This window comes from Silene latifolia, chromosome 4 (assembly GCF_048544455.1).
Source record: "Silene latifolia isolate original U9 population chromosome 4, ASM4854445v1, whole genome shotgun sequence".
In the NCBI taxonomy this organism is placed as follows: Eukaryota; Viridiplantae; Streptophyta; class Magnoliopsida; order Caryophyllales; family Caryophyllaceae; genus Silene; species Silene latifolia.
The window spans coordinates 12,442,962-12,514,865 of NC_133529.1; the positions used below are offsets into that span (position 1 = coordinate 12,442,962).

Genomic DNA, 71,904 nt, shown 5'->3' on the forward strand with positions numbered 1-71,904 from the left:
GTTTATCTTTGTTGTACTAATGTTGCACGTAACACCTTTTTTCCTTAATTTTTTTTGTTAAGACTTCAATTAGTCACAAATCAAATAACTCAAAGTGTGTAAAAGATTATACGATGAGTAAGTCAATAAGCTTAGACATTTTTGCCAATATAGTTTAAGGAGATATTTTTAAGTTGTAGCTAATTATTTTTACAATGTATAAGAATGTTTATTTATTTATATTTTTGGTTGAACAAAGTGGAAGCGCCTATGTGACATATTGTATAGACTAAATATTTGTTATGTGTGTCATTCATAAGATGCATAACTAATTTTGCTAATTTTTACCAATAATTGTTCGAAATTCTAAAGTTATACTCTTTTACTTCACTCTCTTACTATTTTCCATAAATCTATTGTACGCGAAAATAATTTGTGACACAAATTTTTTGCTTATTTGGTGTTACAGGGCATTCTACATATTTTTAAAATATGACAGAATTTTTTTTAAAAGTATAAAATCCATTGAAATTGAGGGAATATAAAATTGTTGTAATATACAAGTATATCCATTATTAGGTACTGAAAATTTAGTTCGTACTTGCAACACATACACAATCATTTTAAAATGTTACCTTAAGCAACTTTTTTTTATCAAATATGCAATTATTTTCACTATCCATGTATAATTACAGGTGTAAAAGCTCTAATTCATTTAATCAATAAAGTGAAATTAAACTAACACTTAAATATTTGTTGGTTAAGAAAAATATTTGTATTGCATAATCTTTAAGCCGATTAAAACAATAAATTATTAACGATCCCGTGATTTTCACGGGCTCTAAAACTAGTTTACAATTTATATATTGAAATTATGATGAGATGTAAAATTAATCAACAACTTATGAGACACGTTCGCCACTCCCGTTGTTAATATTATTACTTTCACTACATCCCCGGTTAATACTATTACGTTGACTACTTATTCGGTTACTGTTGTTTCTTTAACTACTCCTGCTATTTTTACGGTTAACCCGTTAGTTTTCTCAAACTCGTATATTTAAATAAAGTAATATTTTCCTAAAATCGAATTGTTAGTTAATTTTTCATAGTCTCTCCGTTGTTTCTACTGTTACTTTCATTACATGTGTTGTGACTACTATTACTTTCACTTTTCCCGCCGTTATTAATTTTTCTTTCACTACTCTTGCATTCATTATTGTTAATTTTACTACTCCCTTTGCTACTAGTATGACTTTCACTACTCTCGTTTCTATAATTGTTGCTTTTACTACTCACATGGGTAGTTACTATCATATTAGTTGATTATCTAGTTGTATTAGAGTTATATATATACTAGTATTGGTGCCCGGCTTCGCCCGGGCTACCTCTACTTACTATTAAATAAAATTATTTAAAGTTGCATAACCCATAAATTTATCATTAATATATTTTTCTATGATATATCCTAAAATTACGATTAAATAAATTTTGAGACAAATTCACTTCTCCCGCTATTAATATTTTACTCTTATTAATGAAACAATAGTAATAACATTTCACTACTTGTCCGTAATCATTGTTACTTTCACTACTCCCGCCGTAATTACTGTTACTGTCAATACTGCTGCATTAATATTGATAATTTCATTACTCCCGCCCTAATTATTGTTACTTTCACTATTGCTGCATTAATATTGATTATTTCACTACTCCCGTTGTTGTTTCTACTACTTTTACTAATCTCGCTGATAATATTGTTACTTTTACTATTCAAATGAGTGATTAGTATCATATAACTATATCCAATGTTACTACGATTCTTTTCTTTACTGACGAAATTACGTTTACTACTTATGCATGCAATTGTAAGAGAATTATATATTTATATAAATATATTACATATATGCATTAAATAAATCGAAAGAATTGTGCAATATTGTATATTATGGAATCTAACTTGAATTATTTATAACGTACTTATATTATATTTTTATATGTTTAATAATAATTAACATCTCTATACATCTAATAAATTATAAAGTTTAATAAAATTGTATAGATTTTAAATTTAATATATTAATGTATGATGATAATAATTAATACCATAGGTGTGCATGTTTATACTAATTAATTATTTTATTTTAAGGAAATTGACCATCTTTATTTTAGTCTTCTATAAATATATTTAGGAAAATTACCAAGCATCTTCTTTCTTTTAGTGTCCTTGAAATTGACCATCTTAATTAATTATTTTATTTTTAGGAAATTTACCATCTTAATTTAATTATTTTATTTTAAGGAAATTGACCATGTTTTAGTCTCTTACAAATGTTTAGGAAAATTCAAGCTTCTATATAATTTAATTTTAACCCAAACTATATAATATCTGCATTGAGATCCCTTAATCGGGTCTATTACACGGTGCTAGTGATTTAAAACTATATAGTATAATTAATTTGTATAACTTTATTTAATTATATTGAAGTCCCTTGCTTTCCGGATTTAATATATAGTATTGATTTAATAAATCTGAAATATAAAATTAGAATAGGATTATTTAATGACAATACTCCAAACTATTGGGGTGCTTCTTAAAACACACCAAACTTTGTTTTAACTACCAATATACCTAACTTTTACATCTATTCTCTCTTACTAAAACAGGTGGAAGGGCTACCTGCTAAACCGGTTTCTTTCTATTTTATCCCTTCTCTTTCTTCACCCATTTTTACTTTATGAAAACACCATAGATGATCTTTTTTTTTCTCCAGAACACACAAATATTTATGTCAGCTTGATTCAATCATTAAAGCGATATACCGTAATTCTCAGCAATTTCTTAAGTCAGATCATAAGACCTACCAATGTAACTTCGAGAATAAAAAATTTCAATCCTTTCATTGACCCCAATTAACATCATTAATCTTCATCTTTTTTTTTCTCCAGAACACAAACCTCACTAATCTCCTCCAATTCATCCCCTTTACCATCTCCATTCACATGACCATCATCTACCTCAACCTCTTTTCGCTCCTCATCATCAACTACCTCCATGTTCATCCCCAATTCCAAATCATCATCCCTAAAATTTAGTTTCATACCAGGCAGCAGGAGCATCTAAATTAACATTACCAGGCATGAGCATCAATTGATTGAGTCAGTCACGCATCACCATATATATCATACGGTTTCGATTTCGGAGTTGGTTTGGGTTCTGAAATCTGGGTGTTTTCGGTGGTTTCATAGGTTATTGGGTCTGAATTTGAGGTGGTTGTGTTGCTTTACATTTGATGATTGTGAAGGAGTTGGGTTTGTAAGTAAGGTGAAATTTGGAAGTGCAATACTCACGTCAAGCAGTCTTGCTCTTTGAACCTTAAACCTTAAACCGTCTTGAACCGCCATTTCAATTTCAATTTTCGAAACCCTAGATCCCCATTAAAATTCCGGGGTAAAATCTAATCTGATACAATAAGACTAAAAATTGCAGAAAGGTCGAAACCATAGATCCCCATTTCAATTTGGGGTTTGTACTGTCATATATTCAATTAGATTAAGTAGTATTTTTTTGTGTGTGTTTTTTTATTGATTTTTTTGGTAATTTTAAATGGGGTTTTCTGAGTGTTCCAGGTGTAATTCCGGAGCAAGATTTGTTACCACGTAAGCTTGAAGAATGATGACTTTGCTTGACTCTTCCTTTCGGCCTCTCCTGAAACAATGAACAAACTGAGGGCTCGGCTTGGTACCGAGCGAACTCACTCCGACGCTCAAGTCAGTAAACTTAAAGAGATTAAGTTGTGTGTTACTTGGCAAAGTATATTGTAGAGAGATAAGGGAGTTAATACCAGATGAATAGTGAGTTTATTTGATTATTTTCGGATCCTTTCCTCAATGAGGGTTGAGGAGTATTTATAGACTTTCACCTTTTGTCACGTAGTGGCCAAGTGGCAGAGCAGGTGGAAAGACTGTTCTACCCTCGGCCGAGGGACCCATGGCAGGCCGACTGGCCTGGTTGACTCCATGCCGAGGGGACTTGGATGTGAGTACGCGGATATGTCTCCTACCGGCTAGTTGCTTAGCCGAGACCAGTGACAGCCGACAGTCGCGTCGGCTTTAGGGTCTGTCTCGATACGTTGACTTGCTGTGGATATCTTTGACCTTGCTCAATATGTTGACTCGGTCAGTGGGTGCAGAATATGCCCCATCACTGAGTTTTCCAGATTTTTAGGATAGGGAAGGGGAAGGGGAAGGGGAAGGGCGAAGGTGATGAAGATCATGAGAAAGGTGGGGCTTTTTACCGGTTACTATAGGTTAATAAAGAGACAATTCTATTAACAGCGGTGGGGTGTAATAGTTTGTTATATTGGTAGTTAAATCATAGTTTGGAGTAATTTGAGAAGTACCCCAATAGTTTGTAGTATTCCCATTAAATAACCCATTAGAATATTATTTAAAAGCATTCATTATTATTTACTAATTAAATTACAAATCAAAATAATTATAGAATATTATATTTCTTTTGGAAATCTATCTTGATTTAATTACCTTTCAATAGTTACCAAAATATAACATACTTATATTATATTTGTGTATGTTAAATAATTAACATCTTCTTTATACTAATTAATACCATAACCGTGACATGTTTATTTTAAGGAAAATCACCATATTATGGTGTTCTCTAAATTTATACTTCAACCAAAACTATACTCCCTCCAATTTCATTTATTGTTCCCCTTTCTTTTTGGCATAAGAAATAAGGGAATCAGTTTAGACCACACAATACACATGATCCCACATGAAATTGATTTTGGACCACACAAAGTTGTCCAAAAAAGGAAAGTGGGAACAATAAGGAAAATTGATGGAAAGGAAAAGAGGAACAATAAATGAAATTGGAGGGAGTATAATATCTACACTGAAGTCCCTTGTTCGGGTTCATCACACGGTGCTATGATTAAAAACTATATAGTATAATTAATTTGTATACATTTATTTAATTGCATTGAAGTTCCTTGGTTTATGGAATTAATATATAGTATTGATTCATTATCGGGTCATCTATCGGGTCAGGGGTCGGGTCGGGTCGGGTCGGTTCAGGTCGGTTTCGGGTTGGAGAAAATAAGGTTGTTATCGGTAATCGGGTTGGGTTTTGCCAGCTCGAGGCTCGAAGAATGGTTAGTGCACATGCCCCCTTATACCAAGTGCTGAATTTCCACTTCGTGAGTTATTGGAGGTTGACAGGATTTAAACTCGTGACCTCTTGATCACACTGGCTCCGATACCATGATAGATGAACCATCTCAACCAAAACCTTAAGGTGATGGTTGAGACCCAATTATTATATTTATTCCTATTAGATTCGAAGTAAGAAGGGATTAAGTGCTTACATTCTATCTAGACCTATCAACATTGATAGGCCCAAGTGGCTTGGGCCTCTTGGCCCAGTTAACCAGGCCCCTTGAGTGTTGAGACTGTCATCGCCACCACTGTGGTAAGATTAGTATGATATTATCCGTTTTGGAGCAAGTTCACACGGGGTTGTAGACTGTTTTCCAAAAGGTCTCGTACTAACGGAGCGATTTGCTTTTGAGCCGGATTTTTGACCTAATACACTGTTCTAAGGTAAAGTTTGTATTTCTTATAACAAAGTCTAAGACTCCGTTTGGCAAGACATTTCAGGTACCTGTTTTAACCGAAGTAACTTTTTTGAGAAAAATTTCAGCTAGCTTATTTTCCTGGAGGTGTTTGACAAGTAACTTATTTGCTCAAATAAGTTACCTGAAATGGTAGCATTTCACATTTCAGGTACCTGATTCTTGGTAATATTACCGTTTTACCCTTTTAGTTTATAATATACTCCCTCCAATTTCTTATTATCTTCCCTCTTTCCTTTTTCACACAAGTTTGATTATCTTCCCTCTTTTCTTTTTTGGTAAGTTTCATTCATTTTTAATTAATTTCTCTCTCCTAAAAAATCAACAACTCCCATTACTTTATCTATTATTTATTCATTATTCATTCTTTATTATTTTCTCTCCCCTATAAATTTCACAACTTACAATACTTTATTCTACTTTGTTCCTTCTTTCTTCCCCTTTCTTAATTTTTGTGCCCAAAAGAAAGGGGAAGATATAAGAAAATTGGAGGGAGTATTAAATAATTATTATATGCTTTTACGTCATTTTACCAAAATAAGCTACCTTTTCAGTTAGTTTGCCAAACAATTTTTTATATAATCAGTCGCCTTATCAACTCTTAATTTTCAGTTACCTTATCAGTTACTTTTTCAGGTTTCAGGTAGTTTTTCAGTTTTCAGGTAGCTTTTCAGGTTTCAGCTATCTTTTCAGGTCGTTTTAGCAAACAGAGCCTAAAGCAGTAGAGAATATCTGATCCATGGAAAATTGGAAACAAAATGAAGCAATTCATTTCAGAGTTTATTAATCAGATGAATAATTGTTCATGTTTTATTTACATTTCGAGAAAACGAAAAAGAAAAGCCTTTTCAAACTGGCTTCCCTGCTAGAAACTGGCTATAGAAGTACAGTGCTTCTTGTGGTTTGTATTCAGGAACTGTATGCCCTGCCCCCTGCATCAACAACATATATTTATAAAAATATTAATACAATTTCTGAATTATTTTCAACAAATTCTGGTGCAGTTAACTCGAAACAGACTAAATGTTGTTCTAACCTTTACTGTAAGGAATGTGAGATTTTTTTCATAACCCTGTGTAAATCTGCAGCGAAAAACAGTACGAAAATAAGTCATTAAGTGGCGATACTCATGACCTTGGTCCAAAACCGGTTAGCATTAAAGCCGCCCTTGTGGATATACACACTAAGACATACCCGGAAACTTGTCCATCAAGTGACCATGGTCTCCACTCATCTGCTACTTTGTAGCCGATGGATTTTGTCCACGCCTCGCTTCCAGTGTAGGGAACACACATATCATGGTCTCCACTGTCATATTTTTGTCCAGTGTTAGCAAATAAATTAGCTGTCAAATGTGTTTAAGTTTATTGGTGACTTGGTTTACCTATAAATGAGGGCTCGGTAACCTCGAGAAGTCAGGGATTTGTGGTACGGTATCATGCTTCCAGCATCATGGTTGAAGGAAATCCTTCCTGTACACAGCTCCCAGGGCCCGGCTACACTTTGCTGGTGCATCACAAAAACAATGAAAACTCGACTTCAGAAAAACAAGCATGACTACATAGGAGACGATGTGTACAGTCTGTACACGTCAGTTAGGTTAACCGGTAAAGTCATTAAGTGGTTGTACTCATGACCTAGGTTGAAACCCGTTAGCCTTAAACTGTAATTATTGCTTCGCTTTCAGTAAAAGAAATACTAATGCTACCTCGTCCGCATGAAGTGCTTTTCTTACAGCGGCATTGTTCAACCAAGAAGTTGCAACTTCATCATCCTGAAATATTTCCGAAATGCATAGATGCACACTGTAATCAGTGTCTGATTGGTAGCAAATTCACACGAAACACAAGATTTCTATAACTTACAATGCAAGGAACAGTTAAGCTGTTGGCAAGCTCAGGCCAAGTAGGAACAATCCCGTCTCTAACAGGAGCCCTCATAGGCCACGCACGACCAAATATTCTTTTCCTCACAGGAAGTGGCTTGTTAGTTTCTCCTAGTTTCCTGAAACTTATTGGTAACTTTAGATTATTATGCTTCTTCTCTTTTGAGCCGGAATCATGGTAACACGGCTCCAAAATGTCGTATATATTCAACCCATCAACATCCTGCCATTAATCAAATGAATCAATATTCAATCCTGTATATAGTTAGTTTTCTGAAAAAAAGTTAAGCAGTATGAATTACCTCATCAACTTTCGAGAGCAAGGTTTGACAATCCTGAGAGGTCGGATTATAGTAGTTTCCTTGACAGAGCTTACTGACGTTCTGAAAAAGACGAGATCTTATTATACACTTAGCCTAAGAATGTTATAAACTTACAGACTGACGGGAGCGCTTACATTGTATAGATCTTCAGAAATTAAGCCCATACCATGGGCAAACGGTACCAGAGCATTCCCATCAATTATCTCATCGGTAACTCCATTTCCTACCATATAACCCTGTAATTTTAAGACAGTCAGACATTAGTTTGGCATAGAAAAGCGTCTTTTACAAAGAATACTGTCGGTGTTGGACATGTACCTTGAAATTGATAACCGGCTTTAGACCAGCATCAAGTCCTGTAATATCAGGGATATCGTTCCTTTGTTAGCATTATTATGCAGTCTGACTCCACTCGAAACCAATTACATGAGAATGACGCGTTTAACAAATCACCCGAAGAGATACAGTACCTTTCACAACTTCAGAAGCAAGGGTTGGCACATATATCCCAGCATATGACTCCCCGACAATGAAAAATGAGTTTACAGCAAACTCTTTATAGATATTAAACCACTGCAATACAATATCGGAACAAACAGTAAGTATGAACCGACAGACTCTAATAAGAACACTGTCAGAACTCAGTAGTGCTGCGAAAACACAACCTTAAGTAAGAAAGTGTGAGTATCAGCAGCAGTCTTCAAGTCTCCAGTTGAGTAATCACTTGTATTTTTGGAGTAAGAGTATCCAACTCCAGCGGGAGAATCCAAGTAAATCATATTCGAAACCTGAAAGCGTGTTAAGACAGATTAACCTTAGTCCATAAACATGATTAAGCAGTCAAATCATGTCGAAACTGATTATTCTATAACACCTTGGACCAGCTGTATGGATTCAGATGTAGCTTTGGCAAGCCTTCTTTTGACGTCGCAGCCTCAAAATTAAAGGGACCTGAAGAATGTAAGTACACAAATCATCCTTAAGAAATTGGAACAAAGTCTTAGGACCGAAAGGACAAGGGTGCGGCCAACACGGTATATTTGCAGTAAGTCTCATGAAAAACCGTCTTATAATAAATTACCTTAAATTAACAGCACGATAAGCATCTGTTAATGTTTTTTGCAGTGAGACAGATATATAAAAGTGTCTGATTTCAGCAAGTCTCGTGAAAAAACGTCTTATAATAAACTATTGTAAAAAAAGCTGAATAATTTGGAAGACTTGCCATGCTCATAGATGAAGCCATCAAAACTCGAGCATCCGGGTCCTCCATTAAGCCAGAGAACAACAGGGTCTGTTCTTGGATTTCTCTCTGATTCAACAAAGTAGTAGAACAATTTCTTCCCATGGCTTTCATCAAGTGTGACATACCTTCAATAATAATAATATAAAAATTATCAGAGATAAAAATAATTGACTTTTAAAAAAAAAACTTCATAGATAAGGTTGTCAACTTGTCAATAACTTAAAACACTACTAAAGTTCAGAAATTTGGCATGATGAAAATTTCTGAAATGCATCTCAATTGCTCAAATCAAGTATTAAACCGACAACATTACCCCTGTGCCTCAATGGCTCACGCAAATTATCAGGTAAGGGGGTCAGATGTACGCAACCATACCCCTATGGTCCTATGATAGCAACTCAAATCAAGTATCAAACCAAGACACAAAAATGTGTTTTAGAAATTTTGTTGGAAAAAGCACAAAACTATTACTTGTAGTATATGGTCATTAACTCAATAACATTACCAAGGCAATACTACTTTATGTAGGAAAACTAAAACAATAATATAAGTTGCATGAATCTTAACATGGTCAGTCGGTCAGAGTAAAACAATACTAATATAAGTTGCATCAATCCCAACATGGTTAAAGTTCAGACGTATGCAGACTTACCCTTGTGTGAAATTCCGAAACAAATTATAAACATGAAAACATACCCTGAATAATGCTTGGAGGGAAATGTGCCATCAAAGCCAGGAAGTTGTGTAACAAGAGCACTTTGAGGAGCAGATTGAGTTAAGACAAAAGATAGTGAAATTCCCAAAAAAACTACCCATATTACTTGCCATGCCATATTGATGTGATTATTATTCTTTACTATCATGGATATATATGGCTGTTGAGATTCCTTAATATATCAGAATTTTTAGTCAAAGTATAGAGTCTAGAAAATAAATGAAAATATAGGAATATTATTATATACAAAAAACAATAGAGTTTGGACCTACTCTTAACTTTGAAATGAACAAATATATAAGATTTGAAGATACCCTAAAGGGAAAGCCTTGATTGATAGTATTGCTTACAAGGAAAGTCTAGGGTGTACTCAATCCATGCCCTACACATTACAATCCCATGACGATAACAACATTATCCTAGTGTTTACACGTAAATTGTGTCGAGAAGTGCATTGAATAACTGATATTTCATAATAAAAAAGAAGTGCAGCTAGTAGTTTATTGAGTCATTTTGCTTTATCTCTGCTTTCGCAAATTACAGTCCAAAAAAAAAAAAACTAAATGGATATTATTTAAAATGGTAAGCAACTAAGCAATTATGGGGTTTGCACAAAAAAATTAGTAGAAGATAGGGGAATAATCTTAAGATAAATAAATGTGGGGTTTGATTAAGTGTCAAAAGAATGTGTCAAATATGAATGCTAGCTATTTTAAGTACATCAATCTTTACATGTTTCTACCTAACATTTGCACTAAAACTTTGCTGATTAAGTTAGAGAATAAATTATGATATACTAACATATATAAAATATTCATTACTAAATATAAATTATTATCATAATACACTATATTTAGTAATGAATTTTTATATATGTTAGTATGATATACTCACATATATAGATATTCATTACTAAATATAATTTATTCTTCTAAAATAATCTAATACTAGTATTGATGTCCGGCTTCGCCCGGGCTACCTCTACTTACCATTAATTTTTGTTTTCATTAAATAAAATTCCTTAAAGTTGCATAACCCATAAATTTATCAATAATACATTTTTCAATGACATATCCTAAAATTACGATGAAATAAATTTTGAGATAAATCCACTACTCCCGCTATTAATATTTTACTCTTATTAATGAAACAATAGTAATAACATTTCACTACTTTCCCGTAATCATTGTTACTTTCACTACTCCCGCCGTAATTATTGTTATTGCCATTACTGCCGCATTAATATTGATAATTTCACTACTCCCGCCGTAATTATTGTTACTTTCGTTGTTGTTTCTACCACTTTCACTAATCTCGCTGATAATATTGTTACTTTTACTATTCAAATGAGTGATTACTATCATATAACTATATCCAATGTTACTACAATTCTTTTCTGGCGAAATTACTTTTACTACTTAGGCATGCAATTTTAAGAGGATTATATATTTATATAAATATATTACATATATGCGTTAAATCAAAGCGAAAGAATTGTGCAATATTATATATTATGGAATCTAACTTGAATTATTTATAACCTACTTATATTATATTTTTGTATGTTAAATAATTAACATCTCTATACATCCAATAAACTGTAAAGTTTAATAAAATTGCATAGATTTTAAATTTAATATATAATTTTAATGATGATAATGATTAATACCATAATAAGTGTGCATGTTTATACTAATTAATTATTTTATTTTAAGGAGATTGACCATCTTCTAGTCTTCTATAAATATTTAGGAAAATTACCAAGCATCTTCTTTCTTTTAGTCTCCTTGAAATTGACCATCTTAATTAATTATTTTATTTTAAGGAAATTGACTATCTTAATTAATTTTTTTTATTTTAAGAAAATTGACCATGTTTTAGTCTCTTACAAATATTTAGGAAAATTACCAAGCTTCTATCTAATTTAATTTTAACCCAAACTATATAATATTTGCATTGAGATCCCTTAATCGGGTCTATCACATGGTGCTAGTGATTTAAAACTATATAGTATAATTAATTTGTATAACTTTTTTTAATTACATTGAAGTCCCTTGGTTTCTGGATTTAATATATAGTATTGATTTCCTCCGTTCCATCTAATACTTCATCGGTAAGAAAATTTAAACAAGATCTCACATAACTATCTTTTATGTTATACATTAGAAGTTATATTGAAGATTCTTCTCACTTATAAATAGTGTCCAAAAAGTAAACGTAAACATTTCAATGAAACAAAGGAAGTATATTGCAGTAAATTAAAAAAAAAAGTCATATTAATAATGTTAATTTCCTTAAGAACGCGATTAATATAGGCATGTGCATAGATCATACACAAATTCTTGTTTCATAGGACGCAGAGGCGATTTTAGAATTTGATGAAAGAGGTGCGTAAAATTTTTTAACAATGAAAATATCGAGTTATATGAAAAAAAAATATTGTTTAGTTGGACAAAATGTATGATATATAACATTAAATAAAAATTGTTCAATTCAAGGATAGAACTCATGACCTCTAACTAAGAAATAGTATTGATAACCACTAGACCCACATAACTAATGTGCTCCTTTACTAAAGAATACTGTAATTATTTTTCGGGAAAGGGGTGTAGATGAACCCCTTGCACCCCCGCCAAAAACGCCACTGATAGGACGGGTCAAGTATGTCAAATAAAACATAAGTAAAATGTCTAAATAAGAACAAGTTATTTGTCTTATCCATATAAGCAGGTTTTTAAAAATAAATATACGATATATTCATTTTAAAAGAGATTAGATGTAAATTATATGAGTTTTACGGTGTGAAATCAACTCATTTAATAGCTTGTACTTATTATATGTGTATGGATTAAATATTGGTTTTAAGTCGTGATGACGAAGTTTATCAACACTAGTATTAAGGATAAAAACAATAGTCATTGTTGGTGATATAGAGGCCACAACATTTGGGATCTAACTTGTAAGAATCATAAAGACAAAACAAGAATAATACAAGTAAGAGATAGGACAATAGACTTAAGAACTGTCCCAAAAGAGACAGCCCGGACAGGGCGAACCAGCTTAACCTTGGCCAATCATAATTGTCAATACACAAATTAGAGTCAAACATCTCTGATCTCGATAATTGTTGTATAATACGGAGTATCATTTTACTGCGTAAAATATCCTCTCTAATATAATATAAAAAAAATCTTATTCATCTTACACCCTAAAACACTTGCACGGGTGTTATATATAGCTTGTTATCTAGTTTAGTGACTGTGAAGTGTAACAAATAAGATGACCGTTCTCACTAAACAATGAAAATTTTAGATAAAATTTTCGAATATGTTTATAGTTTACCATATTATACTACCGAGTCCTAATTAATTTTTGTTAGAATTTTCACTCATGTGAATAACAAATGTAATTATAAATTATAGTTTCGCCACTGATTGCAGACTCGAGATTGGAGTGATGGAGTCAATGACGGAGCCAGGATTTGAACTTAGGGGGGGCGAAAAATTCTAGGGGGGGCGAACGACTAATTTTATAAGGCACCCCGAAAAAATTTCGAAAAATTTAACTAAAAATTTCGAAAATTTCATCCGCCAGGGGGGCGACCGCCCCTACTAGCCCCCCTAGCTCCACCACTGGATGGAGTCACTAGTGACGTGAAGTGTAAATTTGATGTCAGCTAATTTGCATGTTAAGTGATCGCGCGCCCACCACATTTGACTGTTGGATGGGGCTTAAGTTAAGCCATTGTTTACTCATAATCAAGTAGCATCTCGATGCTTAGTTGTATGTAATTATGATGTAAAGTAAATTAGTGGAAGCTAACTCATATTCCAAGTTTAATTATCGCATCTCATTTTATTATTCGATCTAGGTTTTATTTTTTTTGGACTTAATTTCAGTTTAGATTGGTTCAGTTCATTTAGTTCGGTTATATTAGGTTCAATTTTTTATTACTTATAAGTTCAATTTAGTTCAATTTAGTTCGGTTCGACCAATTTTAATCTAAAAAAACAGGGCCCTAATCGTTAAAAAATGAAGTAGTGTAGGAATCTAGCAATACATCTTTTGTCGATTTAATTACAGTATTATTGTATATTCGTTTAAACTATTTGTGCACGTCATTAGCACACCCCCGTGCTCGCATGAATGCATGTAGCTCATGCCGACTGATCTTGTATCGCAGATTTGCAATAATGCGTGTGTCAATCATCTACATTCAAAAATGTTAGTAATACTATTAGGTAAGTAACTTATATTCCCTTCCTTCCACTTTTATCGTAATAAGTTACTTACGTAATAGTATTACTAACATTTTGCAAAAAAAAAAAAGTAGTAAATTAGCCCCTTAACTTAGCCTAATTGTGAGTTTCAACCCCTTAAGTTTAATTTGGGGTGATTAAGCCCCTTACGTAAGTAATTACTTAATTACGTAATAGTATTACGCGAAAGTAGTAAATTAGCCCCTTAACTTAGTCTAATTATGAGTTTCAACCCATTATGTTTAATTTGGGGTGATTAAGCCCCTTATTAACTTTTGCAAAAAGTAAAATTAAGCCCCATATCAAAATCTCATGAGAAATTTATTTTTTTATATCGTAAAAACCGAAATTAGTTATGTTTTATTTAAAAAAAAAGAGCGAATTTTTTAAATGTAAATAGAATTATGTTTTTAGATTCTAAAAAAATGAAAAAAAATTATTTTATTTTATATTTTTTGAGAAAAAACAGTTTTTATTAAAACGTTTCTTTGCTACAATAGAAACCATTAGACAACTAAAATATGGCACATATAATGGTTAACAGTTTTAGGAAATTATTTAGTTATTTTATAAAATTCAAATATATTTTTTTAATAAAATTATTTAAAATCTCCTCTAATTGATGTTAATTCATTTTAGATTATGATTTCATTTGTTAATTTTTTTTTTTTTTTTTGAATTTTGATTCTCTATTTTGTAACAAGTATAATCAATTTCACTTTTTATATATGATATATTGAATTTTTATGAGATTTTGGGTAAGGGGTTTAATTTCACCTTTTATATAATTTATGGGGCCTAATCACTACATTCTAAACTTAAGGGGTTTAATTTCACAATCAGGCAAAATAATGGGGCTCAATTAACACTTTCGCGCTAAAAGTCATATTTAAAAAAAAAAATGATGAAAACTGTAATGCCGTTAAAAGGACTATGTAAATTGTAATGCTGTTCATAAAAGCCAAAAGGGGTAAACTAATGGGCGTAGAAGGGGACGTTTGAGCCACCAACTCCAAGTGGAATTTCACGCAGCATGGACCAATTTATTACTGGTCACGCTGCATTATGCAAAGCCACCAATATTATTTCTATACTTTCATAATCTTGTACTGCATCTTGATTTTCCAAAATTCTTAATTGAGGCATGTATTGTTTAGGCAATTAGGCATGTAGAAGGGTTGGACTATAAAATCAACATTGTTATGGTTACATTCAGTGGTGGAGTTAGGGGTGGCTAACAGAAACGTTCGACCCCAGTGGAAAAAGAAGACTTCAATATGTTTAGTTAATGTTAGGGTGCAAACTCATGTTTCACGTCGGTAGTGTGAAGAGGGAAGATATCCTTATAATAAGTGTGACAAAATATAACAGTACGAGACTTTTTGGGAAAGAGCCCAAGAGTAAATCCGTGAGGGCTTGGCTCAAAGCGGACAATATCGTACTATTATGGAGCAATGGACACAGATGCAACAGAGACCCAACAAAAGATATTCACGCTTCCGCACAACAGTTAAGTTTTCGGGAAAATGTCGAGTTAGTTTACGACATTATTCATTTGCTTTCGCTGTAATTTTTCGTCTTAACTATAAATCCTGACTTCCTTAGTGGCTACATCAGGTTCATTCCATAGGTTCGAGAGATGTCGATTATAGAATTATAGATCTTAGGAAATGTGTAATGCATGTTTGCTCGTTAAACCAGTACAAAAACAGGAAAGAGACAACTCAAATGGTGGCTTGTCATATGGTGCTCAAGTAGGTGGTCTAAAATTCTTCGTCTAATCGAATGCAAGAGACAATGAGATGATCTCGAGTATCAAACTAGAGTATATGCAACTAATGAGTGATGTAATGCACTACACGTCTACACCATTAGATGGCGTAACAATTTTAAATAAATAAATAAATAAATAATGCCATTGTGTAATCGAGTAATATATAATTTTGGTAACATAAAGATAGAATTAGGCATACGGGTTGTTGGATTGACATACTCCACCATGACCCAGCATGACTCATTTTAACACGACATGGGGTTTGCACAATCTAATACGGCACGACATACCATGGGTCGTGCCTGGGCTGAAGTTTGAGAAAAAAAAAAAGATAATGCCGCATGACACGAACCACCTATGGGTATGACACACTTTAACATGCTCAAAATACAAAGAAATAAGCCTAAAGTGTAGAAATTGTTTCAGCACGACATGGCACGCGGTGGTGCGTGGGCCGCCATTTCCATTTCACCGACATCACACGAATCCCACTTTCTCGTTTTTGAGCCATGCCATTTTCTTCTCCTAACATAAAATTTATGGTACGAAGCACAACCCAACAAGGTCCCCTCCCATCTTTAGGGTAACATAAAATTTATGGTATAATCAAAGCTAGATGAGAATAACTTAATAGTTTTTTTTAATAGAGCTGCCCTACAGCTCCACAGACCACAAGGATAACCTATACAAAGGAAGGGCCATGTCAAATACGAGCAGTAATCAATACTTCAGAAGAATACTCCCAATATATAAAGCAACCCAAAATTCAATCACATATGGCCACAACTTTTTCTTAAGAAAATGATATTGATTAAAGTTCACCAATCATGAAAGTCCATGAAAAATTTATCTATCATCTCTATGTTAAAAATGTGGTCCATTCTATTATCTTAAGAACATGATACATTGCTCATGGACCTGATCGAGAAGATATAGTATGTACTTATTTAGCAAATTGATTCTTATTTAACTCATGCATTAATATTCGTTGTAATAATACCAATCGTTGGTTGCCACAGCGTAGTAGCATTTACGTGCAACATGAGGCTTGGTAGAGGAGTCATGGATCGATCCCCCACAACTGCGATTGGGAGGGGTTTAAATACCGTAATCCTTGGACACGCCCCGAAATCCGGATTAGTCGGCCCAATGTGGTTCGGATTACCGGATGGTTTAGACCAAAAAAAAAATATTCGTGGTAATAATAAAATCGATTTAAATAGAAATTACTCCTTATGATGAAGGTAACAACATAGGTTCTAGCTAATTTATTTATTAATTACATATATTCATTTTTTTTAACTTAATTTTAGTTTAGTTATATCAGTTCTTTTCAACTCTACTTATGTATGTGTTAGTAATTCAGCTAAGTTCAAAATCAACGGTGAAGAATCTGGAGATGAAATGTAGTCTAACAAGAGATACCAAGCTAGAAACCTCGGTTTTTTTAGGTTATTTCGAAAAACTATTTGTTATTTTAGTGATCATTTGAAACTATTATTTTTCGCAAATGAGTTCACGCCATCATTTTTTTCCGTTGTTTGTAGATTTGAATTGGGGAGATCTAGGGTTCAAACCCTTGAAAATTGCAACAAGGATCATGCCGGTCCCGAACTCGTTAGCTCCAGATTTAAAGGGAAGCCTACCAACCACTACACCACCCCCAATTGTCCGTTGTTCAACTTTCTTTAATGTTACTTCGTATTAATTAATTTAGATGTATGTGTCTTACACATCAAAGTTGCTATTTAATGTCACATCAAAGGCCATGAGTTATCAGAGGAGGATCGTATACTCGGAACAGAGCATCTAAACAGTTCGGAGAATGTTACAAATCCAAATTCCTTAGAGACAGGTCTCAGGCCAGAAGAAAAAGACGACTTTGGAAATTGGATGATGGTGTCCAAACCACAACGGAAGAAATCTGTTCAGGCACAAGGCAAACAGGTGCAAACATCCGGCCAAAGTACGACCACCAGACCGGTTTTCAACTTTGCAAACGGTCCAGTGAATAAAGGCTCTAGATTCGGAATTCTGAATAATTCAGAAAATAATTCTGAGACAATATTTCCTAATTCAAACACAAACAATATGCAACTTTCCTCCAAAAAAGATTCGGGAGATAATTCCATTATTAACCAAAAAATCCTTTCCTTTAATAAGCAAACCAATAAGCTAATTTCTCAATCACGACCCATGATACGCGCCACCAAATCATCCTCTAAGCCATCAAATAATCTTTCCAATATTAAGAATATTACTTCCAGAAATAATAATCGTATAATTTTACAAGATATCACAAACGCACCTAATTCTACCACTCAATCCAACCCTACCTCTATCAATAATAACTCCCCTGTTTCTTCTAATAACGAATCTACTGCCCCTGTTTCTCTGCTAGTCAATCACCATGGACCCTCACATATCGTATTTACAGCACAAGCTACCACAACCACGATACCTACCCCAATTACCACAGTTCGAAATGATACCTCCCACACAAACAATATCGAGGTCGGTATGGAAGGAGACCCTCGCACCCTATATGGGGGTGATGGTACCGGAGAGCCCAGTGATGGAGGTAACGTTCAGCTCAGCCCAGGAGGACTCATCAATTCTCCAGATGGAGATGGCGATACCATGGAACATTAATCAAGTTCTATCGCTAGTAAGTCGATCGTATCTAACACATTTATCTTTCGCCCCTTTTAATATGTCAGATAGAATCCCTGCCTTATCAAGAAATCTGTCCCCAATTACATGTATGGTATGGAATGTACAGGGGACCGGTAATAAGAACAAAATAAACGCCCTCAAAGAGATAGTTAGGACGTATAAACCTTCAATAATTGCTCTGGTGGAGACACATATGGACGGCGTCCATGCGATTAAGATACAAAAAATTCTAGGCTACATAGGGCATTCTCGAGTGGATGCTAATGGTTTTAGCGGAGGTATTTGGCTTTACTGGAAATCGGAGTTTGTAACAGTTAAACCAGTAAAAGAGCATTCCCAATATATCACAATCGAAGTCTCACGCAATGGAGAGATGCCGTGGTTTTTTTCTGCTGTATATGCCAGTCCTAATCCAAGTAATCGTGTTGAATTATGGACTAAATTAGAGCAGTATGCACGAATTAACAATCATCCGTGGCTTTTAGCGAGTGACTTTAACGAGACACGATCATTAGCAGAACGTCACGGAGGAGATCAGGATATGGCTCGTAGATGCAACCTTTTTAATAATTGGATTGAGAGCTGTCAATTAATTGAAGTAGAGTTTTCTGGACCAGCTCACACATGGGCCAGAGGAAAGTCGGAAGCGACCCGCCAAAGTGCCCGACTTGACAGAGCCTTATGCAACAGCGAATGGAGTTTGATGTTTAGTGACGCCAGTGTACGCCATCTTCCAGCAATCCAATCAGACCATTGTCCTCTACTCATATCGCCAAACGGATTTGCGCCTTTAAATTCTGTTCAACGACCCTTCCGGTTTCAAGCTGCTTGGATGACACATGAAAATTTTTCGGAATTTATTGCGTCGAACTGGGAGACCAACAATAACTTGGTGTCTCAATTGTCAGATTTATCAGAAAAATTACAACATTGGAATGAAACGGTGTTTGGTAATATTTTTAGGAAAAAAAGAGAGCTAATGGCTCGTATAGGAGGGTGTCAACGTGAACTCTCTCAAGGACGACAAGGGCATCTAATCAAATTGGAGGCGAAACTGAGAAAAGAACTCGATGAAATCCTTGAGCGCGAGGAGATTCTCTGGTATCAAAAATCCCGTGTGAATTTCATTAAAGACGGAGACCGGAATACCTCTTATTTTCAGGTCAGTACACTAATTCGTCGATGGCGAAATCGTATAAACTCGTTAAAGAATGATGAAGGCATATGGGTAGAAAACAGAGAGGATGTTAAACAGCTCGTCATTGATTACTATAAAAAGCTATACACTGATCACACACAAACAACGGAAGATATAGATATCCCATACGACTTGTTTCAGGAATTCAACATCGAGTAGCGGGATTGGCTAAATAAAGAATACTCCGCGGCAGAAATAGATAATGTTATTCTCCATATGGGGTCCTTGAAAGCCCCCGGTCCCGATGGGTTTCAGGCCCTCTTCTACCAAAAGCAGTGGTCCATTATCAAGCAAGATGTGTATTCAATGGTGTTGAAGGCTTTAGAAGGGAAAGGTATTCCAGCCGGGTTGAATGATACCAATATCGTGTTGATTCCCAAAGTAACAGCACCAGAGCACATATCACAATTTCGGCCCATTAGCTTATGTAATGTAGCTTATAAAATTATAAGCAAAACTATAGCAAATCGGATCAAAAAGGTTCTCCCATGGCTGATTTCTGAAAATCAAAGTGGCTTTGTCCCGGGACGACAAATAACGGACAACATTGTAATCTTTCAAGAAGCGATACATACTATGCGGAGGAAAAAAGGAAAGACAGGGTATATGGCTATTAAAATAGATTTAGAAAAGGCCTATGATAGACTCAAATGGAGCTTTATCGAAGACACTCTAAAAGACATGCATTTCCCGGTTATTATGGTTGATACCGTAATGGAGTGTGTAACATCTACGACTATGCAAATTTTATGGAATGGCGAGCCTACAGAGTCGTTTAAACCCACAAGAGGAGTTCGACAAGGGGACCCTTTGTCTTCTTATTTATTTGTGATGTGTCTTGAGAAGCTACAACAAGCGATCGATGTCCGGGTAAGGAATCAGGATTGGATTCCACTTCCTATATGCAAAAATGGACCTGCGATTCCTAACCTTTTCTTCGCGGATGACATGGTCCTTTTTGCGGAGGCTAGGACGGACCAAGCATACGTGATAAAATACGTGCTAGATAATTTCTGTCAAGCATCGGGAGAGAAAGTGAGTATTTCGAAGTCAAAAATATTTTTCTCTGGTAATACGATTGTCGCGGACAGAACAACTATCGAAAACATCCTCGGGTTTGAGTCAACAAACGACTTGGGAACTTACTTAGGAATGCCAACCATTAATGGACGAGTGACTAGGAATACATTCGCGTATCTCGAGGAAAAAGCTAGTAGGAAATTGGCGGGCTGGCAAACGAAGTACTTATCCTTAGCAGGGAGGAGCACTCTTGTACAATCTACACTCTCTACTCTCGCAAACTTTAGTATGCAAACGACGAAAATACCTCGATCGGTTTGCGACTCTCTTGATCGAACAACCAGGCGATTTCTGTGGGGTGTTAATGAGCAACAAAGGAAAATACACCTGCTATCTTGGGATACGGTTCAGCGACCGAAATCGTTGGGAGGTCTTGGCATCCGTTCCACTAGACAATCAAACGCAGCATTCCTTACTAAATTTGGGTGGAGAGTTTTGTCAGAACCTCGAACCTTATGGGCTCGAATTATACGAGCAAAGTATTGTAATGGCCGGTGCGATGTTGACATGTTCCAACCCAAACCGAATATGTCCAACGTTTGGGCCGGCATTACCTCGCAAGCACAAATAATTAATAAAGGCAGCACAGTAGCCGTGGGAAATGGCAGGAAAACACTTTTTTGGGACCACTCGTGGGTGGACTCCGGCTGCCTATCAGATAGAGCAACTATGCCTATCCCCGAAACCATCCTAGGAGCAACAGTTGCAGAAATGTGGGACGAAAACACGGGATGGAAGTGGGAATCCTTTTCTAATTATCTTTCACGAGATGATCTTCTCAAAATAGCAGCGTATTATTTATCTCCGGAACCTGACGTCGAAGATTCGCTCTACTGGAATGCATCGTCTAGTGGAAAATTTTCGATCAAGTCAGCCCTTTCCCTGATTAAAACGGCTGATATCAATCCGGAGGAGGAGCCCATGGCGTGGCATGTCATTTGGAAACTACCGGTACAACAAAGAATTCAGATGTTTATTTGGCTCGCCGCTCATAGTAGACTGATGACTAATTATAACCGGGTTCGGAGAGGCATCCATGACGACCCTGCTTGCCCAAGATGCCAAGGGATCGAAGAGTCCACGGACCATATGCTTAGGCAATGCCCATACTCGAGGGACCTCTGGAGTTACTTGGTGAGTGTTCTGCTGTCCCGTCCTTTTTTACAATGCCCTTTAAACAATGGATTTCTAAGAATGCAAGCAATGAGATACCATTCGCTACACATGATTGGTCATTAAAATTCGCCATTACATGTTGGTTGATATGGCGGCGGCGTAACAATGTTACATTCGGAAGATCAGACGAAAATCCGACTGACCCAATTCGATTCCTCAGACAGCAATTTGATACCACGAAGCGAGCCTTCGACCCTTTTTCTATCTTCATACCGACCCCTGGGACTCTTCATGAGGAGAGGTTTATAAGGTGGAATCCACCTCCGCACGGCTGGTTTATTTTAAATACGGATGGAGCTTCAAAAGGGAACCCTGGCCCCGCTGGTTGTGGAGGCATCATTCGAGATGAAACCGGAAACTTTGTTAGTGCTTTCCTGTTTTCATGCGGGATATGTAGTTCCATGAGGGCGGAGATGCGTGCCTTAGTGGTTGGGTTAGAACGAGCTCGGAGCATGGGAATTCGAAAACTATTGGTTCACATGGACAATAAGCAGTGCGTGAGTTTCGTTCATGACGAGCAACTGCTAAGCAATAGTCTGCGCCCAATAGTTCAACAGTGCATCAATCTGATTAAGCTAGAAGGGTGGACCGTCAAGATGGATCATGTATTCCGAGAGGCCAATAGAGCAGCTGATTGGCTCGCGAATGAGGGAGTCGGAAAGAGCACTAATGTGCATTATATTGATCATCCACCGGAAGGGCTTCGCACAATTATCCGGGAAGATATCTTAGGGGTAGCTATACCCCGTTTAGTTGCTAGTTAGTCTTTTATTTGTATTCGGGGCTTTGCCCCTCTTTAGCACCAAAAAAAAAAAAAGTTGCTATTTTAAATAGCGTCTTTGATATTTGTCAGAAGAAAATTTAATCAAAATTTGCCTAGGACTATGTGGACCATTACCAAAAATAGTTTCAAGTGGGCACTAAAACAACAAATAATTTGGAAAATAATCCTAAAAAAAACCTTAAATCTCGCAATATCACATTATATATTCTTAAAAATAATAACTTTAATACCCTTACTCGTTGTGATCTCGTTGGGCTCTAGACCTGTTAATATTAACTGAACGAATGTTCCAACTCATAATTAATCTCCATCAAATAGATGATCCAAATTTGACCGGTAATCTAATGACCTGACCGATCCGATCCTCCCCTAACATTTATTAGGACATACTGAATTACTGATTGTTATACTATCTTTTAATAACTTAATAACGACACAACGTGAAATACCAAACTCAGTCAAAATGCTTGCAAAATTTAGACTCGACAAAATAAAACCAAACCCGAAAAACCAGTCAAAAACATCTGAATTGATAGCCGACCGAACACCCGATATGAGTAAACTGAATAGTATCCGAACCCAAATCAATCCAAATTGAACCGAATTCAATAATACTCGAATAATACCTTAACCCGAATATATTTGAACCGATAAGAACTTTACGATTGACTAGAATTAAAAATATGTATTTCTCATATATACACTCATATTTTAGGTATTTTTTCATTTATTTTTTTGTTGATTAACTGTATTTTAAATTGTTACATTCCAATAGAAAGTATAAGGTACATTTAAGCTACTTTTTTTTACCATCAACTCAAGAAAAGTATGACTTGTGATGGGGCATATTCTGCACCCGCTGACCAAGCCAACATATTGAGCAAGGTCAAAGATATCCACAGCAAGTCAACGAGTTAGACAGCCTCACCGACGCAACCTGTCGGCCTGTCACCTATGTCCCGGGCCACGGCGACTTGCCAGCCGGGGCACATATCCGCGTACTCATATCCAAGACCCCTCGGCGGCGAGTCAACAGGGCCCGCCGGCCTGCCATGGGTCCCCTCGGCCGAGGGTAGATCAGTCTTTCCACCTGCTAGCCACTTGGCCACTACGTGACAAAAGGTGAAAGTCTATAAATACTCCTCAACCCTTATTGAGGAAAGGATCCGGAATTTAACCTAAACACCTCATAATCTGGTAATATCTTCCTTATCTCTCTACAACATATACTTCGCCAAGTAACACATAACTTATCTCTTTAAGTTCACTGACTTGAGCGTCGGAGTGAGTACGCTCGGTGCAAAGCCGAGCCCTCAGTTTGTTTATTGTTTCAGGAGAGGCCGAAAGAAGGATTCAATCAAAGACGTCATTCTACAAGCCACGAGTGGTAACAAATAACTGCTTCGGAATTACACCCGGAACAATTGGCGCCGTCTGTGGGGAAAACAGATACTAGAAGCTAGTCAAATCCCTTACAAAAAAAAAAAAAAAACAAAACCCACCCAACAAGCTAAGAAGATGTCAAAACAGCCAGAAGCAATTGTGGATCGATTTAAACCGACTCGCCAAGATGATACCGTCCACAATTGGGGTTGTGCGACCCTCCACCGGCCGAGTAATTCAACCGGCGACGGATGCCAATAATACCAGATACGCCACGCTTCACGACCAAGTCACCATCATGGGACATGTGGTTGATGCAATAAGCCGGCTACTCCTGGACCTAATGGGTGGCACGCCGACTCACACTGTCACAACGACAAGAGCGGCGGCACCCGCACAGAAGACCAGGGCCCAAAATGTGACTCCGAGAAACTTGAACGAAGCATTGGAGGAAGTCGACCCGTCAAGACGCAGGGGAGCCCAGAGCGCTAGTGGTAGACCGAGTCCTTCTCGCACTCGCGGGAGGACAGCGTCGCCGCCGCAAAGACCGACGAGGCCCGCCCCCAGAGGAGCGAAGAAGTCCGACTCACCGAGTCGGAGAAGAAGCCCGACTCACCGTAGTCGGAGAAGAAGCCCTTCCCGCCACGGGGAGAGGAGCCGGACTAAGGATATGAGGAGCCGATCGCCGCGTGTCATTCGACACGTGGTCGACGACCCCTCGATGCCTATGTCCTAGAGGTCCCGGTGCCGACTAAGCTAAAGTTGCCACCCATATCATACAAAGGAGAAGGCGACCCAACCGACCACGCCGAGGCTTTCGAGTCTTACATGTCGGTATGGGAGCAACCCGATGAGGTTTGGTGCCGAGTCTTCCCAACGACTCTGCATGGGATGGCACAAAGTTGGTACAAGGGGCTACCCGATGGGTCGATATCACTTGTTATGCCGACCTAAGGGACACATTTTTGGCCCGTATTCTTGCAACAAGAGGAGGGCCGTCGAGACATCGGACCTCCCGACTATCGACAGAGGGGAGGCGAGTCTCTCCGGAGTTATGTGAAGAGGTTTGACGCCAAGGTTCAGCAGATTCGTGAGTCGAACAATGAATCGGCGGCCTTCGATCGATGAAAGGCCTCCCGAGAGGAGACTTAAAAATGAGCTCATCAAGTGCGGCGGCCTGAACCTAGACTCCGCCAGGAAGATGGCCGACCAAGCCATAAAGGTGGAGGACTACCACAAAACTCGGGTAGGCCCAGCCGAGGCCGGGCACTCGAGAGAGAAAGAGCGCCGGAAGGACAACCGGATGAAGGACGCCGTGACAATAATAGGTCACGGTCTGACAAATCGGCCAGAAATGAACTCGGCGGCGCCGAGGGGAGTTCAGGACCGTACTACCAAAAGCGGTTCAATGGCCACACCCCCTTGGTCGTATATCCGCGCCGAGGTCTTCGCCCGAGCAAGAACGAGGGTCGAAGTGGGAAAGGCCTCCCAAGGCGAGAGGGGACGGTGACACGAGCCGCATCGCGAGTACCACGGCCACACCGGTCACTTAATCGACAATCGCCGGCATCGAAGAATGCCATTGAAGAGCGATCCGGAAGGGGAGCCTCGGCAGAAGTATGTTGCGGAGGCCAAAAGAAGGATACCGGTGGCTCAAATAAAAGTCCGTCTTTGAACGGATATGAGTAATCCATGTTGTCATCGGGGGCAACGAGAACGGTGGAACCGCTCACGGGCACAAACGGCACTGAACGAACTATATCGGGCCATCAACTTTGTGCCCAAAACAGCGATCCCCGCTTCCAACATCTCCGACATAACCATTGGGAAGAAGGACTACGAAGGAGTCATCGCCCGCACAAACGACCCACTAGTAGTCCACTTGGACATATCCAACCACCTGGTCAAGAGGTGCCCGATTGACACAGGCGCCTACACGAACATTATGTTCAGGGAGTGCTTTCTCAACCCTCGGTCGAAGGTTGAGGACTTGAGCCCCCGCACTAATCCGTTGTACGATTTTTCCGGCCTACTGGTACCCACAGGGTCAATCAGCCGCCAAAGTGATGTTCGGCGAGGGAATGCGGCTAAGAACGTCCTTCCGAGTTTGTGGTCATTGACGGCTCGTCCGCCACAACGTTCTCATAGGCCGAGTCACTCCGAGCGAGGCCGATGCAAGAATAATGTCCATCCGGGCCCCGACACGATGTATGTCTCGGACCGGGGAAGTGCATAAACTCGTCTCAAAGGATGAGAAAGACGAAGTGGTCAACATCCGGATATCCGCGGAGGGTGCAACATGCAATCCTCAAAGTGGCGAAGAAGTCGAGAAGGGGAAGAGCCCATCCTTACAACGGGAGGGCGACCTCATGGATGCAACCGTCGGCATGGTCGAAGGAGCCGAGACCGAAGAAGTGGAAATTGACCCGGGCGCACCGTAAGAATCGGTGTCAACCTCGGGAGCCAAAATTAAGAGCCGCTCTCCTAGACTGGGCCGAGGAAGAACAAAGACGTCTTCGCTTACTCAAGCCAGCCGAGATGCCGGGCGTGAGCCGGAGGTAATTGTTCACAAACCGAACGTACTCTCCACCGCTCGCCCGCTCAAGCGGAAGATGAGGAACTCCTCGAGAAAGATAAAGCCATCAAAGCCGAGGTAGATAAATTACTAGCGGCGGGCTTTATCATGCCTTGTACTTATCTTGAGTGGTTAGCTAATGTTGTAATGGTGAAGAAATCATCGGGGAAGTGGAGGATGTGTGTAGATTTTACCAATCTTAATAAAGCGTGCCCCAAAGATTGCTATCCCTTGCCTCGAATAGATAGTTTAATCGACGCCACACGGCAGCTAAACTATCCGAGCACTGCCGGACGCCTTCTCGGGGTATCATCGGTATTCAAGGCCGAAGAAGACATGCCTAAATGTGCATTCATCACCGTGAACGGCACATACATGTATAAAATAATGCCGTTCGGTTTGAAAAACGCCGGCGCAACTTACATAAGACTGGTGGACAAAGTGTTCCAAAATCAAAAAGGGCGAAACATTGAGGCTTACGTCGATGATGCTATTGTAAAAAGCAAGTCCGACAAATGAGCACCTAGCCGATTTACACGAGACATTTTGTTCGAGGAAATACAAGATGAAACTTAACCCAATGAAATGCAACTTCGGTGTCCGGTCGGGTAAGTTCCTCGGCGTGCTTGTCGGCGCCGGGGAATTGATGCCAATCCGAGAAAGTCCAAGCAATCCTGGACCCGCGGAGCGGGGAATCGAAAAGAGGTTATGATGTTGACGGGAGGATGGCGGCTCTTGCCGTTTTATCTCTCGGTCACCGACAAGAGCACCCCATTCTTCAAAGTGTTAAAAGGGAAATAAGGACTTTCACTGGGGGAGGAACAGAGCACGCCTTTCAAACAATCGAAAGCTCATCTTCAAACTCTCCCAACCCCGTCCAGCCGATCTGCCGGGGAGACGCTATATCTATACATAGCGATTACCTCGGCCACGGCCGTGATCATCGTAAAAGAAGACAAACAAGAACACCCAATCTACTTTGTCGCCATACATGGTTGCCCGCCGAAAGGAATTACCCACCGATTGAAAAAGCGGCCTTTTTTGCCGTCGTTGCCGCAAGGAAATCGAAGCCTTACTTGACGCACATCCCGTGACGGCCCTAACCGACCAACCGTTGGAGAAAGCATTGGAAAAATTTGAGCAATCCGGCAGGCTCATCAAATGGGCAAGAGAGCAATCCGCCGGCATTCAATACAAGCCGAGGCCCTCGATAAAGGGACAGCACTTGCAGCATTCCCTGGCCGAGTGCACATATCAAGAAGAGCAAAACCCCGGAGTATGGGAAGTATACACCGACGGGTCCTCCACGGCGAACAGCTCAGAGCCAAGCATACTTATCATCACCCAAACGGGGACGAGTTTGAGTACGCCTTGAAATTTACCTTCCCGACCTCAAACAACGAGTCCGAATACGAGGCGGTGATAACCGGAGTCGAGCTAGCTAGAGTCGCCGGGCGTAACACATCATTTTGAAAACAGATTCACTTTTAGTGGCTAATCAAATCAGAGGAGAGTACGAGACTCGAGACGACGGAATGGTAAGATACCCGGAAAGGGTAAAAGGCGACACGTCAAAATTGAAATCTTTTTCGATACAATGCATTCCTGTGTCCGAGAACAACCGAGCCGACGCTCTCTCAAAGCTTGCCAGTTCAACCATCAAGAATGTCGGTCGAAACCGTCTTTGGTGGACATCGGGAATACCAAAAGCATTACCGAGACCGTCGGCATGGTAGGCGACATAGAGGCTGAGACGACGTGGATGACTCTGATAATGAAATACAAACTGATGAATGAGTTACCGGAGGACCGCACTCTCTCACAAAAGATAAAGAGGATCGCAACAAGGTACTTGGTGTTTGAAGGAGAATTGTACAGGAGGTCCGTGATAAGGCCACTCTTGAAATGTGTTTACCACGGTGACGCGGAGCTATCTCGACAGAAATTCACGAAGGCATCGTGGTCATCACATGGGGGCAAGAACGCTAGCCCACAAAGCTCTCCGAGCCGCTACTTCGGCCCACCATGCTTGAGGATTCCCAGCCAAAACCAAAAAGTGCAACAAATCGTCAAATGCATGCTCCGGTGATACATGCACCTTCCAGAGACTGCGCAGATACTTAGTCCTCTTCCTTTTACATAGTGGGGGATGGATCTACTAGGGGCGTTTCCAACGGCATCCGGAGGAAGAAAGTATTTGATTGTCGCCGTTGACTACTTCACCAAATGGGTGGAAGCTGTAGCGGTACCTGCCAAGACCACGGCGGCCGTAAGAAAGGTAAACTGGGAAAATGTCATAACTCGTTTTGGGTTACCCCAAGTCATGGTATTTGACCACGGCCGAGAGTTTTGGAGTGACACAATAATGAACTGGTTGGAGGAACTTGGTATCAAATTTGCATACTCCTCCGTCGCCACCCACGAAGAGCAACGGACAAAGTGAGGAGGCAGCCTAATAAAACAATCCTCAACGGTCTAAAGAAGACGGTCGAAGACCTAAAGGGAAGATGGGCCGATGAACTACCCGGCGTCTTGTGGTCCCTCCGGACCACGGAGAAAGAAGCAACGGGCATGTATCCATTCCACTTAGTCTACTGGTCCGAAGCGATCCCGCTAATTGAAGCAACGGTGCCCACATTCGTAACGGCCACCTTTAACCCGGTTGAAAATGAGGAAGGTCTAAGAGCCTCCCTGACACTGGTCGAAGAAAGCCGAGATGCAAAGACGCCTCAACTCGGCAAAGATACCAAAACCGAATGAGAAGAGCCTACAACCGAAGAGTCCACAAAAGGGACTTAAAAGTAGGAGATCTAGTCCTAAGAAAGTCGGCCGCCACCAACAAAGGAAACATTCATGGTAAATTGACGGCTAACTGGGAAGGTCCCTACAAAGTGGTCGAAGAAATGAGGCCGGGTACATACCGGCTGACAGACATGGAGGGTGTGCCTTTGATGAGCCATTGGAACACCGACAATCTCAGGAAATACTTTGTATAGCGGCGGAGGTGTCCAAAACAATTGTTGGCACCCCGGCGCGTGTTTATGCCTAATAAAGGATCATCCAAGTTTTCCATCAAAGTGCATATTCCCCCCCGTAGTCATATCGAGGTAGACGCCACGGCCCAAGCCGGGCAGTCACCCCAAGAAGTAGACGCCACGGCAGTCACAACTGACCATGTTAGATTGATACTCGCGAAAGCGACCAACATGCCTTAGGAACGTATAAGTACAGTTGAGACGCAATTCTAGCCGCATCGGCCAACCGAAGGCCTGGCAGAGGAAGCGATCAATATGTCTACAGATACGAACGCTGTCGAGCCGTAACCTCTAGCCGCCTCGGCCAACCGAAGGCCTGGCAGGGGACACAACGGTTGATACGCTAACATGTTTACAACGGCGGTTGGAAACGCAAATCGGACGCCTCGGCCAAACCGAGAGTGAAAGAGGAAGCGACCAACATGCTAACATGTTTAAAGAAAAAGACGTTAAACACAGTTGAGATACGCATTTTAGCTGCCTCGGCCAGGCCGAAGGTAAAAACGAAAAAGCGCTCAATTAATAACGCAAGAAGACAAGTGAAGGATTGTGATCAAAACCCGGTCATGCCGGGGACCAATAAACAAGCTTTATTAAAAAATGATTACAAGTAAGGAGAATACAGACGAAGGCCGTCCCCATAGGGATAAGCCAAAACACAACCTACCAAAGTTTTACAAAATATAAGGAAAAGAAAAGCAAAAGGTTACAGACATATCATTTGAAGCGCCAAAAGATGGCAGGGAGGAAAGGCTTAATAATTGGCCCCGAACACCGGGCTATCCGAGATGCCGGTGAGCCCGGTGACGACCGCCCGTCTCCTATGCTCGTTCGCGCATCATCGCAACGTTAGCAAAGATCGTCTTTGGTGGGCGACCGAAAGTCGTCTTGGCGCCTCGGCTTTCTTGGCAACCTCGGCCTCGGCCTCGGCTTTCTTGGCGGCCCTCGGCCTCGGCGGCCTCAATGCCTTCATCCTCTCGGCTTCCTCCTTGGCCGCCTTAGCCTTCTCAGCAAGGGTTGCCTTCTCCGCGGCCACCTCTTCCTCCTTCTTCACCCTTGCCTCCTCCTTGGCCTTATCCTCCGCGGCCTTCTCCTTCAAGCTTGTCGTCAAGCATCTCGTCATATTTTGGCCACGGAAAGGAGCCATCAAGAGGAAAGAGCTCCCCAATCACTTCCCTGGCGGCTTCCTCGGCCAGGTCCCGGTACTGGGCGCACATGTTAGGAAGAATCTCGCGTTGGAGCATCTCAATGTCCTCCTCCCTTTGGGCGATGATAGCATCCTTATTCCGAACCACCTTCCCCTGGGCCTGAAACCTGGACCTCCACTCCTCCCTCTGCTTAGCATTAAAGTCGGCGACTTTCTGAAGGTGGTCCCGTCCCTCCAGCAGCTTAGCAGCTTCAGCCGCCGCAGCCTCGGCCTTGGCTTTCTCAGCAAGGACTGCCTTTTCAGCGTCCTCCCTAAGTTTTCTCTCGGCACGGACCGCCTCTTCAGCCTCGGCCTTGACCCTCTCAGCTTCCTTCTTCGCAGCATCGAGTTCAAGCCTGAGCCGCTCAAGTTGGGGCGCAGCTTCAGCAATGACCTTCTCTTGCTCCACAATAAGAGCACCGGCCGTATCAGCCCACTTCGACAAAGATCATCGGCCAAACTCAGGCCCTCCGACCTAACCTGGACGGGGGTAGGCTGAGGGAAGGAGGTGACGACGGTGGCATCTTGACCACTTGCCTGCGCAGTCTTCTTCTCAGCACGTCGTTCAACAGTGTGACCAGTAGACGACAGCGGTTGATCTACAAAAAATTCAATCAAAGCATCCGGCTAAGTCTGAGCCACAGGATAGATCTGTACCAGCCCTGGCCTTCTTGGTTGGAGGACGCATTTCTTTGCCAGCCCCGGCAGTAGTAGCAACAGAAGCATCAGCGGCAGCGGTAGGCTCTTTACTCTTACGGAAGAGAGGGGTTTCCACTGCCAAGGTGACCACCTCCTCGGCGGTAATATCAACGACCTCCACCGTCTCCTTTTCGACTGAAGGGAGTGGAGGTGGAACTGATGTTGACGCCGTCGCCGCCGAAGACTTTGTCTTCCGCGTTCGGCGCGGTATGTTACCAACAACCTTCGCCTGGGCCGCCGTCGTATTTAAGCCCTTCAGCTGCTGATCCATGAGATCATTCGGCGGCGTTCTGCGATCACGGGTCTGAGCCTTAGGGTGCAAATTAACAACTGTCTTGTCCTTGGCAAGTCTCATTCTCCTAAGGATATCTTCGCATGTGTCCGAACCGAAATGGTCTCGCAAAGGAAACGAAGAAACAATCAAGTGAAAAAATAAATCAAAGTTCAAATAATGAAACATTAAAAGCGAGAGATGGGCCTCACACCGACCCCACTCACCCCGTTCGAGGGCCGGGATGAGGCCGACGTGGCAGAGCACTCATCCTCGAAGAATGATCCGAGTCTGGGAATCCATCCCTTCAAGCATCCCATTCTTCTCCGCCTCAAACAGCCTCATCGCCCGCTTCTCATCCGCATTAAGAAGGACCTTGTCAAGCGTCCATCTTAAGCTTACTCCGGAGACCCATTTGTCATGCTCCGCCTTAGTCTCGCACCGCAAATTGACTTAGTGCTTTGGAAGGACCGGGCAAGTGGATAATCCTCCAGGAACCTCAACGTACACCCACCGATCTTTCTAGTCCTTGCAGGAAGAAAGCTTATCAACGGAGACGTAACCCGCTCCGTCCGCACGCCGTACCACCCAACGCGACCGGGGGCCGACGGCCGAAGGTGATGAATCCGGCGGAATAAGTTCACCGTCGGGACCTCCCCTTTGAAAAGGCAGAGCCACACAAAGCCGACTATAGTCCTAATGGCCAACGGGTGTGCGGTTGGGCCACGGCGACGTTCATGGCTTTAATTATGGCCATAACGTGTTCATTCAGAGGAAACCGAAGTCCATACTCCAGTGTGTCGATGTATACGCCGATGCAGCCCGGAGGAGGGCAACAGACCGCCTGACCTTCCTCGGGAATTACAATACTATACTCCCCGCCAAAGGAGAAGTGACGTTCAAAACGTCGGACCGTAACAACCGGCAAACTTGTGGGTCCAAGCACGGTCGGGCGAGACCTTACAGCGCCGCCGTGATCCATGATGTACGGCCTCTCCTCATTAGGATGAGCCCTTTCCTCATCATCACCGTCATCATCAACATCATCATCATCCTCCCAATCCTCCAAAGCTTTTGGATCAACTTCGGGAGAAGGAGATCTAGGGCCCCTGCACCTTCGGGATCGGGATGGCGTCTAAAAGTATCTCCTCCTCATCAAGACGCGACGGGAACCCCGGCGCACGGTTACTAGGACCAGCATCGCAGAAGACATGTTCACAACAAAAAACTTAACAATTAAAAGTTGAAAATTTGTTTGTTTACCTTGAAGAAAAAGTGCTACGCCGAGTAACGTCAAGACTAGAGAGAAGTTTCACAAAGAAGTTAAGCAAGAAGAAAATTTTTTGAGAAAATGAATTTGGAAGGCCAAATTCAGGGGCTAACTCTCCTATTTATAGGGCAAAGCCCACTCAATCCGACCAATCAGGGCAAAGCCCATGAAGCGCCAACCAATCAACAACGAGACACATGTCAAGCATGCGCACCATGGAAGGTCAATCGACAAACAGATTTACAAAACTTCTTCAACACGCTCCTTGACGAGAATGCCAATCGACGTATCTTCTTCAACACACCCTTGGTATCTACTTGCCAAACGGCCCGGCCGATTCAACCAAGCTTGGCAAAGACCTACCGAGGGCAATCAAAAGCACACACGCACTCACAACCTCGGTCTCGGCCGGCGCCACTTTCTTTTCCACATCTCGATGTCCATTACACATCCATGTGGAGGGGGATATGGTACGGCCTAAGCGTAACCAAGCCGAGGTAGAAGAAGTCGGGGTAAAAATTTTTACTTGCGCAGAATACGCTCAACACTCATCGAAGGTCCATACCACGCATAGACTACGCTGGGGGCAAATTGATGGGGCATATTCTCGCACCAACGACCAAGCCAACATATTGAGCAAGGTCAAAGATATCCACAGCAAGTCAACGAGTTAGACAGCCTCACCGACGCAACCTGTCGACCTGTCACCTATGTCCCGGCCACGGCGACTTGCCAGCCGGGGCACATATCCGCGTACTCATATCCAAGACCCCTCGGCGGCGAGTCAACAGGGCCCGCCGGCCTGCCATGGGTCCCTCGGCCGAGGGTAGATCAGTCTTTCCACCTGCTAGCCACTTGGCCACTTGGCCACTACGTGACAAAAGGTGAAAGTCTATAAATACTCCTCAACCCTTATTGAGGAAAGGATCCAGAATTTAACCTAAACACCTCATAATCTGGTAATATCTTCCTTATCTCTCTACAACATATACTTCGCCAAGTAACACATAACTTATCTCTTTAAGTTCACTGACTTGAGCGTCGGAGTGAGTACGCTCGGTGCAAAGCCGAGCCCTCAGTTTGTTTATTGTTTCAGGAGAGGCCGAAAGAAGGATTCAATCAAAGACGTCATTCTACAAGCCACGAGTGGTAACAAATAACTGCTTCGGAATTACACCCGGAACAACTTGAAACTCAAATGAACTGATATTGATTCAACCCAAACCGTACACGCCTTAAAATAGCACAAACCGATTAAAGTGGTTAACCGAAATGAACTCGATCGAAATTGAATTAAGACTGAAAATAATATAAATGCGATTTAAATCGAACTGAGTTAACCAATCCGAAATTGCATCAAAGTCTATTGCAAACCAAATGATCCAAACCCAATTCAAACCGACATGCACCCAATCTAATCGACTCGTTTACCAGGTCTACTCAAATCAATATCAACAGAAAACATTAAGCCCAATTGAAACGTAATGGGCCAACCCATTTCGCCAAACTCCACAAAACAAACTCAAAATTCTTCAGAGAACAGGTAAAAACTTGCGATTACTTACGGAAGCCATTGTTGCACAAGCTCAAAAACAATGATGAACAAACGATTACTTTGCACACAAGCTGCTACATTCACCAAAAACACCATTAACAACATCAATTCAAGCAGTCAAAAATGGAGGATTAAACAAGTAACGAAGTCCAATTTCAACGAAGCTTTAGAAGAGGTAAAAACTTACGTATGTAATTCCGATTTTATCGCAATTTCTTTGCAAAAAACAGGCTCATATTCATCGCCATGGCAAAAAGTTCTTCCGTTTGATACTTCTGAGATTGCCTACCTCAAAACGATGCGTTCTGCGGAGAAGTTTCAGGTTTTTCAGTTTGCGCTTTGTGCTTTCACTCTTAAGGATTCTCACCTCACTGCTTATCCGTAAGTTGTTTCGGCTTTTAATCGTGTTTTGGTCTTGATTTTGGGTGGAATTATTTGACAGTAGTTGTTAATTTAGGTTTTCTGAAATTATTGTGTAGTTATTTGGTGAAATGTAGTGTGAATTGGTTAATTGTTTGTTTTTAGGTTTTGGTTTAGGGTTTTAACTCGATATTCACGGATGTTATAAGTTATAACTCTGTTCCATTGAATTGTACTCCCTCCGTCTCAATCAATGGTTTACATTTACTTTATTGGAATACTTTATTTAGCGAGTGGAAAATAATCGGATACAATTTCATGGAACGAGGAGTAAATTTAAACTATTGACTGGGAGTTTGGGACAAAGGGAGTATACATTTTTCAAAATTCCCCTCAAAACGTATACAATTCAATGGAACGGATGAAGTAAATGAGAATGATGTTAGGTTAGGAGATTGGCATTTCCACATGGATAGGTAGTGTAACCTTCATTGTTGTACCACTTGACAGTGAGGGATTTGGAGCAAACATTAAAGGAGCTAACGTTTGAACCTTTACCTTGGTTTTGAGATATTCGCCAATCTATCATTGAACCAAGGGGACACCTAATAGTTTATGTACTTAACTGAATGGAGTTTATGAAGTAGAAATGTCAACAGGAGCTAGTTCTTGACGATATAACTAAAATCCAACATTGGACGCTGTGACCCAAATTAGTTTCGGAATAGTGATTTGTTGATGGTGTGATAATGTGGTGAAGATACTGTCTAAGGGACAGGATGAAATGTGAATCTGTCTAATACAATTGAGAAGAGTTTTGTTAGAGAGGCACTAGTTTACCTCTTTTGTTTGCTTTACATGGTCGCGAGTGGTGAGGTTTTTTCTAGGGGGAGGTCATACTGGGTTATGGACCTGGCTGTCATTAGCAATTCAAATACAAATGAAGTTGTAAGCTAAGCCATTCACCCCATGAGATGAGATAGGACGAACAAAAAAAGGAAAGGATCTTTAGTTTGTGCATGTATAGGCATATAGCCATGTTTCGCTCAAGCGATGAAATTTGCATCTGTCAATAGATGAACTGATGAAGCAACAATTCAGACATTCTGAATTTTTGTACTTATCTATCACTCTTAGAATAAGGTTTGATATTGCGGTTAAATTATACTCCCTCCGTCCCGGTCATTTGTTGTCCTTTGGTTTTAGCACAAAGACCAAGGAAAGGGGATTAGGCCAATTACTAAATGACAAGTGGATTAAATTGAGTGTGAATGGTCAAATTACTCATCAAATTCATTCTTAAAATAGAAAGGACAACAAATGACTGAGACACCCAAAAATGGAAAAGGACAACAAATGACCGGGACAGAGGGAGTAACAATTGGTGTTTTGGGGTTGGTATTTTGGAATTTGAAATGCTTTGATATGTCCAAACCGGCTGTGACTCCATTGGAACCTTAATTTTCTATTTACAACTAGTTGCTTTCATCTACTCATACTGGAAAGATATACGGACAGTCTTTACTCTTTAGCATTTTCATTTTTAGTGTTACTAGTAATTAGTATTCTTTACCCCTCAAATTCCATGAACTGTTGCCAGATGTAGCCATGAGACTGTATCTATAATCTAATACTTTGTACATTTCATCTCTAGATTATAGTCTAAGTTGTAATAATGTTTTCTTTCTTTAAATGCAGATTTAATTTCCATCTATTTCCAAGGGACGAACTGCATAGTGGGATGCCGTCTTACAGTTTTGCATGTCAAACATCATATTTAACATCCATGGCTCGACTTGGTTTTGATTTTAATGCCTGCATATATGATGGTAATTTCCAGCGGAAGTGTAGTTTAGCGCGCGATGCATTCGTGCATTGCTACTTCAAGTCACTCATCATTTTCTACTGCATTTGGGAATTTGGGGAGAAAGGGATTGTTGTCGCGTATCTCTACAATATCTGAAGCAATTAATGGTCAAAGTTTACATAAGGTGACAATTAAATCCAAACAGTCACAATAAATTTCGAATGGAGGTAGTAGAATTTTGAGGTCATGATATTCTCCCCTCCCCCTACTCCATCCACATGCTCTCATCCTTGAACAATTGCAGATTGTTCTTGTCATTTAATTTAGTGCTATATTTTTGGCAGGGATCTCGTACCTATCTAAAGCACAAGAAGCAGCTATGAAATCATCAACTGGAAATCCAATGCTACGTGCCCGTGCAGTAGAATCTTCCCGAAAATCATCTGTTGCTGATACTGTTTTTAAAGAGAGGATTAAGTCAAGAGTCAGAACCTGGAGAAATGCATGCAAGGACTCCAAAGGATTGCATGCTGGTGTGTGTTACTATGCTCAACGAGGTGGAACTTATTTAGCTGTCAATCTTCTCAACTGAATATGCTTCTTTTTTTATGAACAGATCCACTAGTCAATGTCCTCAGAAAAATTGTCCATGGTGATCATCAATCCAGACCGAGCATAGATGTAGACGTTTGCAGTGAGCGCCAAGTGCAGCTTGTCCTGGAGGTAATTGTGCTAATATATCTTTGTACTGCTTCCACTCACTTGGATAAATTATGTTTTCCTTATTCAGATCAATTCACTACGTTTAAATCTTGGGGTATATTTTGTATTGAAAAGACAAATACACCGTTTTACATATTTGGGTCCCTTTATCCATCCACTTGCCCTCTCTCCATTCACTTAACATATATACCTTTAATCTTTCCCAGTTGCCTCTTTCTTAAAATATGTTTCATATGTGAATCAGTGAATGTAGTGATCCTAAATGAACGGAGGGAGTATATATCTTGCCTACTAGATTAGCAGTATACTAAGTTTGTTCAGTCTGATGTTAGCTGAGTCAAGGTCTCGAAAGAAATCTGTCATGTCCTCGTATCATGAACTCCCTGCAGGTTTTAAAAGAATTTTCTGATGAGATCGTCCCTTTATTAATCCCTACAAAGAATGGGAGCACACAAGGAGTTCGAGTTGTTTTAACTGCTTCAAAGGAAGATAAAGATATTTTCGAGGTAGCCTCTTTGAGCATGACTACTTGGGCCACTACTGAGTTTGAATTTTCTTCTACTAAGCAGCTTAAATCTGTAGAAAGAACTTGAAGATCAAGAAGAGGAGCAAAGCAAGCGCGTTCGCGGATTTCGTGAAGTGATTGATTTGATTTCTGCTTCCCAGAAACCCATTGTTGTACACAATTCACTTGATGGTTCGTATCTTTATATGAACTCATTCATCTGCTGTCATGTAATGTTGTTTCTTGAAGCCAAGTTATAGAGCAGGCTTAACCTTTTTTCATTTTGCTGTTTCAGAGTTAACTTCCATTCATTCGAAGTTTCTTAGTCCCCTACCGCCAAGTTTTGAGGAGTTCAAGGGCTCGCTAGGTTCTTTCTTCCCACATGTCATTGACTTGGGACACCTGATGAAGGAAATCAACCCTAAGGGAAGTACAAATAATATAGCGGCAGCGTCATCTTTATTGAGAAGCCGATTCTTCAGTCCAGTTACGATCGATATTCCATTGAAAGGCAAGTCACTGCTTCATGAGTTGACGGTTGCTACGTTGCATTCATATACATATACTGAGAGTACCAGTATCTTGTCAAATCATTGCCATACTGGCTCTCACATGAATATAATTAATAGCAGGGTGGATTGGATGTGAGCAAACATACCCTTACTTGTAGGGAGTAGAGACGCAGAAAGCTTTTTTAGGCCTCTTTTTAGAGAGGTATCTCAACAAATAAGAAGCACAGGCTTTCTCAGTTATATACTGAACATTGAACAATTCTACATGTGCGCTCATGAAGTGTGATAATCCTAAATATACTCTATACTGGATCCCTTTGAGGCTTGATGTAGTATTGAGTGAGGGATTTTTTTTATTTTTTATTTGACAAGTCCTGGAACTTTTTTGAAGTGTACTTGATGTTGTTATTCAGGTACCGAAGATGAGATGGATGGAGGGAAGGTCCATGGGCATAATGTATTGAGATTAAGTCATACATTTGCGAAACTGTATTCCATCCTCAAACGCAATCATCGCCATCTTAGCAATGACAATAGCTTCACCCTAGAAAAATATGCAAACATTTTTAATACATGCAGTAGTTCACCCCTGGAGAGCTCAGATAATGATGGGGACAACAGAACTGCATCAGGCAGCATTAGAAAACTGAGCTGTGATGATTTGATTTTTGTATGGGGTTTCAGGGAAGGATTGTCTTCAGGGGAGCTAAAAAGACTCCTCAGTGGGTCCCATGAAGCTTTCTCTGGAGACTTTGATGTCAGGCTAGTCGATCAGAGCTGCGCTATAGTTGCCATGCGTCAGCCAGGGTTAACAGAAGCATTTCTGGATTCTATGAAATCTGGTGGAACTGATCATGTTAGGTTGAGAATATTGATTTCAGAAGGTTTGAGAGCAGCAAATTACGAAACTTACAGAAGGATTTTTGACATCACCAAGTGGGATTATAATTTGGCCGACTGTTTGGATACAGTTGTGATTTCATCTGATCAATTTCCTCTTGATAGTCATGAAAGTAGGAGCCCATATGAGATCTGGTGGGATGATGATACCGTACTCAACCTTGATGAGGTGTGAGCATTCGTGTATACAGATCTGAAAATCCATATAATTATTTCACCTATCAGGGTGTGGACTTCACCAGATCGGATAATCTGTGTTGAGAGCTCTATTGTTTCCCATAATCCCATCTGAGAGAAATGGTCCTCTTCATCATATGAAAATTTTGAACCGTCACTTTTAAACGGCTTCATTTGTTTTCAATTTGAGTTCTCAAATCTAGTCCTTTCTCATGGAGAAAGCTTACTAGTTTGCTGAGGACCGAAGAAGTCAGAAATCTGATATTGAACTGCAATTTAAATTTTCTTGTGGAAAATTTCTGATGGAAGCTTAGCAGATATTATGGGTACATGTCATTTTTTGCCTCACTCTATTACTGTAATGTTGTACCTTTCTTACTTTGCGGAATTGAGAGAAAGATCTGTGTAACATTATACGATTTATAAATAGATAAGCCGGCTCACATTTCTTAACATTTAAGACTTGCATCTGCATTCTCCCTCGTCCGCTGCCGTCTATCAAACTTCGTCCTTGTATTCATTGATCTGTTTTTCGGCTTATTTAGGCATTCGTAGTTTTCGGCTGTATACAAAGTTTGGATTTAATAAAGCTTTTTAACTTATTATAGTATAAAGTCAGTCCACTGGTGCTGGTATAATCTTGTTTTGGAAAGTAAGGAAGTTGCAGCATATTTTCTAGTCACATAATTGCCAATCTCAAATTAAATATTAGTAACAGAATAAACAATGACCTGTTGACCAGTGGGTTGTGATACTGTGAATGCCTTGGATATATTATTTAACTGCAGGGCATCTTTAATGGTATCTGATTGTTTTGGTAGATAGTTGACCTTCAGTGATTAAATATTCTAGCTGTTTGCTTGTGTTGTTATATATTAACTTTTGAGAATCCTACAGAAAGCAATCAAAAGTTTGCTTGAAGTTGTCTGTTTACTCTTAGATAAGCAACTACAAGAGCGAAGCTACAAATGGCACAGTCAGCAAGTATTGGTCAAGATGCTGGTGGTTTGCAGTGCTATACATTTGATGTGGTTGTCATTGGAGCCGGGATAATTGGTTTAAGCACAGCTAGACAGTTTCTACTTCAATCTGACTTGTCGGTTGCTGTTGTTGATGCTTCTGTTCCTCTGCGTTCAGGTGCAACCGGTGCTGGTAAATGCTCACATTACTAATATTATTACTACAAAAAATAACATCAACCGACTTCACATTGTAAGCTAGCACTCTAGCAGTATCCTCTCAGGAATGCCATGCTCACCTCTCTAAAAATGAAGTTCAACTTTTATAAGTACTAGGAGTTTTTCCTCTGTGGTGCTTAATAGGCTAACTCCACTTTAGTGTCCTTATTTTCATAATTTCCACTATGTTGACCTTAGCAATTTCTCTCTATGATGACTCCAGGTTTGAAATTCTCTCTTTTCCTGTCAAAAAGAAAGCTATATCATAGACAGATTTCATCATTTTTAAACATGATGAATGATGGAAATGGATCCTCTCCATTTCCTTTCTCTCCATTTTCTCTCACAATCTCTTTAAATAATAATTTCCCCTTTCATTTTTATTTTCCTTTATTTTTATGCGTAAATTTAGAACCAAGATACTTGAGTGATATATTCACAAGTACTTTTTATGATTAAATTCACTTGTAATTTCAATTATAGTTTGGTTCTATTATTTTGAAAATTCCCAAGGTGGAAAACCACTCAAACCTAGGGCAGTAAAGTGGAATTAGCTCGTGCCAAAGTGCAGACAACGACCACACGTTAATTACTCACGTCACTTTTCTGGTGATGGACTAGACGGAAGTTAAAAAAAATTGGGTGAAGAGTGCTCTGAGTTTTCAGTTAATTGCTGTCCTAATATGAGGCAGTCAGTCAGGGTCAAAACTGAATTTGTCGATAACTATTTGGACTTCAAGGATCTCTTCATGTTGCAAAATACAGGGCAGGGTTACATATGGATGACACACCGGACTCCAGATACACCTATCTGGGATTTAGCAATGAGAAGCAGACAATTGTGGCAGATGCTCATAGACAACTTACAAGCTGAAGGCATTGATCCTTTGGATGCTCTGGGCTGGAAGAGGTCAGGTATTTAAGAACTTTTTCGGAGATAGCCGTGTATTCATAGTTATCAACAGAACTGAACTTACAACAAATTTTACAGTAAATCTCCGGAACATCATAAAATCTCAACTCTTAGTGTGTTTGGAGTACAGTACTGAATATCTGCTTTTGTAAAACATTCACTGCAATTATTTGCAGATCCATGTTTGGGCTTTAAGGGTCCTGGGACACCAGAAAGTGAACTTTTTTCAATCGTATTGCCCGGTTATTTAATTTATTCAGTAGGAGACCATAACAAAACTAATACGTTGAATACTGAATAGATGTATTACTAATGCCAGAACTTTCTTCTAAATGCCGGGTGACAGCAGGCTTAAACTAATGGGTTTTGGTGTATTGATCATTTGAAGGGAGTTTGTTGATTGGTAGAACCAAAGAGGAGTCGTGCCTTTTGAAGGAAAGGGTCCAGAAATTACATGCAGCTGGACTGAGGGCAGAATACTTATCTAGCAATGATTTACTGGTTGAGGAGCCGGAACTCGAAGTTAGCCCCGAAACCTGTGCTGCCTTTCTTCCCGATGATGGGCAAATAGATGTCCACAATACAGTTTCTTTTCTTGAAAAGGTGCAATTTTCACCTTTGCACATTTCTATATTTGCAAATAATAAATTTTAGCTGCAGATGTTGTCTTCACTGGTAAACTCATTCAGTGAGTGTTGATCAAGACCAAAACTCATCAACATCTAAATCACCCTTGTGGCTCCCTTTGCTTCCAAAAAAATGTGGAGTTCTACTTTTTGAATAGAAAAGATGCCTGATAAAGGCCACATAGAACTTCTCTAATCTTTTTCTGCTTATCGTATTAATCACCTGTTCTTGTGCATATTCATGTTAGGGCAATAAGCTCTTCACATCACAAAGCAGATATAAGGATTTTTACGATGATCCAGCTGTATGTCTACTAAGGTAAAGTTGAAAATTATTTAATAAATTCCTTTCAGCTTCACACATTTCTACATTGTAAATAAGGATTATGCAGGTCCAGTATAGATAGGAAAGTTGAAGCCGTTCAGACTAATACTAGCATTGTATATGCCAAGAGAGCCATTGTTGTTGCAGCAGGCTGTTGGAGTGGATCGTTAGTGTCCAAATTTGCTACTGAATTAGGTTCTTTGGTTAATGTCCCAGTACAACCAAGGAAGGTAAAGTAAAAAACCTGTTCGCTATCCGTCCTATCACTTCTTCAGTCACACAGCATGAACTTGTAGTTCTTGGTAAATGATGCAATTTTATTTTATAGAGTGAGGGTAAGTAGAACAGGGCAGGAAAGCATCGCTTATGGCCGAGCTATAAAGGAACAAGGGGTAGAATTGCTACCCCAAATCCAAAATAGTTTTTGATAGAAAAAACAAAAGCTCCTACATCCTACCCAATATTTCGGGATTTAGGAGAAAGTGAAAACAGTTGAGCCTTGGGGACAATTAATTATCGGGTACTAATGATAATGAATATGGCAATTAACACACTATTCATCAAGTTCAACCACAGTCTTCTTTCATTGTACTTATGTTTATCTCTTATTAGCCAGAACTTACGAAAAAATGACTACCCAAAAGTGTGAATTCCGACACCACCCCTGGGCTTTAGGGAGGTGAAGATCTTATTTTAGGAATAAGGGGATCTTCTGAACTTTTGTCAGCCAAAGTGACAAACTGTTCATGTTCTTTGCAGGGTTTTCTTCTCACCTTAGAGAAATGCAATTCCTTTAAACTCAATCACGGGGTTATGGAAGCTGGCTATACAAATTATTATCACAAGACATCTACAGAAACTAATTTACCGGGTTCAAGCGAGGCTCATCTTGATCGATCCTTGTCGATTTCAATGACAGCCACATTAGATGCCGCAGGAAATCTACTCGTAGGTAAAAAAAAACCGTTCGTTCATTTGCAATCAAATACCACCGTGGTCTATCCGACTATGCTAGTTCATGATCAAATGGCACTGTGTTCTATACTTCTATCGACTACGGTTTCTAAATTCATGTTCATTACGTGCTTTGTTGCTTCTCTAATTTGATTTGCATTGATATGTTTTCCATGTAGGGAGTAGTAGGCAATTTGTTGGATTTAACACAGACGTCGATAAGCACATCATTGATCAGATATGGGAGCGCAATCGAGAGTTCTTTCCTGCTCTGAGAAAATTCTCCATCCAAGATCTAACCCAAAATAGCAAAGTGAAAGTTGGATTGCGCCCTTACAGTGAGTTTTAAGTTTTTCCTTTTTCTATGCTCTTATAGAGTATCAAATACTCCGTACTTCATTTGTTTACGTTTGATTTTAGATTTTTTTTTATGCAAGGACATGCAATGGGGGGTAAAAGTATTATAATGGGTTTATTAGAGTCTAATAAATGGAGGGTACAGGTCACATAGGTGCAACACAACAGAAAAGAGAGGGGAAAACAATCTTTTTGATGCAAAAGAATAGGCTAAATAGGCAACGTATACAAATGATTGAGACAGATAAACAAATGGGTGAAACAAAAACAGATTACTTTGTTCTAAAATGTCCTTGACTCTATGCTATGTAAATTTGGATCCAGTGCCTGATGGGAAGCCGGTGATTGGGCCTATCCCTTCCATGCCAAATGTGTTTCTTGCTACTGGACATGAAGGCGCGGGACTTACCCTGGTAACTTATATTTTCTAACCCTAGTCAAATTGCTAATATTCAGTTTACAACATCAAATACTGCCTGTGACTCAAACGCTTCCTTGTGTTGAGGGGCAAGATTGGTCGGATTACAGCCGTCCTTCCCTTTTGTTTTCCACACGGAGAGACTGTTTCCGGCTCAAATATTGTGCCAACTGACAGCTACTTCATTATATAACAGTTTAGAGAGCCACAAGACATTGTTCATTAATATTCTAAAGCCAAAGTAATACAGTACCATTTAGATTATGGCTAATTAAGAGTTTGTTGCATGATCAGGCACTTGGTACAGCTGAAATGATTGCAGACATGGTGTTGGGTAATCCCTTGAAAGTTGATCCTAAGCCCTTTTCTGTACAAGGTAGATGCTGTTGATTCTGTTTCGTTTGCCTTCATAATGCAAAATAAAAGTGGTATTTTGGGATTTTATACTTCTATGTAGCCTTGTCCAGAGAGGTTTCAAACTTCGGAATAGGTGAGGAAATCGAACCTGAGACCTATTATTCAATATACCTCCTTCTTATGCACTAGACATTTTCGGTAGGTTAATCAAAGCATTTGAAGGCACGGAGTAACATCTACGGAGTATATTTCTTTTCACATCCTCGTCTTAACACGTTCTTTTACTCTCTTTTTGGTTGGGCTAATTATAAATTGTATACAACAATTTGTGTTTCTATTTTAATATTGGGTTGATATTTTCAGCTTTTTTCAGTTCAGCCAAGAAACTCAATGCAATTAACATTATTATAGCCAATCCCATTTCTAACCTAAAATAATAATGCCTAAGAAGTAAGGAGGTTAGAAAGAAAACGGGATAATTTTTTTTTTTTTTTTTTTGACAATTGGATAGATAAAAACCCGTTTCTACAATGATCGTGCCTTCCTACTTCCTAGCGATATTATGCGCCAGAGAGTGGATAACGAAATATAACTGCATTATGAGAGCAACAAATCAGCCAAAGGTATATATAGTTTCCACCATCAGTAGAAGTCGGAGAGTTGTGGGTGTTTTTGAGCGTCGTTTGCTTCCCGCCGTTGTTAAACATCTTTGGCGGTGTTCAACAAAACGTCCTCATAAGTCATGACCACCATAATTGTTAGTCTGTTACTAGAAGTTGTCTTCTAGTAACCCAATCGAATCGAGCAAAGCAACTTAATAAGATTTAGGCCTCGTTTGGTTCATCTTGGAGTTTGATTAACACCGGAAAATGCAATTCACGTGAATTATTTGGTTGCGGATGTAGGAGTTGAATTCCTAGGAGTTGTCAACTACCTAGGGGGAGTAGGTAATCCAACTCCTCCATCATTTAGGCATTCAAAACTCCTAGGAAAATTGAATGCCTACATTTTGCCTAAAAAATGACAACCAAACACTCTCCATTTTTTACAATTCATGGAATTTTAATTTTCCCATGAATTAGATAGGCAACAAAATCAATTCCTTCAAAAGAAATCTTTGAACTCCTATGTGGTAGAATTGAAAACTACTGGAAATTTAAATCCCTTTGTTTTTCCAAATTTGACAACAAACTAATTCCCTATATGTTTCCTCTCCAAAGAGAAGAAAATATGCACATCCACTTGATACTGAAATCGGAAAAAAGAAACACGCATTTGATGTATTACATCAAGTCCACATAATATTATTTCGTAATTTATTTTTCACAGTACGTTTTTTTACTCATTTCAGTGCATTTTGTACCGAACTTTTCATTTTCTACCCCTGATTAAAAAACATCAAATCTAATTCTCTCCCCCTTCTCTTTATTGTTAACTCTTCTACAATTATCCATTTTTTTCTTCAATTATAAATGTTTTAGATTTGACAATCTAAATTATTTTATAAAATGGCATTAAGGCCACTCCTTTTAACAGTCAGAATTGGCCTTTAGTTTGTCCAAAATAAGACTAAATAATAGTCACTTGTAAGTTGTATCTATACTATATTGCCATGTCTCTTTCTCTATACAACAAAGTTTTGACTACAAAATATGCAGTGGCAAACAACTCCTTTTAGTTATGGTGTCCAACAATTAATTAGATTGAGGATCCCACGACTTATAATTATGCTTCTTAATCTAATCCCTCTTATTTTGGGTGTACCATATATATTTGCTCAACTAACTTTTGAATCTAATACATAAATTCTCCCTTAATTTCCTAAATTGTCAAATATTTGCTAAATACATACAATATATAAGCTTAATTAGCATAAAATGGATGCTCATGAGCTAAAAAGAGTGTTCCAAATGTTTGATCGTAACGGAGACGGTAAAATTACGAAAAAAGAACTAAACGACTCGTTACAAAATTTGGGAATATTCATTCCTGATAAAGAGTTAACCCAAATGATAGATAATATCGACGTGAACCGTGATGGGTTCGTGGATATAGACGAGTTTGGGTCGTTATATCAGTCGATAATGGACGACAAGGACGAGGAGGAAGACATGAGGGAGGCTTTCAACGTGTTTGATCAAAATGGAGACGGGTTTATCACGGTCGAGGAGTTACGGTCAGTGTTACAATCATTGGGATTGAAACAAGGAAGATCAATAGATGATTGCAAAAAGATGATAAGCAAGGTTGATGTTGATGGAGATGGCATGGTTGATTATAAGGAGTTTAAGCAAATGATGAGAGGTGGTGGATTTTCTGCTTTAGGTTCTTAGCATTGAGTTTTATTTATTTATTTATTTATTTTCTTTTTTGCCCTCGAAATTAAATAATTTTTTTCGAGATTAATACGGCCACCGAAGGAGAAATACATGAGCATTGCATAGGAGGAGAAAATCTCATCCTCTGGCTCTAAGGCTTCTTCTTGTATTTAATTCATTAATTAAGTTGTGTTATGATTTTCATCAAAGTCTATTTCACAATTTTTGTATGAGAATTGTTCATATGTATCATGTTTATCGTTCATATATCAATCATCAAAATGAATTCTAAAACGACATTACGATCGCGTGCTTAGAAGGAATATTCAGTTTTCTCCATCTCTCCCTAGTGACTTTATGCCCCCATACCATATAACACAAGCTTTGATTGTTCATTGAGCTAGATAATCAACAACTTTTAATTTGATTTAGAGGATGTACTCTATTGGATCGCAATCACCGAGTCAGGTGATCAGGTCAACATGGCCGAGATCACCACTATGTCGAAAGTTGACGATCTACCATAGGAACCTCCTGGTCCTATTCTTGGTATTAGCAAGCTTTCCAAAGCAGGTACAGGAATGTTGAACTGAGGCGCTTAGATCATATTTTCTGAGTGTTGTCGAAAAGGTAAAGCTTGATACTCGATCAGTCTTTTGAAAACCCGCCTAAACGACAAAAGAAGAAAACAGTTCATTAGTAAAAGTAGAAGCTAAAATCAGGTAAACATTCGATTTTACATTTTTGTGTTTCTTAATATATTCAGGCAGAGGAAGTCGTAGTTGCTAAAGAACAAGTCAAGGAGGTACTGAACATTTGAACCGACTCTTATTTGCTGTAATTTATCGTATCATCATAATCTTCTGTAACTTCCTGATTTACCTGAAATACAGTATCCACAAAATTGAAGGCTTGCCTGTATCTAACAAACTGCCTGCAGGCTGCAGAGGTGTTATTTAGACCCGGTATGGCGGTATCTAATACTATGTACTCCGTAACTAATAAACGGAGTACTTCCTATTGTTTCTTTCTTCTTTCTGCTTAATTCTCAAGAAAGATCTCAAAATACAAAGAGTCCTCCGTAAAATGGTTTCACACTAAGATATTGAAGTTTGCAAAAGCAAATGTTGTTAACCCAAACACCCTAGAATAAACCTTTCTACACTAATACGGTTATATGTACTTTTTTATACGGATTTGGGTAAATACAAGAAATTTAGAGAGTCTGCTCTCAATAGCAAAGCCTATGGTTTCACTCACCTAGAACAATGACACTTGTACTCACTGACATCCAGGTTGTGACTGTCCAAGTATTCAGAAACAGGCTCTATTCACCTAACAGCATCGCTGGTGGAGCGATATTTTTCCAGGGTGAAGGTGTTGATGCAATCTCAACACGGGGTGAAGGTCATCATCCTTCGTTCCCCTTCGCTTTTTTTTTTTTTTTTTTGTAGTTAAAACCAAGGCTTGACTTTTCTTTTTGCAGTTATATACTTGAATTTCAGCTCAGTGTTCACCGCTAGCTTTGATTTACAAGCTGGGCTGAAATGCAGGCAATCACCGAGTTTCATGGTCGGAGTACAGGTACTAACTACTAAGATCCTAAATTCGCGGATTTGGATTTCAAGGGAATGACAGCAGATATAAGGTAACGGTGAGACTATACAGAAGCTAGGGAACTGTCAATCAATGCATTTTAGGTGACTAACAATAATAAGGAATTACATGCAAATCTGTGACATTTACAGCCGAACATATATAAATACCAACATCAACGTAGTGCCTCAAGGGCAGCGGCATATAACAGGGTTAGGGCAGATGGAATATACCATGTGCCCAGCTTACCCACGGTGAGGTTATTTCCTAATGACCGACAAGGCCATGAAATTTGGAATGGCTTCAAATGACGATAGTTACAACTAACATAAGTGAAGTCTCTTAGTGAGCCATTTTACTTAGTTCCATAGTAATCCAAAGTCGAATAATAGTGAGGCTTCGGCTTCATTCGAAATGGGAACAACACCCGGACATAAATACAGAATATGCATCAGATAATGGGTCTCTTACCAGAAAAGGCAGGTCCTGAGGTTTTTTTTTTCCAGCTCCTGAGCAGCGGGAAATGATTGCTGATGTTCAGGAGACAAATACATTCCTTTATTCAATGTTTCATATCAGGTAACTGCCACTTGACACTGCGATCTGAGTTTCCATGAGATTACTGAATCTTTCTCCTACAGAATCATCAGCTCATAGCAACATTTATCGTAAGACCTGCAAACTTGAATGACATTTTAACAAATCTATCATTCTGATTTACGGCCGGTTACCTTATAGTACAATACACCACTTATGATAAACAGGCAAAACTCCATATGTACCAAGCATACGAAAAAGAGCGGTTTGATTGTAATCACGTACCTCAATAGCGCTTAAAGTAATATTGGAACTGCATCAGGAGCTTAAGTGAAAACACTGAATGTAACTTTGCAAAATGGTAGTAAGCTTGGTTAGCCTACCTGTGTAACAACACCGGTACAATGAAGCAGGGAATGGTTTGAAGTGTCCCTCAAGGACAAGTGAACAAAGTATAGAGTGGTAGGCAGTAGACTTTCAATCCAATCCAATAATCCAAAATAACCACTATAAAGGGTGAAAGAAATGTCGAGTGGCACAAAAAGACGGACATGAAATTTAAAAATAAAAAAAAAAAAAAAAAAAAAAAAAAATTATGAAAACATAAGAATCAAGCATAGAATATAGAGATACTTCACTTCAATCAAGCTTACTAGGGCAAAACCCTTAAAAGGCACACCAGTTAGAATTAGTCATCTTCAACTGTGTGTTAGTATGCCCAACAATCGTGCAAATTTGACGAAAAAGAGGTAACTGAGTATGACCAAACACCTTACACGAGTTAATGAACAAGCTATCAAGTATCGACATCAAAAGAAATACCAATTCAATATGTTTTCCTAAGAATTCGACATAAATGGACACGTAATATGAACAAATTTCTACCTGCCTTCAAAATCTTATTTGAGGTTCCATGAACACCGACACCCATTGAACTTTAGCATACTTACAAATCCTTGTAACTTATCAATCACAACTCAAAAATAGTGATAAGCTGGTGAATAACCAATTTTTAACAGGAACCAATACTTGATCCCGACTTCGTTCAACACAACTAACCAAGTTCATACTTTCATCCATCAACCCTGAAGTATAAGTAGACATGTACACATGACTCTTCATCACCCCTAGCCTGGTCTTCTTAAGTCTTTTAGTGCCACTCGTAATTCCTAGCCTTTTGCTCAGTCTCATAATCAATCCACCACCGAGCTTGTTTGCACAACCTCTTATCAAAGCTCACAAAATAAGCAAACAAAATTATTAAGCAAGACTGACAAACATATCCGTCTACAACTAACTATTTGCAACCCTAATGATAGGGTCAGTTAAGAACACAAACCAAAACAATAAAAAAGTTATCCTTGTACATATTCCAGGCAACCTAGGGTCAAATCGGTCTTCCACATGACGTCACATTGCCAATAAAATTCATTAATCTAGAAAAGATCCCACCAAAGTAGGATAATGAGTTAGCTTAGTAAAAAGAAACCACTCATTCTCAAGGCAACCCTAAGTTAAAGATTTCAAGCTCTTGTTTTCAGAGGATTAAAATTAAAATTTCCGCTACCCTCGCGTTAGTGTTACCTCCAGCCTAGAAAGCACAAAAATGTGTATAGATGTCAAAAAAAAACCATGTCTAATTTCGTTAGTAACGATTTGAAGTCAAAACAATTCATGTACTCTTCACAAATACTAAGGGCACAAAGACAAAAAATACTAATAATAAAGTAATTTTTTTTGTAAGTCCTAATATTATCAAATATTCAAATATCTTTTCCTTTTGCTAAAAAATGATGTTTCTTTGCTTAACAAACGCAAATTTTTATCGCTCCAACTACTAACTAGTCAATATCTGAATTGTATTTTACAATTCGTGTTTTAATTCAATGTTGAATTTTACTTTAAAGCGCTGTTTTTTCTTTAGAAATTTATAGAGCATGCATTTGATTGTGTATGTACTACGACAATAACTCACTTTCTACGGATTAATTGCTAAGATCTACAAAAGGGGAAAGGGGGATGAACTAACAACAAAGCTAGATAGTACTGATTCTGCAGGATAATGAGCCAATATACAACTAACAAAGAGTCGATAATGAACAACTCTCCACAAAGCTCACAAGTTCATATCCAACGAAGGAAGTGAACATCGACCAACAGAAAGATATACCAGACCATGTGCGCATCACAAAACTTATACGAGTATTAGAATGTCTTACACTCTTACATGTGAGAAGGGACCATTAACAAGTGGCCGACGAACAAAATTTTAAAATGTTCATCGTGATCACTACGCGTAAAATATATATAAAAAAAAAACTTAGCTTTCTGGTGTTCTGGAACTACCCGATAGCCGACAAGGTGAATCCACCAATGCCATAAAGCCATAAACACATACTGACTAAATGAGGAATGTGTACCCAAGTGTTTGAATTGTTCTCGCAAAAAAAGGCTCGCTGATGGTTCACACTGAACGGAATTACACGTATGTGCTGATAAAACCATATAATGGAAGCAAAGACCTGTATTCCACCATCAGATCATATGACAATGGGAAAGAGCACGCTCGTCCACACAATCAAGCAAACCAGTAGCATGACTATTGCCAAGCGTGCTCTCTCTCATCGTCAAACAATCTCTAGATGAACTGATTCGATCATATGAATATATATACCTGCACAAGAAAGTTGATAAAAGTTAATTATAACATACATTTTTGCCAACTGGGATGATAAACTGAAAAATTACAGTTGATCACAGTACACACACACATCTTGTGGTGATAATAAGCATCCGACAAAAATAAAACATTACGGAGTATAACTTAACTCTATTGCAAACTTGCAACCTCTACAAACATAAGATCATTTTCCTACAAGTTTTGGCTAAGCTCCTCAATGTCTAGTTTCTGATCTAATGCAAATGATATATGCTACCTCTACAAACAAGTGTAAGGCTTCGTACATCCGACACAATCATAAGACTACATACATTACACACAAGCATAATAAAATTGTGAGCGTAAGAGTCCTTGATGCATTAGGGTAATGTGGTGAATGATACCTTAACAACTGTATCCTTCAATAAAGTCAATCAAAGTGGTGAATTGTCTAGATCATCTATATATATATATATGTACATAAGATCACTACATAGAATTATAAAGAGTACACTAAATCATCAATATCACATGAATAAGTTAATTGTATATTTGTATCCGCAGAAAGAAGAACTACTTTTAATTTCCGATAATACAAATTCGACCATAGAGAATCACACAAGTATAAACGCGGTCATCCACCATCTTAAATCACAGAATCAAGATGAACACGACATCATATCACCAAGAACATAAATTGATATGTTTTACAATAAGCAAACAATTATGGGTGGCCATAGCCGCTCAAAAATATACTGTACCACTCGCTTTTATGCTTGTGTTAGATAAACCGATTAATTATACTCTCACAAAGCGAGTGATACAAGCAATTTAATTAACTTTCGACATTATTATTTCCCACAATTATTAATTAGTAACTAAATAATTTGCTTGAATTGGAATTTTTACCCCATAAACAATAAAAACAGTAAAAATATCCAAAACAATCAATCCATAGAGATGAAAACAAGCAGAATAATTGAGGAAAGAAGAGGAATAAAATCATATTACCAGAAACCCTAGATTCACAACTGCAACCACCTGATGACATATCTATCATCATACCTGCAGCAATCAGTCAACAAAACAAAACCCTAATCATATAAAAACCCTAATTCATCAAATTCAATTGAAATCATAGAAAACAAACATACCCAGATGCTCAAACCAACTCACACCTAGTTCATTTATATAAAAATCGGTTTTTGTAACGTGTGTCCTCAACTAAATACTAAAAACTTGCAAATATCACAAGATTACTTCATTAATAAATAAATAATTTCTCATGAAAAGACCTACTGTTACACTTAAACGGTGATATTATGAATTAATAACGAAGAAGTAACTAGACAATAATTTACCTTGTTGGTATTGTTAGAAAGGGGAGAAGACAGTAAAATTACTGTCTTTGGGAGCATGTTATGTTATTAATTTAGATTTGTTGAAGTTTGTATTTATAGACTTGTAAGAATTGGGTAAAACGGAAATTAAAGGTGGTAAAAATGGTAAAGTGGGAGGAACAGGTCATGTTAGGAGAACCCACCATTTTTGTAAGATTATTAATAATATCCACGTGGGCCTTTGCTTATCTTTAAGTGACCAATTATAGTAAGATTTGACTCTGTCTTGTACGATTAACAACGTACACTGTCTTAATTAAAGCTGTACTGTAAATAATATTTGCTTTGTGGTCCATGTCGACACAAATTTTTGTTTAAAACGAGTATTATCCGTCTTAAGTTTTAGACGAGTTAGATATATTCGATGATATTTAACTTGTCTTAAAGTTTAAGACGTATAATACTGTCTCAAGTAAGAAGCTGCCATATCTATACACCCTTCTCCATTATTTGTTTATTTTTTTTTTTTAATTCTTTGAGAATGTTATTTTAATTAAAAATAATCAAATAATTAGAACAAATGAATATTTAGTTTAACATTTACCATTTGTGTTGTACAAAATGTTAATTAAATCAAACGACATTGGCTACGTCTTTGCACTTTACTGATATTTTACTATGCATATTTCAATTTTGTAAACTCTTGATCAAGGGATGAGGTCGTTCTTTACGGGAGACTTGAACCTTGTAAATAATGTGTTATGGTTCAGTTAGTTCGGTCAAGTCATTTAAGGTTTGTAATAATTCGGGTTGTTATTTATCTGGTTATTTAGAGATAATGGTAAATATTCGATAACAAAAATATTTCGGTCGGATTAGATAGAGTCGGCTCAATTCGAGTTTAGGGCAGTTTTGGGTGTGAGTTAGCTTCAAGTCGATCAGTTTTATCAGGTCTAATTAAAGTGATATAACTTATATGGTGTCACACTGTCACCAACAGCCTCGCATGATATTGCTATAGTCGACGTTTGGTGGCCTGGGGTTATGCAACTAGGGTACACCCAACATGGTTGACACTCGACCATGAGAAGACCAAGTGAGTAATCCCGATGGATTGCAATTACATGATGAAAATTTTCAAAGTTTGTGTGGTAAAGATGGAAAACAGCTTATACTTTGAAACATTTAATGGAATGAGATGGTGTCATGCACCAGGTAGTGATATGGAGTCTCGTTACAACTCTCTCATAATTTATGTAAATTCATATCCAATATATAAGGATAATTAAAATAATAAATAAAGCATACATAAAGCATGTCATCTTAGACCCAGAGTATTATCGTATTTGTAATTAACATCCTAGCATTGGCCTTATCGGCTTATCTAATTATAATTGACTGATGGAAACTCGGTGTTAACTAGAGCTTGCTGGATATATGTGCAGGCCAAGTTAGCCCACGTTAACTTGACCCGCTAACCAGCCCCCCTGGCCCACTACCCTTTTTGCCCAACCGGCCCGGCTGGTTCAGGGTGACCAAATCCCGCCCCCAGTCCGCACACTCCCAGCTCGTGGCCGGTGTGTGGTGCGGGCTCGAGCTCACTCTCCACCAACCAGCCCGCCCCCAGTTCAGTCCGGCCTGTGTCGGCCCGACCCACTGTTCGCGCTTCTAGTGTTAACTATCAAGATTAGACAACTAATCAATGGCCAAAAAAAAAAAAAAAAAAAACTTGGCTTAAAGAAGAAAAACAAGTACTCTTCTTAGTACATCCTCATAGTAGAATAGAAAGTATGATAGGAGAAATAGTGAAAGAAGGTGGATGTTACGATATCTAATTCGTGGACACTTTGGTAGTACAAAGTACAAAGACAAAATAATGTTTTGTTGAATCAATGAAACTGTGAAAATAAGGGGGTAATTTTAATTTGCAATAGTAAATTAAGTACTGTACGAACCCTAATTAATGAGCTGGATTCATGCATCATGATCTATGATGTTTATGTACTAATGTACCATCTTGGCTTGTCAAATCTAGGTTATTCATTTGTTGTTTAATTAGAGATGATGTTTTACAGGTACATTATTATTAAAGTTAAAACTATCAAGTACAAGCATGAAACATGTCACATTGTTACCTTAACCTAATAATGTACTTTCATACTCACTTAATTATAAGAGAGTATTATTTCAATACGTAACTGTTTTAACGCGTTTTTAAATAGGTGATCTGATCGGATTATATTATTTCAATACGTAACTCTTTTAATGCGTTTTCAAAGTGAAAATATGTATAGGCCTCGTTTGGTTGATACAGGAATTAAATTGATGCGTTAATTTGCAATACACTACTGGAGTTTAGTTCCTGCATTAAAATTCACGTGAATTAGTGAGTTCCAGTATTTAATGGGACAATCATGTTGATAATTTTAATTCATTTTAAAATAAGTAATCGAGATGATATATTATAACATTATTAAGTGATGAAAGCTATTTGACGAAACAGAAATGTGTAACGTCAATGGTATGCTTGACTCAATCGGGATTCGGAAAGCGGGGATGAGAAAACTCACGCCACGAGACGAGCCAATTGGTCGAAAAGGGTTAGGTTGTGGGCCCGGACAAGGAACCCGACTTATGACCGTAATATCAATTAAAGCACTTTTAACCACGACCTCGTTCGAGTTTCACCTCTAAGGATCACAAAGACACAAGTGTCCTAGTTTTCCCCAGCGGAGTCGCCAAAATGTGGACATGGGCCACGTCTCGGTCTGCGGATTTGGGCCGCCTACCGGTCCGTAGTCACGGGCCACCTGCACGCCAGGCCAATCTGTGGACATGCAGAGGTCTTTTGAAAGCCGCGCTCGGCGGCGTAAAATGCTTTCGACCGGATCGCTTTAGACGGTCGGTATCGTCTCGGCAAGGGCCGCGAAACGATTAGAGATGTTCGGAGTCGCCACCAAGCACTTGTGGGATGCTTGGAACCCGTTCGAATCCACTTTATACCTAGGTCAACCAAGGCAAAAAGCGGTGTTTGACATAGGTACTAAAGATAAGGACTCGTCCCCCTTTTAGCATTCTATGCCTAAAATGACTCTCGTACGCCCTGGATAAGGTCATCCACTATCCAAAGGTTCTGAGTAAGGGGTGAGGGTACGTATTGGGAAGCCCTTTAATCAGACACCCAATCCCGCCCGCGTTAGCGGCCTCTACTATTCACAAATAAAATTTAACATTTTATTTAAAGTTTTTGTAATAAAACCTGTTAATGAATTGATTAAATTTCTTCATACTTATTTTTCTAATTTATAAATTTGATGAAGTGTTTGTTGGAAGTGTTGTATTTTTTTTCTATAAATTGTTAATACTTTACTTTCCTAAAATTAAAACCTTTTTAATTAAAAATAAAAATAATTTTGTAGTTCAATAACATTCCTAAAAGTAAAAGTATGACATTTTACTTCAATTACTATTTAAAAACAAGGCAATTAAGAAACTATGACATTTTTCACATTAGTCCAATTTACTTATTATGTGAAAAACTATTCACGCATCTAAAAACAAGGCAATTAAACACCCACAATTTTCATTAACCTTTTTCCTAATTAATTTACCTCTTAAGGTCCTAATAATCAATTATCTTATTTAATAATACTCATAACTCACAAAATAATTGAAAATGAATATGAAAAGATGAGAATCAATGGTTGTATTATCTTATTTAATAATACTCATAACTCACAAAATAAATGAAAAGTTTAAAACTAATGGTTATATAATGGATATAAAACTAATAGTTTCCATTCACTAATCCTCCATGTAATATCCATTGATCATAAATTTTTAAATTACATACTATATTTCATGGTTGAATATTATATTTGATTATGGTGAGTATGAACGTATGGTATATAAAAATGAAATTAACATCTCCTATATGAAATTGTTATTGTTGTTGTTTTGTAGTATGATAAATTATTTTAATTTTTTATGTTATCCGTTCTTATGAATCGTTTGATTTATATTGGAATTCATATTTTTCATGTGGGTTAATTTAAATGGCCTACACGTGAAAATATTTTGATTCTTTTGTTAAATGTTCGTCATGTTGATGTTTTCTCTTTGGTCAATAAAACATGTGTATCAACTCTAAAGCATCATCAAAGGCACGTGAATGTAGATATGGTAGAGCCTCATGCAAGTAGTTTGAAGAAAGAAGATAATCAAAATGCATAAGACCAAGGTGAAAACTAAAGATAAAACTTAAGGTATAAACTAATAAGTTATTGATGTATCGTTTTATTAGTAGATACAGACAAAAAAATGTACTTTGTGTCAAATGACAATGGATTGTAAAGTTTATATAACAGATTTTGGATAACTATTTTGTTCATATTAGGATAATTGTTTTTCACTTTCTCATATTTAATTTCGCAGATCAAACTATTTCTGTTTCAAACAGAATGTGTAATTATTGTCTTGTACTACTATACTATTATATCTTGATTTCTGCAAGAATTTGTTGTCCATTTAGTTTAATTAAACATTATTGTTCACTTTTGAGTATTAAGAAGCACATCTAAATTTTAGTAAGAAAACTTATATTTATCTCGTGCACTGCACGAGTAACAAAACGAATATACAATCAAAAGGCTACCTAATCATTTAATTGTAATTCACATGACATTTTTATAATCCATTCATTCATAAATTATTATTATTATTATTATTATTATTATTATTATTACTACTACTACTACTACTACTACTACTACTACTACTACTACTACTACTACTACTACTACTACTACTACTACTACTATCATCATCATCATCATCATCATCATCATCATCATCATCATCATCATCATCATCATCATCTATACAATAACATAAAAATGATATTTTAGTGATCATTTAAGAACTTTTATAAATTTTCTAACATAAATATGCACTAAATTTTTCATAACCATGAATAACGATCGTGGTAACTAAAAAGGAAAAAAAAGATAAATATGCACTAATGTTTTCATAACTACATGAGTTAATGATCTTGGTAACTATAAAGACAAAGAATAAAAATTGGTTAAATAAATGACTATGTAAGAACCTTCAAAAACTCTCTAAGAAAATATGCATTAAATTTTTCATTACTCCATTATCGTTAATGATCTTGGCAACTAAAAAGACAAAAAATAAAAATTGGTTAAATTAACTCATTAAAATGATGTTTACATTAACTCATTATAATTCATTAAAGTTTAATTTCAATAAATATCATTTATCATTAGCATTAGGAGGGTTTATTTAGATCAATTATAACCGATAACTCAAAAGATATATCAATTAAAAGTCATATAATCCAAGATTATAAATAAGACCACAAAAAGGCGAGGGAACTTCCATTCACCTATAATTTTTTATTTGCATACTTTTGTTTAGTCTTTTACACTCTATTTAATTGGATTCTAATTTATTTTTGTTTATTTTCAGAGTTACTTACCAAGGATCTAAACGTGAATGTCGAGGTATAAACAATTAATATTTTATTCTTTTTACTTTTATTTCACATATACCAAGTATTTTTGTTTCGCTTAAGTAAGTTTAATTTAGTGGTTACAATGCTTGAATATTAAAATGGAGTACTAAGTTAGGGGTTGTCATTAAGACAAATCAAACCATCATACAAACTTAGGAGTTTTGGTGTCATTCCTCATTACATAGTTTTGACTCATATCACAAAATTTAAAAATACCCTAACTTTAATATATCTCCAAGTAAAAAAGAAAGTACAGAAAAAGTCGAAAAACACTTTCACGAACAATACACCGAAAACAAAACAACTAAAAAAAGTCAAACCCGTGATTTTCACGGGTCACAAAACTAGTTATTACATTATTAAGTCAAATTTGATGGTTATAATGGCTTCTTAAGACATAGTGTCACATTATAGAAAAAAGTCATACTACGGTGCACATTGAAATATGTTTTATGATAATTCTACGAGCTAAATCCAAAATTGTATAATAAAATGGTGTATGTCTGTATGAGACGAGTTCGGAATCCCTCGTGTTAAGTACGTGAGGAATAATAAGGGCTGAGCAAAACCGGTTAACCGCTCCGGTTTTGCAAACCGGTTCGGTAACCTGTTTTAAAATTTGGCTTTTTTCCTAAACCGAATCCGCTCCGGATTAATCCAGTTAACCGGTTTTTTATGAATTTTAAAACCGGATCCGAAAACTGGTTTATCCGCTCCGGTTTTCATAACCGGTTTCAAGAAAGATGCACAATAAAATGCATAGAAACACATAGAAAAATTAGGTTACCGGTTTAAAAATCGGTCTCCGGTTTTGAATTTACGTTAATTTTGACTTTTTAGTTTCTAAAAAAGAAACCGGTTTAAAAACCGATCCCCGATTTTGAATTTTCTACAACCGAATCCGCTCCGTTTTTATAGTAAAAAATCCGGTTCGGTTACCGCCCCGAAAAAAAACCCGAATATTCGGACTCCATAATTCGGTTTTCGATTCGATTTCGGTTTAAAAATACGGTTCGGAGTTTTTTGCTCACCCCTACGAGTTACTATGGGCTATTCTAAAGTTTGAAACCTACTTGGCTACCTCAAAGAACAAGCAAACTTTTTAAATGGTTATAGTGAAAAGAAAAAACAATCGTTACATGATTTTTTTATTAACTTAATAGTATGACATTGACATAAATGTGTTAAAATTTTCTTACAATCGTATTTTATAGAATTGATAGGTTTTGTCATAAATAATAAAAAGTACGGAGATAGAAAATAATACGGAGTATATGAGAGCAATTTACAAATACTCAAAAAGAAGGAAATTACTTATATAAAACGGTTATACACAAAGATTAGTGTAACACCGGTAGTTAATAGACTTAAACATTCGTAAAGTATGTTAGATCGCACACAAGCCTGGGCCGCACCCATTGAGGAGGAGAGAGTGTCCAGTTTACAAGTCCAAGGAGGTTTCATCCCAAAACCAATTGACAATGGGAGAAGTAGCCCCTTGGGTTATAAGCTATATTATTCTTCTCTATTTCTCCGATGTGGGAGACCTACTTGTGATTCTTCACACACCCTCCTCACATGTAAGGTCTCCTTTTCGATCATCGATCAATAGGAACATCGCAATTTTTTTCGAACCTGTTTCGTCGGGCGGGAACGTTGTCACTTTTCGGACCCGTTAAATAGTGGCACATTTTTTCGTCGGACGGGAACGTCATCGATTTTCGGACCCGCCTTCGCCTCACAACCCAGGACTAAACTTTGGGCTCTGGTACCATGTTAGATCGCACACGGGTCTGGGCCGCACCCGTCGAGGAGGAGAGAGTGTCCAGTTTACAAGTCCAAGGAGGTTCAATTCCATCCCAAAACCAATTGGCAATGGGAGGAGTAGCCCCTTGGGTTATAAGCTATATTACTCTTCTCTATTTCTCCGATATGGGAGACCTACATGTGATTCTTCACATCTTATCATGGTATCAACGCTAGGTTAAAACCAATCGAAATCTTCTTCAACTTCTCTTTGCTGCCTTTTTTTTCAATCATGACAAATACTGATCGTAATCAAATTATCGAATCGGAAAACAATTCCTCATATTCGTTAGTTCATGTCGAAAACCCAGGTCATTTTTTCAAAACTCGTTATCGGGTCACTGGTACCTTTCCTTATTGGTGGGATAATCGACCCCATGATCGCGTTTACGTTAACCCGAATGATACAGACTTGAGCACGACAACCTTCGTGTCAGATGTGCGAGGCAGAGCACTGTATGAGCGCACCAAAACTCAGACCGCAGGTCCTCCACCGAGAGTGAATATGGCGGCTGGTAATAGTTCACATAATAGCAGTGGTGCGTTCTCTTGTCACTCTTCTTTAAATACTTTTGACAGGTTGGATCTCAACACTCTGAGTCCGCAAGAGTTGAATGCTCGTAAAACCAGTTCAGCAACTAATCGTCTCAATGATAATTTTTCGTCTTTCTCTTGGATTATTGACATCGGAGCCTCTCACCACATGACAGGTTCCTTGTCTCATTTTTCGAATATTCGTACCATTTCTCCGTTATCAGTAGGTTTACCTAACGGTGACCTTACGATCGCTACTAAAAATGGGGATATCTATTTATCTTCTCGTCTTGTTCTGCGCAACGTTTTATATGCTGAAAACTTACATTGTCATATTATTTCCGTTTCAAGCTTGCTTCTTGACGACTCACTCACAATCCAATTTTCTCAAAAATTATGTCTTATACAGGACCGTTCCTCGAGGATAGTGATTGGTGCGGGTGAGCAACGTGAGGGACTATACTACTTACATGGTGTTCATGACGATAAGGCCACGGCATGTATGGTGAGGTTCGTTGACACTTTCGAACTTTGGCACCGTAGGTTGGGGCACCCTTCTCCCAATATATCCCGTTTTCTACCATTTATTTCGAATAAGGATGCTAGTAATTTTAATAATAATGCTTGTGATATTTGCCTTCGCGCAAAACAAACTCGTTCCGTTTTCTTTAAGCACAAGTACTGCTTCTACGGTTTTTTATTTACACTACAAAAAAAACGTTTCGATGCGGCGGACACATTGCGACGGAATATTAATCCGTAGCAAATTTAAACCTGCGACGGACTTGCGACGGACTTTCCGTTGCAGCCTATTTTCCCAGACCGCCAAATTTTCTGACATGGCGGGAAGGTCTGCGACGGAATTTCCGTCGCTATATTAAAATAATAATAAATTCTGCGACGGAAATTCCGTCGCTGCATTAAAATAATATTTTTCCTGCGACGGAATTTCCGTCGCAGGATTTATTATTATTTTATTTTTGCGACGGAAAGTCCGTCGCAGGCTTTCTTTATACGGGCAGCAGCGGATCCCTTCTCCTTCATTATCACTCTTCAATTATTTACCCCAAAATTCCCAAAAACCCGTCTCCCTCAATCCCACCACCACCACCACTCCCACCACCACCCTACTCCCCAAATCACTCCTCCTATTTCTCCTTTCTCCTTTCCCTTTTCCCCTTTCTTCTTCTTTCCCCTTTCTTCTCCTTTCCCCTTTCCCTTTTTTTTTGTCGCCGCCGCTCCCTCCCCTTGTCTCCTTCTATTAATTAATATAAGGTTTGTTTAATTTATTTTACTATTTTGATTAATTAGGGTTTATGGTTATTGTTTTGATTAATTATGATTAGTTTAGGATGCTTAGTATTATTAGGATTGTTTAGTTTAGTTGAAAGCCAATTTATGATGTTTAGTATTATTAGGATTGTTTAGTTTAGTTGAAAGCCAATTTAGGATGTTTAGTATTATTAGGATAGTGAAATTTAGTTAAAAGCCAATTTAGGATGTTTAAATCAATTTTATAATACTTAGTTTAATTAAGTTTAGGATTATTAAAATAAATTAGTTTAATTAATATCCAATTTAGAATGTTTAGGATTATTAAGGTAGTTTAATTTAGTTAAAAGCCAATTTAGGATGTTTAAATCAATTTTATAATGCTTAGTTTAATTAAGTTTAGGATTATTAAAATGATTTAGTTTAATTAAAAGACAATTTATGATGTTTAAACCAATTTTAGGATGCTTACTCTACTTTTGCTTAGTTTTATAAGGTTTATTAGTAATTATTAAGTTTGTTTTGATAAGTTGTGTACATTTGTGTCATGTGTATTTTTTTTACAAATATTAATTCATCTTATGCTTGTGTTGTGATTGTTAATATATTTTTGACCTAGTACCCGTTCAGGGATTACACATTAGGTGTAGTTTTTGAATAGTCCCCGTTTTAGGACTGTCTTTGAATCTTTTATGCCATTTAGGTGGTAAATACTCAATTTTTTTTCTTGATTGTTATGAGACAAAATTTGGTTGACATTTCCTTTAATGTTCTCCGAATACATATGTAGAGTGAGTATTCATTCTAAATAATGTATTTGGAGAACTGTAAGGAAGTGCTGCCGAATTTTTGTCTCATTACAATCAAGAAAAAAAAAAGGGTATTTACTAATTGTATGAAAGATTCAAAGATGGGTTTAGGTTGGAGAGATAAGGACCCCAATACTGAAAGTATTTTTTTGCAGGTTGTGGTTGTGGTTGTTGTTGTTGTTGTTGTTGTTGTTGTTGTTGTTGTTGTTGTTGTTGTTGTTGTTGTTGTTGTTGTTGTTGTTGTTGTTGTTGTTGTTGTTGTTGTTGTTGTTGTATGAAAGATTCAAAGATGAGTTTATGAATGCTCTTACCATTTTTATTAATAATTTTTATTTACTAATATATATGTAGATTTGCAATGAAGAGATTAGAACGAAACTGGATGTATGAAAGGTTGGATTCCAATAAAAAAATTAAGGAAGGAATTCGTAATAGGGGTTAATAAATTCATTGATTATGTTAAGCAACAAGACGAATTCATTAGAAATAAAGAAATTAGGTGTCCATGTAGTAAGTGCAAAAATAAAAAGTTTTTAGTTGAACAAGAAGTACGAAAACACCTTGGTCTAAAGGGTTTTTGTGACAACTATTATGATTGGGTGTATCACGGAGAGAAATTCCCCGTTGAGGAAGAGGAAATGGCAATGCCCTCTGACAATCCTTATAGGGATATGGTAGATGATGCGTTGCGCGATAGCATTGATCAAATTAGGGAAGAAGCTCTTAATGCCGAGGTGGTTGATGAATCTCCAAATCCCAATGTATTAGCCTTTTTTCAAATGTTAAAACGTGCCGAGCAACCTGTCTACGAGGGATGTCGACTCTCATTGCTACAGTCGGCTGCAAGGCTTGTCACTTTGAAATGTGAATTCAACTTAGCTCATAAATGTGTAGATGGTTTCACGTCACTCATGGGAGACCTTCTTCCTCAAGATCATATTTTGATGCGTAACTTCTATGAAACCAAAAATGTTCTCAAAGCTCTTCAACTTCCTCATGAAAAGATAGATGCATGTTTTAATGGATGTATGCTTTTTTGGATGGACGACGCTCTTCTTGACAGTGTAGAAAATGTGGTAGAGCTAGGTACAAAAGTGCAAAGAATGCAAATGGCAAAAAGGCCCCCGAAAATTTCTTAAATTATTTCCCAATAGGGCCACGTTTGCAACGAATTTATGCCACAAAAAACCTCGCGGAACAAATGCGTTGGCATTATGAAAACCCCCGAGTTAGTGGGACAATGTCTCATCCAAGTGACAGTGAGGCGTGGAAACATTTTGATCATTTTCATCCTTCTTTTGCATCCGAGCCTCGGAATGTTAGACTTGGACTTTGCACCGATGGTTTCTCGGCTTTCGGGCCATTCGGGAACTGTTATTCATGCTGGCCGGTGATGCTTACACCTTACAATTTACCACCCTGGCTATGCATGAAAAGACAATTTATGTTCTTAACATTAATTATTCCTGGACCAAAGAGTCTCAAACAAAACCTTGGCGTCTATTTACAGCCTCTAATTCACGAGTTGAAGCAATTGTGGGACACGAGATTGTTTACATATGACGTGTCTAGGAAACAAAACTTCGACTTAAGAGCCGCACTCCTATGGACGATCAACGACTTTCCTGCTTATGGCATGTTATCTGGTTGGTCAACAGCTGGTGAGAATGCATGTCCATGTTGTACGAAAAAAGAGACTAAATCGACTTGGCTTTAGCATAGCAGAAAATGGAGTTGGTTTGATTGTCATAGACAATATTTAGACACTGATCATACTTTTCACAAGGATAAGGTCCACTTTCGAAAAGGAAGAATAGAGAACGATGTTGCTGGAACGAGGTTATCGGGCGAACAAGTGTGGGAATGTGTGAAAGATTTACCAAAAATCGTGGATGCATCTGACCATGAATTGAGAACGGTTAAAGCGAAACGAATTGGGTGGTGGAAACAAAGTATTTTTTGGGAGCTTCCATATTGGAGCACACTACTAATTCGGCATAACCTTGATGTCATGCATATTGAGAAAAAAATTTTCGAACAACTAATTCACACGGTGATGGATAGAAAAGACAAGACAATCTTGAACCCAAATGCACAAAAAGACATGTTACAACTTTGTTCAAGGTCGCGAAAGGTGGATTCGGTCGTTTTGAAAAAAGAGCAGAAGAAAGTGTTGTGTGATTGGATATGTAATTTAAAGTTTCCAGACGGCTATGCTTCAGATTTGAGAAGATGTGTCGATATGAATGAGTTGAAGCTACATGGCTTGAAAATCCATGACTGTCATGTGTTTATGGAGCGTTTACTGCCGGTTGCTTTAAGGCACCTTCTCCCTAAAAATGAGTGGAATGCCATAACTGAGATTAGTCAATTTTTCAGAGACTTGTGCACTTCATCAGTACAAATTGAAAAAATAACAAGTCTCGAGAAAAATATTGTCGAGATAATCTGCAAATTGGAAAAAATACTTCCACCTTCATTTTTTAACTCAATGGAACATCTGCCAATTCATTTGCCATATGAAGTGAAAGTGGGTGGTCCTGTGCAATATAGGTGGATGTATCCTTTTGAGAGGTAATATCAATATCTTTTACGAAGCCTTTTAAGGTTATTACTTAATTTCATTCATTCTTAACCAATTTTTTTGTAGGTTCTTGAATCATTTGAAAAAAAAAATTGGAAATAAAGCTCGTGTTCAAGGGTCATTGACTCATTATGCAACGCATATTTGCTTGAAGAAATAGCAAATTTTTGTTCTTTTTACTTTGAAGATCATATAGACACAAAGGCAAAAGACCTTGACATAGGTCAGAAAAAGGCGAAGTATTCTACCTTGCCCGAGCTATTTCAAGATCATGAGGGCACTACTTCTGGAAAATGTCGTGAAAGATTTTTGGAAGATAACGAATATGAACGTGCACACCTCTATGTTTTATCTAATTGTGATTCTGATGAGTTGAAACGTATGGAAAGGTAGGTGAAAATTTTTTTAATTTTAAACGTTGTTTCAAGTAAAACATGCAAACATTAATTCAAAACTTAATTCGGCATTTTTGAATAGGTTGTTTAAGGATTACATCAAAAGAGAATATCCTGAGGTTTCTATGGCCGAGGATATTTGGAACAAATTTGAAACAAAATTCCCTGACTGGCTTAGAGGTCAAGTAAGTAAATAATATATATTCTATAATGCTTATTTAAATTATATTATTATTTGGTAAATAAATGGTTCATTATCATTAATTATAGGTAAATAATTTAAAAGATCCAGTTGTAGTTGCCTTAGCAAATGGACCTTCAAGAAAAGTAAGAACATGGAAGCGTTATTCCATCAATGGATACAAATTTCGAGCTTTCATAGATGGGAAAGATTTGAAAAAGTCGACAATTAACAGTGGAGTGTGTGTGAGTTCGACTGAAGGAGCTGACTACTATGGAACCCTAAATGAAGTTGTTGAGTTGTTTTATACTGGCGAGAAAAACCGTTACAACGTTATTTTATTCAAATGTAATTGGATAGATAACTCAGAAAGAGGAATGCAAGTACATAAGGAATATAAACTTGTGGATGTTAATCGGAGCAAAAAATTTCCAAAATATGACCCATTTGTGTTAGCATATCAAGTGGAACAAGTTTGCTATGCTCCTTATCCAAATATCAAAAGAGATAAAGATCAGTGGTCAGCAGTATTTAAAATAAAGGCAAGATCACAAGTTGATGCTCCTACTGATGAATCTATCTTTCAAGAAGATGTTAATAATGGTGATACAACATTGGCAATAATTGAAATAGAAGATGAGAATGAAAATGTGGAGGAGAAACAAGAAGAAATGCAAGGAGATGAAATGCAAGTACAGAATGATGATATGCAAGAGGAGGAAGATGAGGAAGAGTTAGGAGAGGAGGCTTTGAAGAAGTATTTAGAAGAAGATGATGATGGGGATTTTTTAGATTCGCTTTTTGAACGCAACGAAAACACTAATTTAAGTGATGATGATGATGATGATGATGACTAGGATTTATATTAGTTGTAGATGTTTTGTACCCTTTTTTTCAATCTTATTACTTTGTTGGTACTATTAGTTGTAGATGCCGTATGGCTTAATTTAATGAAATCTAGTTTGTTTTCATTCAATCTTACTTTTTATTCAATCTTATTTTTTTACTTTGTTGCTATTATTTGATTACTTGACCGAGATGGAGGGAGTACTATTTAATTTCTTACTTTGTTGCTATTATATGATTATTTGATTTCTTACTTTGCCAATTTCTTATTTGGTTGCTATTATTTGATTATTTGATTTCTTACTTTGCCAATTTCTTATTTTGTTGCTATTATTTGATTATTTGATTTCTTACTTTGCCAATTTCTTATTTGGTTGCTATTATTTGATTATTTGATTTCTTACTTTGCCAATTTTTTATTTTGTTGCTATTATTTGATTATTTGATTTCTTATTTTGCCAATTTCTTACTTTGCCAATTTCTTACTTTGCCAATTTCTTACTTTGTTGCTATTATTTAATATTTTATTTTGTTGCTATTATTTGATTTCTAACAATGTTGAAGAATTTAGTTGGTTTCTATGGCGTCGAGGAGACGAAGACATGGTAGTAATAGTAATGCAGGAAACCAAGGACATGAAAACGAGAATGAAGAAATACCAAAGTAAAGGTCATCAACAAGAACAACAAAGTGTGCCGGATTGACAAAATTCCTCTTGATTCTCTTGAGCAAGATGGCGTTTGGTAAGTATGTTATTTTTTCGTAATTAATTATTTTTATAACGATTTTTATATATATATATATATATATATATATATATATATATATATATATATATATATTTATTATATTGTCATTCTTTTTTTCAGGTTCAGTGATGAAAAAGTTGCGAACTTGATATCGAATACTATTGGATGCAACTACAAAGAACATGCTCCTAATTGGAAATCGGCGTCATCTACTCTAAAGAAGGATTGGTGGAATTGGTTTGAGGCATTAGCAATTGTCATTTAATTTAATATTAGGTATTTTATTCATTTATTTTATATTTATTTACAATGAAGTTTATTTTCTAACTTTATTGTTTATTGAACAGTGGCGTGTTAGTTACGATCCCCGCGACAAGGCAAGGGTTAAGAAGGCTTGGGAAGATGCCATGAAGACCCGTTTACGGCAAATGATTTATCGAGCTTATCATAAGGAAGAGCATGAAAAGCCGGATTGGATTAGTGTTGAGTTGCACCGTCAATTGAAGAATAGACCACTTGAAGATCCTAGTTTCACGGGAAGATCGGAGCAGAATTCGGTCAACCGTAGGTCGGGAAGTGACGAGAAAGGGAAGGCGTTGGGTACTCACCTAATGGTCGAAAAAACACATTGCAATATATGGACTCAATGGTAATTTCTTCACTTCCTTTTTTTAATTTATTACCTTTTTTTTCTTTAACTTTATTTAAAGTTAGTAATTATATTTAACAAGTATCAAAATTGTAGATTGATAAAGATGGAAAAGGAGATATTTCGTCCGCTTTGCAGTTGTTGGAGAAGACAAAGAAGCATAGCACAAAAGGATGGTTATCCAAAAAAACTGGTCAACTCTTCGTAAGTTACTATAATTATTTAATTTTTAACTCATTTTTTCAATCATGATTATTTAGTAGATGGTATCTAATCTTTCGTTTTTTATTGATATAGGGTAAAATCATCTCAAATAGAACTGAGCTTCAGAGTCAAGGGGTCGAGAACATCGATGATAATGAGATTTATATTGAAGAACATGGAAGATTTGATAAGAAAGGTAAAGTACTTGGCGCGGGAAATGCAGCACCACAAATTTGGGAGCACCACCACCGCTCGACTGGTAACCTCTTTTCTACTCCTCATACTCCGGGTTTTGTTGGTAGAGTCGCAAAAGAGAATGCCCGACTTAAGCAAGTCGAGGCCGAACAATCTCAAAGGCTTGCGGCAATAGAGGAGTTCTTGAGCGCAGCCAACAAGGTTTTACCACTCAAACTTGTAACCCCGGAGGTGTATCTCAAGCTAGAAATGACTTTGATGATGATGGTGGCGACAATGCTAGGCCTACTCCTACTCCCGTGTATTGATTAGTAGTTGTTAGTTGATTAGTAGTTATCACTCCTACCCCGTAGTTTATGGACTTATTTAGCTTTCTTTGTTGAACAATTATTGTACTAAATGGTTGTAAACCTTTTATTTTAAGTAAATGCGAAGACGTTGTTTGGAAATCTCGTCTTGAACGAGTTGTGAATTTGTCAATTGCTGGATTTTCTGTATGTTCGTAGGAAACCGGGAGTATATGTAATTGCTTTCAAAGCAATGAGGGAGCTGGAAAAGCGATGTAAACCCCCTGGTTAATTCTGCCCTGCGACGGAATTTGCGACGGATTTTCCGTCGCAAATGTTGACTTTCTGGTTGACTTTGGAGACACGTGGCCTTTATGAACAGTATTCTGCGACGGATTTTCCGTCGCAAATATTGACTTTCTGGTTGACTAATGTGCCTACGTGGCCAGTATGAACAGTGAACTGCGACGGAATTTCCGTCGCAAATATTGACTTTCTCGTTGACCATTGTGTCTACGTGGCCTCCCATGAACAGTGAACTGCGACGGACATTCCGTCGCAATTCCATCTTTTGCGACGGGTTACTGCGACGCTTTGATCCGTCGCAGATTTTCCTGTGAAACGGAATTCCCGTCGCAAAACTAAATTTTGCGACGAAATAAAGCGACGGAATAAATCCGTCGCAATTCCGTCGCAAGTTCTGTATTTGCGACGGGATTGGCATATTTGCGACGGAGTTTTCCGTCGTTATGGAACCTTTTCTTTGTAGTGTTAGTCCACTGCGACCTATGGGGTCCATATTCCGAAAATGGATCTTGTGGGTCTCGTTTTTTCTTAACTATAGTCGATGATTACTCTCGTTCTACATGGGTTTACCTTTTACGTTATAAAAATGATGCTAAACAAACTCTTTTAATTTTTTTCGCTATGATTAGTCGTCAATTTGACAAAAATATCAAAACCTTATGTAGCTACAATGGAACCGAATTTACATCCCTTATACCGTTTTTTAAAACTAATGGCGTTCATTTTCAAACTTCCAACGTTGACACTCCGCAACAAAATGGTCGAGTGGAGCGTAAACATCGTCATATTTTAAATGTAGCTCGTGCTCTTCTTTTTCAAGCAAGTTTACCCATTTTCTTTTGGGGTGAATGTGTTTTGGGAGCCGTTCATTTAATTAATCGAACACCGTCAAAACTTCTTAACGGAAAAACCCCATATGAAATGCTTTTTAATAAAACGCCTCCCATGGATAATATACGTGTTTTTTGTTGTCTTTGTTACGCTAAAAATATAAACCGTTCTCGTGACAAATTTGCCTCTCGAAGTCGAAAATGCATTTTTATTGGCTATCCGTTTGGAAAAAAAAGGTTGGAAACTTTATGATTTAGACACCGGGTCTTATTTCGAGTCCCGCGACGTTTTTTTATGGAAAACAATTTTCCTTATCAATCTATTAATATTCATGATCTTGAAAACGATACTTCACTTCTCACTCATGATCCCTTGACACCCATTGACCAATTAGTTCTCGTCAGTCAGCCATCCATCGAAACAACATCTTCCACTACCGTGACCCATAGCGAGACCGAGACTGAGACTGAACAGCCTTCCTCGACACCTTCGTCGACACCAGACACGAACACCGCGGACCCCACGACTACAACAACCTCCACCCCCACCGATCAGCCAGCTACCTTAGGCCGTGGACATCGTATAAAAATACCGAACTCTAACCTGAAAGGTTATGTTTTACAAAAACCTCGTCCCTCGTCTCACTTGCTCACTGCATCGACACAATATTCAGGTACTCTTTTCCCTATTTCTCATTATATCGACTACTCTAAGTTTTCCCCTAAGCATCGTGTTTTCCTTTAGGCCGTGACTAAACATCACGAGCCTAGTTTTTATAAAGATGCAGTGCAGGTACCCGAATGGTGCAATGCTATCAAGCTCGAAATCGAAGCCCTTGAACGTAATAATAATACGTGGACACTTGAGCCTCTTCCTCCCAATAAAAAGGCAATTGGCTCCAAGTGGGTTTACAAAATCAAATATAATGCGGATGGGACGATCGAACGCTACAAAGCCCGTTTGGTAGTAATGGGAAATCGACAAGTAGAAGGCGTGGATTACAATTAGAATTTTGCTCCTACTATAAAGCTTGTCACGGTTCGCACTCTACTCGCTATGGCCGCCGCCAAGAAATGGGTTCTTCACCAAATGGATGTTTATAATGCCTTCCTCCACGGGGATCTTAATGAGGAAGTCTACATGAAGCCTCCTCCCGGTTTTCTTCTACCTAATGATGGACGAGTTTGTCGCTTACAAAAATCGCTATACGGGTTACGACAAGCACCACGTTGCTGGTATGCCAAACTTGCTTCCGCACTCAAAAAATACGGCTTTCGTCAATGCCCCTATGACCATTCGTTATTCTCCAACTTCACCAACGACACGGAGGTACACGTTCTTGTTTACGTCGACGATCTCGTTATTTATGGCAACAATGTTGACATGATCACAAAGTTCAAACAATATCTCAGTACGTGCTTCCACATGAAAG

At 38.2% G+C, this 71,904-nt stretch overlaps 5 protein-coding genes and 1 long non-coding RNA gene across 7 annotated transcripts; 4 read left to right on the forward strand and 2 right to left on the reverse strand.

Annotated features, from left to right (window-relative positions):
* Positions 1-6,383: 6,383 nt before the first annotated feature.
* LOC141652965 (serine carboxypeptidase 1-like) lies at positions 6,384-10,477 on the reverse strand. The gene is made up of 15 exons (XM_074460592.1): positions 10,366-10,477; positions 9,787-10,297; positions 9,070-9,215; positions 8,719-8,795; positions 8,510-8,632; positions 8,315-8,417; positions 8,163-8,200; positions 7,979-8,080; positions 7,824-7,904; positions 7,502-7,744; positions 7,345-7,410; positions 7,021-7,142; positions 6,831-6,944; positions 6,673-6,718; positions 6,384-6,568 (listed from the first exon to the last, which is right to left on the reverse strand). Exons 2-15 carry the CDS (start codon positions 9,951-9,953, stop codon positions 6,485-6,487), a joined length of 1,512 nt encoding a protein of 503 aa, XP_074316693.1. The 5' UTR covers positions 9,954-10,297; positions 10,366-10,477; the 3' UTR covers positions 6,384-6,484.
* A 7,906-nt stretch (positions 10,478-18,383) lies between these two features.
* Positions 18,384-19,871, forward strand: LOC141651074 (uncharacterized). The gene is made up of 2 exons (XM_074458799.1): positions 18,384-18,506; positions 18,621-19,871. Exons 1-2 carry the CDS (start codon positions 18,384-18,386, stop codon positions 19,869-19,871), a joined length of 1,374 nt encoding a protein of 457 aa, XP_074314900.1.
* A 14,795-nt stretch (positions 19,872-34,666) lies between these two features.
* On the forward strand, positions 34,667-40,163 carry LOC141652967 (poly(A)-specific ribonuclease PARN-like). Its single transcript, XM_074460593.1, has 8 exons — positions 34,667-35,107; positions 36,785-36,915; positions 37,238-37,426; positions 37,510-37,616; positions 38,006-38,122; positions 38,199-38,313; positions 38,417-38,632; positions 39,047-40,163. Exons 1-8 carry the CDS (start codon positions 34,767-34,769, stop codon positions 39,706-39,708), a joined length of 1,878 nt encoding a protein of 625 aa, XP_074316694.1. The 5' UTR covers positions 34,667-34,766; the 3' UTR covers positions 39,709-40,163.
* A 419-nt stretch (positions 40,164-40,582) lies between these two features.
* Positions 40,583-45,063, forward strand: LOC141652968 (uncharacterized). The gene is made up of 9 exons (XM_074460594.1): positions 40,583-40,862; positions 41,654-41,803; positions 42,190-42,404; positions 42,676-42,746; positions 42,820-42,982; positions 43,512-43,704; positions 43,886-44,044; positions 44,388-44,476; positions 44,776-45,063. The coding sequence occupies exons 1-9, from the start codon at positions 40,679-40,681 to the stop codon at positions 44,869-44,871; spliced, it is 1,320 nt and encodes a 439-aa protein (XP_074316695.1). The 5' UTR covers positions 40,583-40,678; the 3' UTR covers positions 44,872-45,063.
* Positions 45,064-46,626: 1,563 nt separating this feature from the next.
* Positions 46,627-47,241, forward strand: LOC141652969 (calmodulin-like protein 3). Its single transcript, XM_074460595.1, has one exon. The coding sequence runs from the start codon at positions 46,716-46,718 to the stop codon at positions 47,169-47,171; it is 456 nt and encodes a 151-aa protein (XP_074316696.1). The 5' UTR covers positions 46,627-46,715; the 3' UTR covers positions 47,172-47,241.
* A 197-nt stretch (positions 47,242-47,438) lies between these two features.
* Positions 47,439-53,479, reverse strand: LOC141652970 (uncharacterized). 2 transcript variants are annotated; one of them, XR_012547276.1, is made up of 5 exons: positions 53,310-53,479; positions 52,960-53,013; positions 49,575-51,963; positions 49,224-49,434; positions 47,439-47,824 (listed from the first exon to the last, which is right to left on the reverse strand). It is a non-coding gene; the product is annotated as an uncharacterized LOC141652970 (long non-coding RNA). The 2 variants fall into 2 exon arrangements; XR_012547275.1 differs by lacking the exon at positions 47,439-47,824 and adding an exon at positions 47,897-48,038.
* Between the last annotated feature and the right edge of the window lie 18,425 nt (positions 53,480-71,904).

What these genes read in the sequence shown, in the direction of transcription:
- LOC141652968 (XM_074460594.1), top strand. Translation starts at nt 40,679, where the DNA reads ATGGCACAGTCAGCAAGTATTGGTCAAGATGCTGGTGGTTTGCAGTGC. An exon ending in CAGTTTCTTTTCTTGAAAAG is followed by an intron (nt 42,405 to 42,675) that starts GTGCAATTTTCA and finishes TATTCATGTTAG; the next exon opens with GGCAATAAGCTCTTCACATC. An exon ending in AAGGCGCGGGACTTACCCTG is followed by an intron (nt 44,477 to 44,775) that starts GTAACTTATATT and finishes TTGCATGATCAG; the next exon opens with GCACTTGGTACAGCTGAAAT.
- LOC141651074 (XM_074458799.1), top strand. Translation starts at nt 18,384, where the DNA reads ATGGGGGTGATGGTACCGGAGAGCCCAGTGATGGAGGTAACGTTCAGC. An exon ending in TTAATCAAGTTCTATCGCTA is followed by an intron (nt 18,507 to 18,620) that starts GTAAGTCGATCG and finishes TGGAATGTACAG; the next exon opens with GGGACCGGTAATAAGAACAA.
- LOC141652965 (XM_074460592.1), bottom strand. Translation starts at nt 9,953, where the DNA reads ATGATAGTAAAGAATAATAATCACATCAATATGGCATGGCAAGTAATA. An exon ending in TTTCTGAAGATCTATACAAT is followed by an intron (nt 7,905 to 7,978) that starts GTAAGCGCTCCC and finishes CGTCTTTTTCAG; the next exon opens with AACGTCAGTAAGCTCTGTCA. An exon ending in TACCGAGCCCTCATTTATAG is followed by an intron (nt 6,945 to 7,020) that starts GTAAACCAAGTC and finishes AAAATATGACAG; the next exon opens with TGGAGACCATGATATGTGTG.
- LOC141652969 (XM_074460595.1), top strand. Translation starts at nt 46,716, where the DNA reads ATGGATGCTCATGAGCTAAAAAGAGTGTTCCAAATGTTTGATCGTAAC.
- LOC141652967 (XM_074460593.1), top strand. Translation starts at nt 34,767, where the DNA reads ATGATGAACAAACGATTACTTTGCACACAAGCTGCTACATTCACCAAA. An exon ending in AAGTGCAGCTTGTCCTGGAG is followed by an intron (nt 37,617 to 38,005) that starts GTAATTGTGCTA and finishes AACTCCCTGCAG; the next exon opens with GTTTTAAAAGAATTTTCTGA. An exon ending in GATCGATATTCCATTGAAAG is followed by an intron (nt 38,633 to 39,046) that starts GCAAGTCACTGC and finishes GTTGTTATTCAG; the next exon opens with GTACCGAAGATGAGATGGAT.